Below are 57,414 nucleotides of genomic sequence, written 5' to 3'. Positions count from 1 at the left end.
CAAACAAAGAAAATGGAACAGACACAGAGAACAGACTGATAGCTGTCAGAGGTTAGGGGGTTGGGTGCTGGGTGAGAAGGGTGAAGGGATTAAGCAAAGAAAAAAAGAAAGACTCATGGACATAGACAACAGTATTTTGATTGCCAGGGGGCTAGGGGGTAAGGGGAGGTAGAAGGTAAAGGGGGCATAAATGGTGATGGAAGGAGACTTGACCTGGAGCGGTAAACACACAATATGATATACAGATGATAAATTGTAAAATTGTATACCTGAAACCTGTATAATTTTATTAACCAATGTCATCCTAATAAATACAATAAAAAATAAATAAACAAAAAGAAAGTCAATTCTCCTTTGGGTGAGGAAATGCTCTTATTCATGAACAGCAGGAGGACATAAGTTTTTAAGTAATAAAAAAATTCAGTTACTTTATAGAATAGTCATTTATTCTGAGAATGTGTTCTTCCTTATTGGGGATGTTCAAATAATAATCTATTTTTTAGAGGATATCCTTATTTAACAAAATATGCCAGACTCTGAACCTATCCCTTCTCTAAAACCTCAATACATTTGAAATCTTACAGGTCCATGAACTCTAAAGGTTTGGGAACCAGCCCTGGATCTCGTGCATAAGAAATTTCATCTCTATAGCTCTTTGCTGGAGGGCTCTAGAGATATTTTTACTCTTTTCCAGGCACTTTGTGTTGCTGATGTTCTTAAATGTGTTCTGTGTCCAGGGAACGAGGACACCAAGCTTGGTGAGAAGTTAGGATTTAGCCATTGTTGCTGTTATGTTTTATTGGCACACTGATTGACATCAGAAACCCCACTCATAGTCGTTGGCAGGGTGGTTGATTTTACAGTATTAAAAGTGTAAGAACATGGGAGTGGTAGCTTTCAGCGCAGCCATGATGGTGTGCTTTTAAGTTCTGTGATAAAAGAAAAATTGATCAGCCATTTTCAACCTTAAATCTTCATCTAGGCTGATGATCCATATGAAGAACAAAAGGGGCCCATGGGAAAGCAAGGCCCATTGCCTTCCCAGCAGCCGCATGGATTTCTTCTCTTGTAATCCAGAGAAAATAGCTTTAAATGACGAGGCAGGCTATCTATTAGTAGTAACCACAAAGCTCGAGTAGCTGGCTGAAGAGGTGTGATGCTTGGGTGAGATGAGAGGAATCCAGGAGGCAGAACTCCGGGCTGTGTAATTAAATCCACAGATGTCAGCTATCACTTTTCTCCTACTTTGTAAAGAGAGTGCTATCTTCTCATTTATGATTATATTCTCACCCTTTCCATGAAAACATAAGATGGAGTGTGTCCTGGAAAAAAATACTAAAGTACTATCGTGCTCAAGAATGTGATCATTATTTTATAATTCCTATTTATTTTCTTAAGAGTTGAGATGAAGTCATTTCATGAGACATAAATTATTATTAAAAAAAATTAGGAGAGAGAGAAAGAGGGTATGTGTGTGTTAGCGAGTTATTTGGGGATGGAATTGAATACATTAAATAATCATTTTAGTAGAAAGCTCAAGATATGCATACTTTACCATTATATAAATAAAATTAACCCAAATTTTGTTGTACTTGTTGATTTCACAACTCTATGAATTTACTAAAAATTATTGAGCTGACAAATTTTATGGTATGTAAATTATACCTCAAAAAAGCTGTTAACAGTTAACTCAATTTTGTTTGGTGTGTATAACAATAAAATAGTGACAAAACAAGAAAACAGGAGCAAAACATTTTAAAAGATATACTCAGTTCACACTCACATGTGTTACCGCAGGGTTGTGGAAGGAGGGTCAAAGATGGGAATCTGATATTGAACCATGTGAAAAATCTGAAAAAGTTTGGAATTTTCAGTTTGCATATTGTTCTGAATGCTTTGACCCAGGTAACCACCCTCTGTCTGTGCTCAGTGTCCACTGAGAACTCCATTTAGGTTCTGAGGTACTGAGGAGTTTGCAGGGAAGGGTAACTCAGGGGGTCTTTGTTGACCATATAATTAGTCATCTAGTAGAGGCACAGCTGGGAGCTTGAACTGTGTTGCTAATACTAATTAACTGGGACAATAATTATAAGCAAATCATATGCAAGGCCCCATGTGTCTGATAATACAACAAAAAATTGTGTGTGTAACTCTTGGTTGATTTTATAAGCAGGGTTTGGATCTATGTTTACCTTTGTGAGCTTTGATTTCCTCAACTCTAAAATGAGGAAACTTCCTCCTTCCTCCCCCACCTCCCGCCTTCTTCCCTCCCTCACTTTCTTCCTTTAACACAGATTTATTGAGATCCTACCATTTTTTGAAGTTCTGTCCTAAGAATTCAGGAGATAAAGATAGCGGTTAGAGCGTGGGCCTGCGGTACCGAGAGACCCGGGTTCGGTTCCGCTAGGGGTACGTACCTTGGTTGCAGTTGGTCCCCGGCCTGGTCGGTCGTGTGGGTGGCAGCCACTCGATGTGTCCCTTTCACATCGATGTTTCTCTCTCTCTGTTCCTCTCTCTCCCTCCTACTCTACCTGAACAACAAAAAAATGTCATCAGGTGACGATTAAAAAAAAAAAAGATAAAGACAACCCATCCCGAGTCCTAAATGAACGCCTAGTTTAACTTTAGAAACAGATAGAGGCATCTAGTGACAACCGCGTACTTTGTGATGGCACCACCCTCAGCTTTCTGCAGGGCGCAACCTCTAAGTTAAGTCCGAACAGACTCTCTGCAGGGGTGGAAGCGGCTATTTCCAGCAAACTGCTCCAAGGCGAGAGACCCTCTGCAGGCCGCCTTCCCCAAGGCCTCGGTTCCCCCCTCCATTGCCCTGGGCAAGTCTCCTTACTCACTGGGCCCCGAGGGCGGCTCGAGGCCAACGCGACGTGCCCACCGACCGTGTGGGCCTGGATGCCAGTCCTGCCTCGTGCCCCTGGACAACTGAGCCTGCCCTCTCTGGGAGGATCCTTCCCAGTTTCTTTCCCACAGACTTCTGTTCACCCTCAGACTGCTCCTTTTTTTTTTAAAGAAAAAGCAGTGACAAGGAGCCTAGAAAAACCCTATCTCCCCCACCCTTTCCGCCACAAGGGGCTGCCTGCGCGGTGCCCACCTGCAGGGACTCGCGCTCTCTTTGCAGAGGGCGACTGCCCAGCCTGCTCCTGGCTCGCCCCTCCCTTGGCAGGACCAAGCCTCACCCACCACGCTGGCTGCACTTGAGGTCCTCCCTTCTTCCCAGCATCCCTCGTTTCTTGTCAGCATCCTACAACAGTGCTGAAATATCTCCCCACTGAAAACAAATTCTTCTCTGGATGGCCACCTCCCCCGCATCTCCCAATTTCCTTGCCGCTCATCACAGCGAAGCTCCGTTTCCTCCTCTCCCCTTTTATTCTGGTAACATTCCCTCTGGCCAGACCAATGCCCAGTTTGCTGTCCCAGTCTTATGATGTGACCCCTTAGGGACATGTGACAGAGCCACTCTGTCTGAACCACTTCTTTCACTTGGCCTCTGGGATCCTTTGGTTTTCTTACTGTCTTTCTGGCTGCCCTGTCTCGGTTCCCTTTCCTGTCTCCACCTCCTCCTGTGTCCAGCTTCTCAGCATTGGCTCCCCAGGCCTCTGCCCCGGACCCCTTCTCTCTGCTATGTTTCCCCTCAGATGACCTCATCCAGTCCATGGTTTTAAACAACATCTATAAGGAAATGAGAGAGCACTCACTTTTTAATTTCTTTTTTCATTATCAAGTAATTCATGTTCAGTTATAGAGAATATGCAAAAATAAAAAAAAATGCAAATAATCAAAAATAGGAAGATGAAATCAGCATAAACCTAATACCCAGAAATAATTTAACATCTTGGCATATATACTTTTTCTTCACATACACACATACATACATACATACATACATACATGTAATTAAAGATTTATATTTATATTATTAAAAAAACAGAATCAGCCTTGGCCTGTTTGGCCCCCGGACCAAAGAGTAGCAGGTTCGATTCCAATCAAGGGCACGTACCTTGGTTGCGGTTTGTCCCTGTCCCGGTCAGGGTCACGCGGAGGCAGCCATTCGATGTGTCCCTCTCACATCAATGTTTCTCTCTCTCTCCCTCTCTCTCCCTCCCACTCTATCTGAAGATAAACAGAAAAATATCCTCAGGTGAGGATTTAAAAAAAAACAAAACACCAGAATCAAATGGCTCATATTGCTTTGTAACTAACTTGTTTTTTAAATTTAAGAATGTTTTTGTGGATATCCTTTAATGTCAACATACAGAGGTCTCCAACATCATCTTTAATCACTACACAGTATTTGATAGTGTGGATATTTCCACAATTTATGTAACCCGATTTATGTTGGAACTATTTCCATAATTTTGCTATTACATGGAGAGATGGTGCCGCAAACTCCTGGCAGCCCTGTCACTGGGCATTTTGAACTGCAGCCCAGGACACGTTCTTAGGAGCTGGGAGTCCCAGGCCCATGCATTTTAATACATATTGCCAACATTGGTGGGTCCTAGGGCTCCAACATCCGCTTTCTCTGGCTGAGGGCCAGTCCACCGACATCACCTGTCAGCCCTGGGCTGGGACCCCCATCTTGTGCCCTGGGTTCATCCTTTGTCCTCCTCCCCTGAGTGAGCTTTCATGGCCTGAGTCTGGTGCCTGCCAGCATGTGCCCTGTCCAACCTGGTGGGGGTGAGGGGTGGGCGTGTGGTTACAACATGTGCCCCAGAAAGCACAAAAACCAGCCTGGTGAAAGGCTGGGCGGGGCGGGCCTCGGCCTTTGTGTGTACCAGACACCAGATGGGATGCAATTAGAGACGTGCGAGGAGGTCAGACGGCCAGCTTTCCCCGGACCTGCTGCTGCGGCTGGCACAGACATTTTGGCGGGAAGAAAACATTCTGAAAAACCTTTTCTAGGTGACAAGCCCTTTGGACAAATGTCTTTCTGACTTTGTGTGTGCTGGGGGGCGGGGTTGCTGTTCAGAACTGGGCTCTTCCCTTCTGAGATAAAAGCCTTTTGCTCTGTCAGATGTGGGCCAACAACGATGGGGAATCTCCATATGGCCTCGCAGAGAGCAGAGAGCCGAGAGCCGGGTGCTGTTTGCACTCCACTGAGCACGGCTGGCCATTGTTAGACTCTGAATGCAAAGGATGTGAGTGAGGGATGGGTCTGTGCTGGGTTCAGGGTGTGTGCACCTGCAGAGAGAAAGGATGCTGGGGACGAGGGAGGCACATGGGACCCCCCAGAGAGAATCCCCTGATTTGCATCTTAGCTCAGAGTTCCTCCAGGCAGAGCAAGACCTGGCAGGTAGGAGATGTGAGTGATTTCCCGACCAGGTGTTGATTTATAGTGTGTGTGTGTGTGGGGGGGGGGGGGGGGACATAGGCTGGCAGAGCCATAGTCTCTCTGCCACATGTCCCCATGGCCTCTGCCAACTGGGATGGCCCCTTTCTCCAGGTCTGAAGCACAAGTGATTATAGTAAACATGACTTATCCAGGCCTGAGGCTTGGCGCCATTTAGATGGAATGCATCTAGTGGTAAATGCCCTGTTGAAATTTGAGTGGAGCACTCAGTTCTACAACACTGCTGTCCTGGACCAGTAGACATGAAGGGGAACCATATAAAAGCCCCTTTGTCTCCCCACTATTGCCCTGCTGACTTGCCCTCTTCAGGTCTAAGTGTTCTCTCCAGAAGGCCCCCCTTAGATCTACAGCAGTGACCCTGGCTCTGACACATGAGCACAGCTCATCACCTCACAGAGAGCAGCGAATGCAGGTAATGACACTTAGCCCGATGTACTGCGGGGACAGGAGTTGCTGGGAGAGGTCTGTGGTGAGTATGAGAGAGAGGACAGGCAGGCCAGGGTGAGAGTCCAGCAGAAGGTCCCCATGGCGGCAGGAGGGGCTGAGAGAAGGCACTCCAAGGGCAACTCCAAAACCCTCTTCTGACCTGTTTGCCCATGGCTGCCTGCTTGGAATGCCCCCTTCCTACTAACCCCATATTATCCTGGATAATATACACAGATGTACGTCCATGTTGGGTGGTGCATCACTGGTCTTCTCCAAAGAGAGTGAAATCTGTATGAGACCAGACAGAACGGAGTCACAGAGGGTCCGCTGGAACCAGGGCTCTTCCAGAGCACTGTGTGGCCAGCACGAGGGGTCAGGATCCCACATCCACTCTCCTTCATGGTGGGACCGTGGGCCAGCTTTTCATTACTGACTGTTTTCCTTATCGCTAATCAGGAGAGAGTAATATCCCAGGGTCAGGATAAAGAGCAAGCTCTGTAAACACTATGATGATGATGACAATGATATTCTTTTCAATACTACGGTGACATCTTCCCTGAGAACCAGCCCCCTTCTCCCCACACTGCAATAGACAGGCTGCCTCTTCCCAGAATACTGGTGTCCTTAGATTACCTTTTCCACTTATTTTTAATTGTCTGACGCTGAGGGGTTTAGTTCTGTGGCCATTAACACACGTGGCTATTCAGCACTTGAAATGTGGCTAGTTTGAACTGAGGTATGTTTGAGTGTAAAATGCATATCAGATTTCAAAGATTTAAGACAAAAGAGAATGTAAAATACCTCACTAATAATTTATATTGACTACATGTTGAAATGACATTATTTTGGATACACTGGGCTAAAAAATATTAAAATGAATTTCTCTGTTTCTATTTGCTTTTTAAAATTACACTTGCAGAATGCATTATATTCAAGTACTAGGAAGAAGATTGACTGTCTTACTGTCCAGCCCTCATTCTCCCTCATGCTGGCTGGTTGGGTGACAGAATACTCGGATGGGTCTGCACCTTACTCTTGGGGAGCCCAGTCTTTCTGGCTTCTGTGTTTTCTGACATGAGGTTGCTTTGAGGTTGTGAATCTTGCCTTGTCTATAAATCGGGGGCCAAAACAAGCCTCTGTCCTCAGGTTGACCAATGCTGTTCTGGAAATAGGAGCCCTGGCTTATGTTTCAGCAAAGGTGATTAGAGCAAGTCCAGGTCAAAGGGAAATCTGCCAGGGACTTTCAGAGTTCGATGCCTTATTTAATTGGCCATCTCTTTGCTCCTTTATAAGTTTAAATCAAAGCACAAGACAGTGAAGGCATGAGGGGATATTTTGATGTGGTGAGACCTGTGGCCACTGACTTAGAGAGGGGTCTGTCTTTCCCTCTGTGAGCAGCAGCAAGCCCTGAGCACTTGGTCAGCAGGGACTCGACTCCCGCGCACAGTCGTTCTCCACAAGGGCTGCAGACAGAGAAGGACGACTGCACTCGTTCTCACCTCCGATGGGAAGCAACTGAGCGGGTTGCAATTCCCGCCGAGAAAGTGATTTCACACCGACGCCTTTGTATTTTGGTCTAGGGCAAGCAGAATAAATTACTTTGTTCTTAATTTCAACCTCTTCTGAACAGTTTAAATTCCACTACATTTTTGTTTTTAAGAGGGAAAAGAGGCTCTCAGCACACCGGATACAGGTATGTCCGCTGCTTCTGCCATCAGAGGTGCTGCGACCCTGACCCCTGCTCCGAAGGCCTTCTCCCGCTGGCCTGCGGCCCGCACCGGCGGGGACTGGCTGGGCACACACAGCCTCTGCACGTGGGCGGCAGAGAGGCCCCTGCTTCCAAGGGTGAGGATGCTAGGGATCCTTCTCCAGCTTTTATGTTTATATATTTTTCAAAGGCCCTACTCTAGCTTGGCCAGCAGCAGTTGGACAAGATGTTCAGCCTCTCCATTAAATGAGGGAATTGGCAAAATGGTCCCACAGTTCCGCCCAGTTCTCAAGTCTGTGATGTTACTATAACAAAGAAGAAACAGCTGGCTCAGGGAATCAGGTTCATAGAAAAAGAACTGGATGTTTCTTCTTAGAACAACACATAGTGCTGTTCATCAGAAAGTACAGGTGAAAGGAGATTATTGTGAAATGGGCTTTCCTATCTGATCGTCCTCTCCTTTCTGACGATGCTAGTCATCACCACCCAGGCATTTAAAAAAGTGTTTTTATTGATTTTTAGATAGAGAGGAAGGGAGAGGGAGAGAGATAGAAACATTGATTGGCCGCCAACTGGGGATCAAGCCTGAAACCCTGGGCATGTGCTCTGACTGGGAATTGAACCAGTGATCTCTTGGTGCATGGGATGACACTCAATCCACAGAGCTACACCGGCTGGGCCACCCCAGACGTTTAAAAACAATTTTTTTTCTTTATTGATTTTTAGAGAGAGAGGAAGGGAGAGGGAGAGAGAGATAGAAACATCGATGAGAGAGAACAATTGGCCTCCTCCTGCATGCCCCCCACTCGGGATTAAGCCCACAACCTGGGCATGTGTCCTGACTGGGAATCAAGCCAGCGACCTCTTGGTGCATGGGTTGATGTTCAACTGCTGAGCCACACCGATGGGGCCAGACTTTTTGATAAGTCCATGTCTTACCTACTTTCCATCATGACACCCCGATGCTCTGTGGCCATCTTCCTGGGGACAGGGCTTGTGCTACTTTCCAGGTCTTGTTTACTTTGAAATGCTGAGCATCTATTGACCGAATGGTGGTAGAAGGGTGGAGAAGTGGGGAGATGGAAGAAACATGAAAGAAAAGAATAATACCTATATTACCTATATCTTCAATAGAAAATTCTTGGAAGCAGTAGGAGAGTCTCAAATTCTTACCTTTTCCCATTCACTTCCCCACCTGCAAAGAATGCCTTGTGCATAAAAACTCCAAGGAACAGATGTGATCATGTCATTTCTATACCCAAAAATCTTTGGTGACTTCCTGCTGCCCACATTTGGGCATTTGGGACCATCTGTGACCTAACTCCAAACCTTCCATTCCAGCTTGCTGTCACACTCCTCAATCAGATTATGTTATTTTATTTATTTATTTTTTTTTATGCACCCTAGGCATCAAAGAGCTCTGGCCACCAACACAGGCATCGAGCTACAATGAACTAAGGTCTGCACTCTGCTTTGCCCATTCTCAGGGAAAGCCTTTATCTCTGTGCCTCCATACTCTTTTTCACCTAGACGCTCTTTCTAAAAATGTTCTGATCCCATATCTACCTCTGAAATCCTAATCATCACTTAAGGCTCAGCTGGTTCTGCTGCCTCCTTCGTGAAGCCTTCCTGGATTTCCTGAGCCAGGAATGTTCTCTCCCTTATCTGAACATTCATAGTCTTTGGTTTGTATCTCTCTTTTGGTACTACTTGCTGTCTACCTATGCTTATAATTATTTCTACACACCTTTGTGTACCTGAGGGCATTTAGCTCATGTTATACAGCTGGTAGGGAGTCAACAAATGTTTCCCAGTTCACATATAAAATGAAACCAGCACAAAAATGCATGCATTGGTGCCAACGGGACAGCACACAGGACGCCTACAACACAAGGTGAACCGGAGCTCTAAGAGCCAGTGGCCTCAGACACCTCGAAGCACAAAGGCTTCATTTTCTAGAACTGAATCTGCTGGTAGCTTGCCAGACCTGTCTGCCTCCCAGAGAGGACCCATTTCTTTTTTCTTTTTGAGCCCCACACACCTGCATCCCTCTCTGATCAAATAAAAGAAGAATTGGAAATATAAGATGTATTAAGGAAAAGTACTAATTTTGACAGATTATGTTGTGGTTAGGCTAATCTCACAGTGCAGGGAGTTAATTTTTTATCACTTTCTGCTTATTGTTCTCTTAAAAAACCCCATGCACCATATTTAAAATAAGCTTTAAGGCCGTATGGGCTCTAAGCCAGTGCTTCTCAAACTACCAGAGGACCTTATTAAAATGCAGATCCTGATTACGTGGGTCTATGTGAATTTTATAATGTTGCATTTCTAATAAACTCCCAGGTGATGCCTATGTTCTAGTTCTGTGGGCAACACCTTGAGAAGCAAAGATCAATACATAATTTTCAAATTGTGTGCAGTGAACACGTTTTTCAAATCACCTTTCTCGCCTTGAATCCCCATAATATCTCTTTTCTGTGCTGTTCTCAAGGCCCGTTTAGCCGATTCCATTTTATTAGAACTACTTGATACATTAGAGGTCATCTCCCTGAAGACAGAGCCATCTCTTCCTTTCCTGTACGTTTTTCCATATAAACCTCATACCACTAGCACATAGTAGGTTCACGAATGTTTGTTAAATGAATATATGAGTAAATTCATGGGCAAAGTAAAACTATAAGACTAAATTCCAGGGCATGGTTATGCTACCTCAGAGAAAGCAGAGACCAGGGAAAGATATCAAGGTGTTGATGGAAGTTTGGATCCCACAGGAGCTGGCCTTGTTGCCTAAGGAGAAGGGCCATTTTGAATTGACTGGGCCGAATGCCCTTTTGACTGCCACAGGCTCCCAGTCACACTTTAAAATGTGCCACTAAAAAGGACACATCACGTAGCACATGACATTTACCATGCATGGAGGTTTAGTAGAAGCCATGTAATTATTCAAGTGCTAATTATAGAACCCATGAAATACCCAGGCTCTTAGTCTTTCCTTGCTTCCCCCTCATCATTTCGTTTTGTCACTTTTCACCATTTTGGCACTCTCCACCATATCACAGACAGGGCTGCTGCTGGGGAGAGCGCTCTTCTTCCTGTGAGCTTCACGCACCTACCCACTGTCAACCAGACGCTAAACATCTGCTTGGCATGGCATTCTGGGCCCTTAGCCACCTGCCATGTGCCTCATTCCACTTTTATCTTTCTTCCTTTCCCGCCAGACATCCCATTCCCCTAAATGGGTTGTCTCCCACTCCCCCAGACCTTCCTGCTTTTGCTGTTGGTTTTGCCTAAAATGCCTTCTTTCCACCTAGCAACCCCATACTCCTGGCCCTGCCCAATATCATCTTCCCCCGGGGCCTTCCTAACACCCCAGAAAAACTAAGCAGTCTTCCTCGGGGGGCCTTACCTCTTTGCTCCTCCTCTGTTTCTGCACGTATCTCATTGCATTATTGACGGACTTGACCTCTGTCCCACCTGCCTTATCCTTTGTGTCTTCAGTACCCAGTGGGCACTGAATTCAAGGCTGATGAAGAAATGAAGTCAACAGGAAGATACTTGAGCTAACCACTAATCATTACAATCCCTCTTCCTGTCTCCTGGCAATCCAGAAGGAATTCACATTGATCCAACAGCTGCTATGTGCCATTTCATTACTCCCCTATAGAATTTATTCTTTGCAACTTCTCTATATGGTAGGTGTTGTTATGCTCATTTTATACACGAAGACACTGAGGGGCAGGGAAGTTAAATCACGTGTCCCAGAGCTTTCTGAAGATTTTGTCTGAAGACTTGGGGCTCAGAATTTAGCCATATGCTAAACATCGGGGCTCTGGAAGCCTAAGTCCCCTAAGTATGCACTGCAACGTGTGCCTCCTTAATAAGGCTATTGGCTGCGTAGGGAGTCTGTCAGTGGCATCTGAGTCACTCATTCCTGAGACAAGACTTCAGATGTTGAGTGGATTTCCCCTTTTTCCTGTCTCTGGTACATTCATATGACTCAAGTGGAGAGCACAGTAAGTAGGGAGCTGGCTGACTTGGTAGGTATGGCATTGAGGGTGGGTCAATATTTCTTAACCACAAGTAGCCAAATGATTTCCCCTTTCAAAAGGGGTTATTGCTGGTCATGCTCGAGTAGCCATCATTTGAAAACATTTTCAAGAGTTTTCTTTTTTTAAATTCAATTCAAAGGCAGTTGATTTCATGCTTGCTTGTCTGATTCTTCAGATGTATTGCACCTGTAATTGACCAATCTAGGACTGATGCAGACATAAACGCACTTAGGATCTGTGTGACCTTGGACAAATTATTGAACATCTCTGAGCCTCTACTTCCTCATTTAGCAAATGAGGTTGCCTGAGAGCATGTATTTTGTGAAAACAGGTGCTGAGCCTGTAAGAGCTGCTCACAATGTTTGCTGAACCTGAGGTCTCAGCTTGTCTTCCCCAACACTTCTCTTTTACCTCAATCCTGCGCAGGCGTTGATTGAAGTTCTTAAGAAATTCTAGAAACAGGTTGGATATAAACTATAAGCAAATATTTAATAATGTATCTGAATATTAAAAAATATCTTTTTATAGATTTTTTAGAGAGAGAAGAAGGGGGGGAGAGAGAGAGAGAGAGAAACATCGACATGAGAGAGAAACATCAATTGGCTGCCTCCAGCACGCACCCCGACTGGGGACTAAACCCACAACCTGGGCACATGCCATGACCAGGAATCAAATCGGTGTCCCTTTGGTGCATGGGACAGTGCTCAACCAACTGAGCCACACCAGCCAGGGCTGTATTTGAACATTTAAAGAAGGGTGCCCTTTGGCATTCTCTTTCCTTTTCAGAATAATGTGGGCTACAACAATGAAATGAAGTGAAGGTGAAATAAAAATGGATGCAATTCACACATTCACTAAGGATTTAGAGCCTTTGGACCACTGGCATCTGAATTTCTGTGTGTGTGTGTGTGTGTGTGTGTGTGTGTGTGTGTTAATGCCCCACCCTAACCTATGGTACTGTCTGAGAGGTCCAGATCTGCCTGGAGCCCTCTTGGGTGGGCATCAAGAAAGGAGATGCAGATTTAATGAAATACAAACTTATCAGGTGATTCTTGTAAGGATTAAGACTTCAGGGTGACTCAGCTGCTTCTCTTAATCTAGTAAAATTTACTAACAAAAGGTGCTGTGCTGGAGAGCTGGTTTCTCTGCTTTGGTCACAGTTCTTTCTTCTGGAGACCCCAGACCCATGTTTGGCATTTATCACATCTCTTGTTGGTTTCTGCACACAAACCTTTAAAACAGAAAGTGTTTAACTGATGTGTTTTGAAAGGAAGATTATGAAGTGCTAGCATTAAACTCTAATCACTGCTGCTTACAGCATGGGCTTTAAATCATAACATATAATTATAAGCAAGCAAGAAGGTTGAGTTTGATCATTCTGGTATTGATATCTGGCATTGATTTAGATAATTCAGTTATTCAAACAGTCTCTGCAGGGAATGCAAAATGAATGAATCTGTTCTGTTATGGTGGAGAGCATTTAATCAAGGGAAATTGGTTTGTATAAAATCTGATGTATACTGTGGGGGCCACAGTAGACCTTGGTGGCTTCTGGCTTTGAGATCATGTTGGATAAAGTAACAGATCATTTTGGCTGGAGGATCTCAGGACCATTTATGTTACACAGTGGATGCTAAATTTCCCCAAGAGTGAGCTGTGGTCCATGCAAATCTTTGACATGGTTTGTAGGAGACAGGGTGACCATGGTCTTGTGAAACTCCATGAATGGACATAGGCCTGTTTCACTGGATCATCCAACACACATGTCCAGAAGGCTTTTCTGGGGCGTCTGGTGCAGGCACCACCCCAGGCCTTGCTGTCAAATTCCCTGCTCCCTCCTAGCCTGCTGGGCACCCTTTTCTGGATACTGGGCCCTCCCTCCATACTGCAGAACTTAGGGAAGGCAGATGACTTGGGTACTTTATTCTATGTGAGAACTTGTGTCCTGGACTCAGGGGGACAGAGGAACAAGTCTTCACCTAGATGTGATCAGCAAAGGAATGAGTTTATTATTATTTTTTTTAATCCTCACCTGAGGATATTTTTCCATTTATTTTCAGTCAGAGTGGGAGGGAGGAAGAGAGGGAGAGAGAGAGAGAAACATTTATGTGAGAGAGACACATTGACTGGTCGCCTCCCGCATGACCCTGACAAGAGCCAGGGACCAAACTGCAACCGAGGTATGTGCCCTTGACTGGAATTGACCCGAGACTCTTTGGTCCGAGGGCAGACGCTCTAACTGCTGAGCCAAACCAGCCAGGGTAAGGAATGAGTTTGAAGTCCATTCTTAGTGTCTCAGTGAGCAATAGCTCTGGATACTCAGATACAATAAAACAAATAAAATACTCCCTCTTTTATCATATCATCATAATAATATACATTTATTGTGGGAGATAAAGAGAACACTCATATGAAAGTAATAAAAATTAAATCATTCATAATCCCACATCAAAGATAATCTCTGTGAATATTTTGGTGTGTATTCTTTATATATTCTAAATATAAAATTAGATCACATCCTGTTTCTACTTTTTATTTACATATCCAGGAAATACTTATAGGGAGACCCTGAAGTGCTATTGTTGATAGTGAAAAACGACACAGTTGGCCTTTAAAGAGTTACAGTTGGTAAGGGAGAGACATTTTCACAAACATCCAACCCTGATTTCAATAACTCCTGGCACACCCAGATCATGAACACACAGTGCACCAAGGGACACAGGTCTAGAGAGATCGTCTATTCAGGCGGTATTCGTTGGCTAGGGCTGCCATAACAAAATACCACCATCTGAGTGGCTTAGACGACAGAAGTTTACTTTGCCACAGTTCTGGTGCTAGAAGTCTGAAATCAAGGTGTCAGCAGGGTGGGTCCCTTCTGAGGACTGTGAGGGCGGGATCTTTCTTGGCTTGCAGACAACTGTTCTCTCCCTCTGTCTCTTCACATGTTCTTCCCTCTAAGCGTGTGTCTGTGCCCAAATATCCCTTCTTACAAGGCTCCAGTCATATTGGATTAGGACCTACCTTAACAGCCTCGTTTTAACTTAATTACCCCTGTAAAGACCCTATCCCATATGAGGTCCCGTTCTGAGGCACTAGGGGTTGGAACTTCAATATGGTACCTTTGTGGGGAGGGGGACGGTGCACAATTCAGCCCCAAACAGCATCTTTCCTTTGAATTGGCTCCATGTGCCTTGCCCAGAGTTTCTTCCACCAAGAGGCACAACCAGCCATGGGGCCACATTTCCTGGGCCATAGATGCCCCAGAGTCAGTGACTCCATCACTGCTGTGAGCTCCACACTGCCCAGCCACCCGACCGTCAACTCAGGAATGACCTCAGCAATTCCAGGGCAATGGGTGATCTTACAGGGATGGACCCAAGGGCGATGGCTGCCCCGGGGGCCACGCCAGTGCCTCTCCTGCAGCTCCCTTCACACAGCTGGCGGCAGGAATGTTGAAAGGGTTTTCTTCCTCTCCTTTGGAGGATGCAGTACCAACCCCACTTTCGTAAACATTCTAGCTTTCAGGAAATAAATGGATTGGGTTGATTTCCTCTGGGTAAACTGATTTAGAGTGGTTACCTTTTAATTCAACAAATATTTATTTAAAGAATTACCATTTGGCCAGCGCCCCCAACAAATCATACTAGATGCTTTGCTATTCTTACCATACGTTTCCTGAGTATCGATTATATGCCCCATATAATGAGTAAGTCATCTAAGGTGAAAGCCGATATGCAAAGTATAAAACAGACCATTCTCTCTCTTCCCCTGCTCACCATGCCCTTGAGTTCAGGCTGACCAACACTGCCATTCCCCAAATCCAAAGAGTCCAGACATCTTGCCCAGGAATGCTCCCTGCTCTCACAGTAAGAGAAATCTCCCTGAACTGGTTGGTTTCTTGGCCTCTTTCCTTCAAGTCCTTTCTAGCTGACTTATCTTTGAAATGTCCTCAGCCCCCCCCCCCCTTTTTTTAAGCAAAACTTGTACTCCTCCTTCAATATCCAGCTCAAATGTCCCTGGACATGTGTCCCCACGGCCCCCTCCAGTAAGAAGCTCTCTCCTTTATTTCCCCTTAGCACCCTGTAAATGCCTCAAAGCGACACAGATCACGTGGCTGACGTCGGTGTCTTAATCCAGGCTGTTGCTCCTTCCAGAACAGGGCCTGTCCTTTCCTTTCATATTCTCCGTGTCCAGCACAGTTTCCTACCAGAAATCATTCTGCTTTCTGATCCTAAGCTTCTTTAAGCTCCTCTTTTTTTTTTCTGACTGCTTTCCCAAATTTTCACATCTAATTCCCAGCTCATTTCTGTGATCTCCTGGTGATAGAAGTAAACTGCCATTTTAGAAAAAGCAAGTACCCAGGAGATAACCAGACCCTTTTGCTTCCCAGTAGATAACTAGACCCTTTTGCCTCCTAGAGATAACCAGACCTTTTTGCTTCCTGCTTCTGTAAGCTGCCTACGGCTCGGCTCTCACATCTAAAGAATGTCCACCCAGCCCGCTATAAAACTAGGCGTGCCCTGCAACTCAGGGCCCAGAGTTTGGAGACTGCCTCTTCTGGGTCCGCATGCGTGAATAAAGGAACCTCTTCGCTTCCTCTGGTGGTGGGTCTGAGTCTTTTCCGTAACAATGGCCCCTAATTTCCTCTTTCTCTTGCTTGCCACATCATTCCACATCAAAAAGTTTTGCTTTTTGTTGTCTTACAGAAATTGCATTTCAAAACACAGTATTAAATTGTGAAGGAGGAGGGTGTGTTTCTTAATCCCTGTCACAAATCCAGGTTTTGTGGTGGGGCAGGGACTCTCATTCTGGAGGTCCCCAGCACTACTTAGGTGGGAACTCGGCCGCAGCACTACTTAGGTGGGAACTCGGCCGTGGTTTTTTATTAACTGCATCTCCAGGCAGAGTGAAGAGCCTGGAATGTTCCGAGGTTGGAAAAATATTCTCACATCAAGAAGCCTACTCCAGAACAACGACGCTATTAACTTTGGCTGCCATTGCTCCTTTCTCCACCTGCCTTCTGCGTTCATCATTAATGCCTCTGCTGCTTAGAGCACCTGGAGCAGAAAACACTGTATAACTGAGACAGGTATTAAATTCTAAGTGGAGATGGCATGGAGATAATCTATGAACAACCAAACTGAATTAATATTTCAGGAAACAATTAAATTGTTTTTTTTTTTCAAGAAGAAGAAGAAGAAGAAGAAGAAGAAGAAGAAGGAGAAGAAGAAGAAGGAGAAGAAGAAGAAGAAGAAGAAGAAGAAGAAGAAGAAGAAGAAGCAGAAGAGAAGGAGAAGAAGCCTAGCTGTTTTTTTCTCTGCCCTGCCCCCTCCCAGCACACATGATTTAGGAATTTTATGTCAGGGAGCCCAGGGCACTGACCTGCATGCCTCCCACTGTTTGTACTGTTGCCCTGGACACTGGGACACAACTGCTGTCTTTCCAAATCAGCTCACCTGCTGAGTAATGGACTGGCGGAGGGCCTGGCTGGCTCCTCCTGGCTCCCTGGAGCATCGGGGTGCATTTCTTCCCTCTAAAGATTAGCTGTGGTTTTGATAAGGAACACTGAAGGAGTTTCTACCCTTCTCTTGGTCTTTAGAATAAGAGACCATTTTACAAAACAGTTAGGTCATTAGAAATGGGAAAAGCACCCATGTCCTTTGCCCTGAGCCTCGAGAAGTAGGTAGTGCAGTCTTCATGGTGCAGAAGTTGTGTAGGGTGACACGCTAGGAGCCTGGACATTCCCAGGTTGGGGATGCCACCATCAGGCTTGGCACTACCTCACACCACCCTCCTTTCCACAGATTTCTCCATCAGTATCAGCTAGTGTCGGAAAAGCTCCAGCCTCGTGGAGAGGGAACCCAGAGTACAAGGACCATTTCTTCTTTGGAGTGATTTTCTATTGCAATCAATAAAGTGTGATAAAACCTTGGTGCAGTTTTGCTCTGGGAGTGGTGGGTGGGGGCAGGGGTGTGAGCCTCTAGGTGGTGGACAACCTGCAGTCCATGGCACTGCTCCCTGTGTTACTTTTTCTGCTGGGACTCCCTAGTGGAGGCAGGAGGTATGAGCAGCCCCTGGGGAGCTCAGAGCACTTGCTATTTTCAGGTATGTCCTGAGGGTCTCCAACCTAAGAAGTTTCTTTCAAGGTTCATATTGTGTGTGTGCTTTTTCGAATTAAACTACCTTTTAAAAACAATCCCAACCTTACAGAGAAATCGAAAGCATAGTACAGAGAACATTTATTGTCTCCTGAACCATTTAAAAGTCAGTTGCCTATATATTGGTCCGCCCCCCCCCCACCCCCGCCAGTAACCTATATTTTACTAACCTTTTTTTTTTTTTTTTTTTTTTACTTTGCCAACCAATGTAATGAAAGTTTAATAATGCTGTTTCATTTTTTTATGGTGAGAATTAAAATGTTTTAGTTATTTTTTCTTAGCCATTTTATTTTATTTTTTTCTCATTTTATTGAGATGTACATCATGATTTGTACAAGATCATGATTTTATGTGTGTATCTATTGTGAAGTGATCACCACAGTATGTTTAGGTAACATCCATCATCTCATAGAGTTACAATTTTTTTTCTTGTGCTAAGAACTCTGAAGATCTACTCTGTTGCCTATATATTTGGAAGGCAGCTATGCTCACCGCTGCACCACCAACACCTTTCCCTTTGAGGTTTGTCAGTCTAGAAACCAATTTGTACTTCTTAATCCCTTCACCTTTTTCACCCATTCCCCCAACCCCCCTCCATCTGGCAACCAACAAAATGTTCTCTGTATCTATGAGAATGTTTCTGTTCTGCCTGTTCATTTTGTTTGTAGATTCAGTTGTCGATAGATATGTATTCATTGCCATTTTGTTTGTTCATATATTTTATCCTTTTCTTCAAAAAGACCCTTCAACATTTCGTATAATGATGGTTTGGTGGTGATGAACTCCTTTAACTTTTTCTTGTCTGGGAAAGTCTTTATATGGCCATTGATTCTAAATGACAGCTTTGCAGGATAGAGTAATCTTAGTTGTAGGTTCTTGCTTTTCATCACTCTGAATATTTCTTGCCACTCCCTTCTGGCCTGCAAAGTTTCTTTTGAGAAATCAGCTGACAGTCTTATGGGAACTCCCTTGTAGGTAATAATCTGCTTTTTTCTTGCTGCTTTTAAGATTCTCTGTCTTGAACCTTTTGCATTTTGATGATGATGTGTCTTGGTGTTGGCCTCTTGGGGTTCATCTTGTTTGGGATTCTCTGTGCTTCCTGGACTTGTGTGTCTGTTTCCTTCACCAAGTTAGGGAAATTTTCTACCATTATTGTTTCAAATAGGTTTTCGATTTCTTGTTCTCTCTCTTCTCCTTCTGGCACCCCCAAGATGCAAATGTTGGCACACTTGAAGTTGTCCCAGAGGCTCCTTACACTGTCCTTAGTTTTTTGGATTCTTTTTTCTTTTTGCTGTTCTGATTGGGTGTTTTTTCCTTCCTTATATTCCAAATCGATTGTTTGCTTCTTGGCTTTACCTACTCTACTATTGAATCTGTGTAAATTATTCTTTATTTCAGTTAGTGCCTCCTTCATTTCTCACTGTGCATCCTTCATTTCTGACTGGTCCTTTTTTATGCTCTTGAGGCCCTCACTAAGTTTACTGAGGTTCTCACTAAGTTCATTGAGCATCCTTATAAACAGTATTTTAAACTCAGCATCTGTTAGGTTGCTTATCTCCATTTCACTTAGTTCTTTTCTTGGGGTTTTGTTCTGTTCTTTCATTTGGGACCTGTTTCTTTGTCTCCTCATTTTGGCTGCCTCCCTGTGTTTGTTTCTATGTATTACTATGTATGGGGCTAGCTGAGATCAGATGCTGCCTGTTTGAAAGAATTTAGGAAAACCTGAAGCAGGATCCAAGACAGGCCAATCCTGTGGCTAAGCAACTGGCAACAGCTTGGGTGGGCCTAAAAGTTGGGTGGGGCGGGGCCTCAGGGAATCACCAGGGCGGGGCTACCAGTGTGAGCCAGGTTGCTGGAGTCCCAGATATGGCTTCTTTCTGCCGCCCCCGGGAAGGGCTCACCAAAGGAACAAAGGCCTCTGACAGCATGTTTGTCCAGGAGAAAGCCCCCTCTCCAGCCCTCGTTCCAGTGCCAAACAGCTCAGTTCTTCCCTGTATGTCTCTGGTGCCCCTCGAGCTGCCTCCCCTCTGAGCTTAGAGGGAGAGAGTCCGATAAGTCCATGCGCGGGCCCTTTAAGGAGCTGCCTGGGGCTCCAGCCGCCTCAGCCTCCCTGAGCCTCAGTTCCCGCTGGTTTATCCAGCCAGAAGTTATGGGGATTCTCTTCCTGGCACTGGAACCCTGAGCGGGGCACCTGGTGTGGGACGGGGACCCCTCAGTCCTCAGGGAGGACCTTCCCAGCCGAGGTGTCCTCCTGATTTTTATCCACCACGCTTGGGTGTGGGACCAGCCCGTCCACCTCCGCCCCTCCTACCAGTGGATGTGGCTGCTTCTTTAATTCCGTAGTTGTAGGACTTCCATTCATCTTGATTTCAGGCAGTTTTGAATGATGGTTGTTCTGTAGTTTAGTTGTAATTTTGATGTGGTTGTAGGAGGACGCAATACGGCGTTTACCTACCCACCATCTTGACCGGAAGTCTGTATTGCTTGATTTTTTAAACAATGAGAATATATGCATGCATTGCTAGTTTGTTTCAAAAGTAAATGAGAAGGTAAAAGTAATAATGAAGAAAAGTTAAGATGCTGGCATGCTGCCCTTCACATAAAGACATTCCCCTACATAATCCCACAGACCCATCCAGTCAGGAAACTAACATGGCTGCATAACTGCCGTCTATCTCTGCACACACCCTCAAGTTCTCCAACTGTCCCAATAGTGTCTCCCCTCGCCCTTTTTTGTTTTATTCTCACCCGAGGACATTTTTGCATTTATCTTCAGATAGAGCGGGAGGGAGAGAGGGAGGAAGAGAGAGAGAGAAACATCCACATGAGAGACACATCGAGTGGTCGCCACCCACATGACCCGAACCAGGGCCGGGAACAAATTGCAAACAAGGTACGTGTGCCCTTAGCGGGAACAGAACCCGGGACTCTCTGGTCCGCAGCCTGACTCTCTAATCACTGAGCGAAACCGGCCGGGGCCCAATAGTGTCCTTTAAATCAGAAGGATCCAGCCATCATTCCCTCTGGGTCACTGTGGCTCTGCTCCCTCACCCTGCATGGATGCCTGTTGTGCTTTGCTGGGCCAGACGACTTTAGGACTGAGTTGGTTAGGAAGGAAAAGAAAGGGAAAGAAAATATATATATAATTTATTGTTGTCTTGGTGTAACACCTCCAAAGAGAGCCCCGGACTTAAACTAAAATATTTGAGTAAGGTGTGCCTCTCTGGGAAGCTGTCCCTTCAAGGCAAGCTGACACTGCCTTTGTGTGGAGAAAACCTCTGTGCTAGAACACATGGCCCTTGCCCCCAGTGAGGCCCCCTTAGGACAGATGTACAAATTGGACTTCTCCATGCAGTGGGCTCCAGCTGGTCTGCCTGGGCTCCTCTCCAGGCCTGCCACCAATAGCTTTGTGACCTCAGACAATCTACTCCATTTTCTGAGCCTCTGGAAACAGAGAGGGTAAAGAAAAGGACTCTATCAGCATTTCTGGAGGATTGCTTGAGCTAAGGCACTTTGGGCACAGTGTCTGGCACACGGTAAACACCCAGTAAATGTTAGCTCTGGTTAATACAGCTGCATTTATCTTAATGTAAAGAATTCTACCACACCCTGGCTGTAGGGCCCAGGAAGACATGTGGGCTTAGCCTGTGGCTTCAAATAATCCCTGGCATACTGTACAGCCCTGGGCACCTAGGGGGGTGTTTATCCAGTTTCAAAGGCTGGGGATGGCTTTCCGCCTCTTTTCAGGCTGGGGAAGCAGGGAATAAACAGCCAGAACATCAGGCCTCCCTTCTCCTCCCTACTTCCGACTCCCCTCCCCAGTCTGCACCTCTCACACATCCTGGGGGAGAACCAAGCAGCAGATGGGGAAATGAAGGAGGATCGGGCCGAGCTGTAACCAACAGCACCAGCTCCCTGCGCTGCTGAGGCAGGTGCTGACGTCCAGAACCTGGCCAGTTTCCGAGACAGCCAAGGCGACAAATAGCTTTGGCTTTGTTCTGGTTTTATGTCGTGGCAAGAAGGCAGGAGCCTGAGGCTGAAAATCCCCCCTCCCCAGCCCCTGTCCCCTGGGACGGTGGTTTCTCTAGAGAGTGAGATAAAAGCTTGATCCCAGCTCCCAGCCCGCTCCTAAACTGGCCACCTGCTCCTTCTACAGGGCAGGGCCTCTGGGATTTTTCACCACAAACTGGGTCTCCTGGGTTGTTTGGGGACATGGAGTTTGTGTGAGAGACCGGGGAGCCTGCTTTCCTGATGAGGTCACTCTTCCTTGAATTATTACCTCGCTTTCCTTGGCCCGAGCAAGCAGCAGGAATGCCTCAGAGCGGTGTTTGTTTGTGAAACATCAAATCCCTGCCTAGTTACGCTTGAGCAGAACTGCTTGCCTCCAAACACCAATCCCTCAGTTCTTCCGTCTTCAGTCCTGTGGGTACAGATGTCTGTTACCTGCTGCAGAACTAAAGGGCCAGCTTCCTTTCCTGGGCTGGAGCATGTGGCAGGGCCAGGGGTCTCCTGGGCCAGCCTGCTTCGTACGTTTCATTGGAGGGCTAATTTTGCTGGTAGGGAGTATAGGCAAGAAGCCAGGCAGCATTTGGCAGTGAGAAGGCAGCTCCTGGAGAGAGCAAGCTGTTTGAATTCACAGTGAAGTCCAAGGATGGTCACTGCTCTCCACTTCCTGCCTGTGAGCCAGGGCCGTTGGCTGTGTTGACCTGGCCAGCAGTGCAGCTGCCTCAGACTGCAGGCATTGGCCCCATGGACCACACCAGGGGGAGCAGGTTGCCTGGGGGCCTGTCAGCCTGGAGCCCCTGCCTGCCAGCCACTGGTGGGCCTGACCCCGGGAGTCTGGCCCAGGGCTTTGAAAAGGATTCTCTTTCCGGTCCCTGCCTCCCTCTTCAGCCCTCACTCCTGTCTGAGATTCCTGGGCTGCTTCTCTCCACCCAGCCCAGCTTCTTTCTGAGTGGAGTGGATTTATCATAGCACCATGTGTTAGAAAAGCAATTCACAGTTTATAAAGCCCTTTTATGCACCATCTCTCTCTCTCTTTTTTTTTTCCTTTATTGATTTTACAGAGAGAGGAAATGAGAGAGAGAGAGAGAGAGAAACATCAATGAGAGAGAACATCGATTGGCCTCCTCCTGTATGCCCCCCACTGGCTTTCAGGCCCACAACCTGGGCATGTGCCCTGACCGGGAATAGAACTGGCGACCTCTTGGTGCCTGGGTTGACACTTAACCACTGAGCCACACCGGCTCTACGCACCAGCTCTATTTTGATTTTTCATCAGCCTGTGAGGTCCACGGGCAGGTCATTTAATCCACGTTCCATAGATGAGGGACAATGGGGGCTCAAAGAAACTCAAGCAGCTTGACTAACACGACACACACCACACACTGCACATGGCGCGCGCGCGCGCACACACACACACACACACACACACAGGGCGATGCAGGAGGCAACCAGTCAATGTGTCCCTCTTATTTGTTTATTTTTTTAATCCTCACCCGAGGATATTTTTACATTAATCTTCAGATAGAGCTGGAGGGAGAGAAGGAGGGAGAGAGAGATAGAAACATTGATGTGAGAGAGACACATCAGTTGATTGCCATCCACACAACCCCAAAGAGGGCCGGGGACGAACCCCAACTGAGGTGCATGCCCTTGGCTGGAATCGAACCCAGGACTCTTTGGTCTGCGGGCAATACTCTTACCGCTGAGCCAGACTGGCCAGGGTTAATGTGTATCTCTTACATCGATGTTTCTTGCTCTCTCTCACTTTCTCTCCCTCTCTTCCACTCTCTCTAAAAAATCAATGGAAAAAATATCCTCGGGTGAGGAGTGAAAAAAAAGAAAATGGCCATGTCTTGTTCATCAGGCGTTTTTAACTCCTGCTGTCCCCCCATACTCCTGTCCCCACAACTGCCAGGCTGGGTAGAATCCTGAGCTCCATGGAGTCTGACGTGAACAAAAGCTGGTTGATGTTAAGTGAGGCCTCTCCCTGCAGAATGCCCGTGGCCCAGACGAAGGAGAAAACTCTTTGCTCTTCTGTGGATGGAGTCAAAAACGCTGGTCAGCGCTAGGCCAGAGTTCCAGGGACCCCTCTCTATTTAGGGCTGGGCTGGATCCAGCTTCCTGTCCTTCCTGGAAAAGCACAGGCCCCTCTTGGGCCAACAGGGAAAGGCCTGGCTGCTTGCCTGCTGGGGAGGGGATTCAGCCTCATGGCAGCCTGTGCTCTGAGGGTCTCCTGGAGTGAGGGGTGTGGGAAGGTGAGAGCTTTTCCACTTGGCTCCTCCACAGTAGCCCAGGCCAGCTGTCCCGCGCTGGAGGTGTCGCATGTCAGGTTCTTTCTGCTCCCACTCCCTGGGCAGCACACACCTTTCCCCAAACTGCATGCTCTCTCCCAACAAAGGGTATTAACGGAAGTGAATCTCGTCCCAGGTCCACTTTCCCCACACCCAGTTTTTTTTCTAGGCACACGGCCTTGTCTAAAGAATGAGATCTCTCTCCCATGGCCCTGTGGCAATGTATTTACCAAAAAACCTCTTAACAGAGGCTGACATTCTTATAAGAAATTAAAAGCCAAATATAGTTAGTTCTAAGCCTTAGGAGATTCATCTTTCTGCCTGTGTTTTTCCTTGCTCGTCCCTTGGTCTCTGCCAATATAGCGTCAACGTGTCACATGATTCCTTTTAAAATTGGGCTCTGGCTGCTGCTGCTTTTCCTACCCACTGCCCATCTGCCTGCTGTAAAGGCAACCCAAGTACTGGGAGGGATAGGAAGACCGCCGCAGAGAGCGCTCAAGTAAGAAGTGAAATATTTGGCTGGGCTTGGTCCTAACAGAGGCAATTTTATTACCCTAAATGTCCTGGAAACCCTGGTGCCTCTGGTGTCAGACGACTCCAGCCTCTGGCCTGCCCAGATGGCCCTCTGTAGCTAGCCCTGGCATTTTCTGCAAGTGGCTGTGACATGAGTCATAGTGGGCAGTCTCCAGGGAGGATGACCATGAGGTGAGCACAGAGGAAAAGAGGCGGCATCTTCCCCCTCCTTGGGGTGAGAGGCCAGCAGGCTGGGGATGGCCACTGGGCCCCTGGGGTTTGGGCGGGTGGGGGGACTAAGAGGTCAGCATCAGCGGGGAGGAGGGTGAGCATAGAGGCGATGGCCCGGCCATGCCAGGCCCCATCAGAACTGGCCCTGGTGTTGACTGCTGGGCGGGCCTATAATCTCAAAACCAGATTGTCTTGCCTTAGTTTGAAAAGAACATGCTGAGTTCTTTCTCACAGCCCTTTTCATTTCGGTACAGAAGCAATGAGATCCAGATGCATGATTCTGTCCGTTTGCGAAAGTCTTCTTTCTCATTCAATGAGGGAACCTCAGGCATACTCTTATGGTGGTTTATTAATGTCACAAACAAAGCATATTTTATTTTTATTTGAATTAGCCAATGAAAATGTTCTATATGAGGTACACATTTCATCGTGAAATATTTAAAGTAAAAATAAATAAGTTAATTTCATCCTACAGAAATCTCCAGCTGCCACATACAAATAGAGAACATCAGTTATGAGTTCAATAAGTTAAAATAAACAGTCTGAGGATACTCGGATTGATAGGTCCGACACAAATCATCTAATTGCTCCCTAACTTTTCCCCAGCCCCATCTCTACTGGGTGAGACTATTAGACAGTCCTTTGAGACTAAGCCCTCATTGAAAGAGCACTTGACACCCTAATCTCCGAATCATGTCCTGACGCAAGGACTGAGTGTGCAGAATCTAAACAACGGTTGAAGAGCAGAGATCAACGAGGTAAAGCCCCAAAGCTGAGGCTTCTTCACCACGCACCCCCCATGCCTTCTTCCGGCTCACCTGGAAACATGGAAGCAGATCACTGAGCAAAAAGTGACATCTGGCCATAGAGCAGCAGCATATCAACAGTAGTTGAGTCCAAGACCGGTAATGTGACCAAATTCTTCTTTGTACCAAGACACAGCAATTTCCAACCTAGTCTTAGATTAAATTTTACCATGGAGTGTCAGGTTTTGTTAAGTGAGTTGGATTAATTTAAGCTTCTGGGGGAAGAGTTGAAGTCACAGGTGGCAATGCTCAAGGCATATGCCACTGAGCCCCCTCCACAGGCAGGTATTACTAATTGATCACTGCACACCTTCATCTCAGATTCCATCTCCACACAAAACTCCAGGCAGCCTCAGCCAGTCAACTGTGGTTAGCATTTGATATCAAAATGATTTACTATGGTCCTTCTCTATGTTCTGAATTAATCTCTGTGAAGGAGTAGATACAACACAGGCATTGAAGCCTGACACCCATATGATTAGGTGTCTTCAGACTAATCATTTAACTACTTTAAACTGGTATCTATTAAATGGGTAAGGCTACCTAACTCAGAGTTGTTAGAAAGATTGGGATAATGTACATAAAATGCTCAGTATCATGCCTGGCACATAGTAGGCATTTAGTAAATGATATATATCATTATATTATCTGTAAGTCTACCGATGTTGACAGTGAAATTGATAATGACATTCCCATTGAAAGAAGGAAAGAATAATATTATACATTAGGTGGAATGATATAAAATTGATAACCAATTGACTTTGGCCTATAAACATGGCAATTTCTTCTGGTTTGACCTAATGCATAATAATGTATTTCATTCAAAGCATATATTAGGAGGGGGTGGGGAAGGTAAAAAAGAGTATGAGGGGAATAAATGATGATGGAAGGAGACTTGACTTGGGGTGGTGAACACACAATACAATATATAAATGATGAATTATAGAATTGTACACCTGAACCCTATGTAATTTTATTAACCAATGTCACCCCAATAAATTCAATAAAAATTAAAAAAATGGATGCATAATAAAAAAAAACGAACTCTTTGGACCCAAATGAATTTTTCAACAATATCAGTGTTCTCTGAAGCTTTCTTGCTTAAAAGTTTCAACTAGCCCTGGCTGATTTTGCTCAGTGGTTAGAGCACTGGCCGGCGGACCAGAGAGTCCTGGGTTCAGTTCCCACTAAGGACACATACCTTGGTTGCAGTTTGTCCCTGGCCCCAGTTGGGGTCGTGTGGATGGCAACCACTCAATGTGTCTCTCTTACATCAATGTTTCTCTCTCTTCCCCCCTCTCTCTCCTCCTCTATCTGAAGATGAATGCAAAAATGTCCTTGGGTGAGGATAAAAAAAAAAGTTTCAACTAATTTTCATTACTGTTCTTAAGTTTTCCAAAATACATATAAGGTGTTCTAAAATTTGCTGTATTTGGAATTTTGGAAAAAAAATACAATAAAATATTTTGATTGTGAGAAACAAAACAACAACAAAAAGCAAATCACGTATTGTTCCAACTTTATCAAATTCTTCCCTTCAAAGATTGTTTCCAGAGACATAGTCCTACTCCTCAAAACCTTCCTCAAATCAAATGCTAGGGTAAGCAAAGCAAGGAGTCTGATGGAGAAGTTGAGGACCTGGTATCTAGTTCCACCGTCTGGTATCTAGTCACACAATCTCTTAGTGGCCTTGGCTTCCCCACCAGGACTCTGGGACAATTGTGCTTTCTCTAACAGGGATTTTGTGAAGACAAGAGATAACAGATAGGAAAACACTTTCAAAAGTTGAAATCATTATCCCAAAGCAAGGTGTTATTAATTCCACCAGACTATGCCATTTCAGAAAACATTAACATTCAACATCTAATTTTTAATTGTTTTTCTATAGAAAAACTGCACGTACAAGAATAGAGAATTCATGCAATCATGCCAAATAATCATCAAACCCACCTTGGTGACACTCTGAAGAAGAAATATGCACTACTAAGTAATGTATAGTGCTTCGTCATTAAAAATCCTACCTTGTCAAGATTAAATAAATGTGACAACAGAAAGAGTAGGAACCATTGTGTTTTACAAGGGCATCAAATACCAAGCTCTTACAATTATACCAGAAATCACACACATTAGAATGATTCACAAGGAAGATGGAAAAAATCACCCTCTTCCTTCCTTGGAGGTCTTTAAAATGAGTTGGGACAATTTTATTTTGGTGTGGTTTTGCTTAAAAATAAGGATGTAAACTTATGGCTTCCCAAAGTCACTTTCAGACCAGGGCCTTTAGCGATTCTAAGAAGGAACAGTCTTCTTTTGCCTTCGAGGGAAGATCCTTGCATGCGTTCTAAGTCGGGTGATCGGGAAGTAAGGGAGGGCGATGTGTTTGTACCAGCTACTTGCAGAAGTAAGTGTGGCCCCATTTCAACCAGCTTTCTCCCTCTGAGCAGTGAACTATCACCAACTCAGGGCACTTGGGGAAGGCCCTCTTTAGTCGGCCTCAAAGGCGCTGTTGGTAGCTCCCACGTAGTCGGACTTCTTCTTATGCCTCATCCACATTTTCCGGAGGATGCTGGGGATGCTGCAGGACGCACTTCCTGTCAGTGGTAGGGAGGCTTCTGCTCCCTGGGGAAGGGTTGGATACTCTTCCGTCATCTTCTTGAGGTGTCTGGATCTAAAGAAAACCCAGGGCTGAGTGGGGAGGGCAGTCACTTCACTGAACCAGAGTTTGTTTTTGCTCTGAAGAAGAATGGCCTGTGCTCTTATTCTTCCCCTACTCGCACACCCTGTGCCTAGGAGGGAGGGTCACTGTTGGGACCTGTGAAGGAATGACTCCCCCAGGGGGATCATCAGATAGGGTGAGGGAAGGAGGTGGCCTTGGGCACACTGGTTTATGGACCTCAAATTCTACTCTTGTTCCACCTTCACGTTCCCGCCCCTCCCACCTCCGCACAGACAATCTTGCTGGAAAGGGTGGATGTCCCGGAGCACTGGCTACTGAAAGAGCTTGAGCCCTGGGCTGAATCCTATCCCCCGTGCACTGTGTGACCTCAGGCAAGTGATTTAACCTCAGGCAGCCTCTTTCCTCATGTGCAAAGTGAGGGTAATTTCATCTAACTCATGGGGCTATTGTGAGGAGGAAAATGAGAAAATAAAGCATCTGGTGCATAGTAGGCCTCCATAAACATTCATTTCTCTCCCCACCTTCTCTCCGTAGGTGAAAGAAATGGCCTTACTTGTGAACAGCCAGGGCCCAGGAACAAATTGAAATGAGAATGTCTGAGCTTAGAGAGAAAGGATCCATGTGGATCCCTTTGCGATGCAGCTATGTGGACTGGTAGGGTCGGACTCTGTTGCGGCATAGTAAGGTTTTGCTGGCTTACTCCAGCAGTCACCACAAGTCATCACTGCTGAGAACAATTTGCTCCTAGAATTTAATACAATCCAAACAATTGTCTTAGTTTTCTCCAACTAGATCCCAATATATTGAGTGATTGGTTTTTATAAGTCTTCCAGGATGGCTTCCTTCTATCTAAAAGGGGCTTTGCACTGGTCTGTTTACTCTTGGACTTCCACAGTGTTCAAGATGTGCACCACTCAGGTTGATACTTTAGCCTATGGTCCCTCACATGTCCACAACTAACATGTTCCTGAGTACATGTCTTTCTCACTACTAGATTGTACGTTTCTTGAAAAATGTTAGCAACGGTTTATGCTAAGCTCTTTACACATTACCTCATTCAACCTCAAAATATCCCTCCAGAAGAGTGCCATTATAATCCTCACTTTTTTTGGTTGGGTTTTTTTTTTTTTTTTTAATAAATGAGGACATTGAGGTCTAAATAATTTCCCCAAAGTCATAACAGGCAGTGGGTGCCAGGCAAGCAGCTCCACTTGACTGCCCCTGCAGCACGGGGGACAGTGGTGGGACATAAGTGGACAAGATGAACTGACTTTAAGACTGCTGCCCACCCAGGGGGCTGTGGGGGGCTGCTGGGGGTTACCCACTCCTGTGACTCTAGCTGCTGGCTCTGGATCAGAGGTAATGTAACTTGGGGGTAAAATTTGGTTTCAAACCTTTGTATCTTACATACTTCGTTAGCTTTGGGCAGGGGCCCTGAACCTAATTCAGGAGGCATTTCTGACCTCAGTATGCTTACCAGAGGCTCTCACTATGTCCTGTGATTACATTTATCTAATTAACCAAAAATCCTCCAAATGACGGTTCTCCAAGTCTAAAGAGTGGCGTTAATGAAGTGGAAATCATCAAGCACACTTCAGCTTCATCCTAGGGAAACAGTTACCCAGGATTATTGCCCTCATTAAGAGGGAATTTGCAGCTGGTGTGGATTCTCTGTTAGTATCTTGAGAGTCTGTCAACCAGGCCACCTGTTACTCTTCTGCTGCAGGCCCGGAGCAGGTGGGGCATCTCGAAGGCAGTGGGCTGAGGGGCACAGCGCTTACCCTCTTGTTGGAACAGCTCTGTTCTCTGAGCCGGGGGCTGCCACCTCCAGGACAGCCGCGGGGGCTTTCACTGAGATCCGGGCCACTGGGGGAATCTGCGTGGTAAGGCAGGGGAAGAGAGTGTGAGGTTGTAACCATGGTCCCAGCCCGGCACAACTCGAGCCATTTGAAAGGGGGTGGCTAAACTGAACCACCACCAACCCAGGGCAATAGTCTTTACTCTTGGGTGGGTATCAGACTGCCCCGTTGGGCTTGTGAGCACTGTGCCGGGCCCACCCGGGTGCCGATTCAGTAGGTCTGATGTGGGCCAGAGAATTCCCATTTCTAACAAGTTCCTAAGTGCTGCTAGTCCTGGAGCCCCACCTGGAGAAGAAACTTGAGAGACAGCAACTCAATCTTAACTGAAAACTCTGTCCCCCTCACACTCCCCTTGCTGGGTCCCCTTTATTGTCAAATCATGCAGGTCCTTGCTTTGAATTACTGCCTGGATTTCTGCCACCCTCTCCATTTCCTCTGCTGCAGCCTTCAGGGCCAGTCAGCCGGGGCCTGGTTTCCAGCCAGACCTGACACACACCCCAGGTCCTTCCTGGATGTGTGGGGCCACCTCTGCAGCCTGCTCTTCAAGGCTCCACAGACCCCCCCCTCCACCTTATCTACTCAGCTCCGCTTTCTGTCACCCCCACTGGTGTCAGCAGTTCCTGTCCCAGCGGGGCCACTCCTGCCTTTCCCAGTGCTCACGCCCGCTCTGCATCTTCATTCGGGTTTCCTTCCCTCTCTGGACTGAACTGCTTTGTTTCCTCCACCCAAGGCCCGCTGGTGGCTTAAGCTCACCGTATTCCTGGAATTGCTGAGAAATTCCAGGTCGAGGACACCACGATTCACCTCCCCCTCCTCTCCTGAGCTGGCCAGAGGTTGTGGGCAGAGTTACTGTGCCACCTTGTGGCCTCCAGGGAGCTCTCCCTCCCCATCCTGCCAACAGCCCGGGGGACCATATACCCACCCTGCCTTCTTCCCCTCTGCTTAGTCTGATGTCCTCCGGTGATTTCAGCGTTGAATCAGATGTAGCTGTGCGAGCTCTGGGTTGCTCTCCAGCCTCTGATGAGTTGCAGGACCCCAGCCCCACTGCCTCAGGCCCAGAGAAAAGGGTGACTCATGCTGCCACTTTGTCCTCTGCATTGTTATTGCCCTGCCCTTTGTAACTGTGTCCCCATCACCACCCTATCCCACCCAACCTGCTCTGGCCTCCCAGCTGCAGCTACCTCTCTGCCAAAGGCACCGTCTGAGCCCAGCCCCAGGCTTGGGGCCAGTGATCCAGGCTGTGAGCTCCCTCTTCCCTTTAGTGTCTGTCTTCCCCTGGGTTTGACTGAACCTAGCTGTTTGAGCTGTCACAGCCTGACAACCTTCCGTCTGTGGCAATGGCCCAGCTGTTCTGTTTCCCCTGAGTGCTTGGATGGGACAAGGGGCTCCTGACAGAACAGCTTGCCTCATCCTGGCCCATTGTGTGATGTTCCTAGGATCGGGAGAACTTAACAAGATACTTAGGTTAGATCTGCTCAGAGGAGCAAAGTGCTCACCTCTCTGTACAATTTGTGCTGTAAGGACGAGGGGCTGGGCCAGACAAGGTGTCGGATCTCTTCGAGTTCTCACGTGGCAATGAGCACAGGGTGCCCGAGCCAACCAACCTCCAACCATGACCCTTCCCCCTACCGTGCTAACCCGAGGTGCCCATGTTCATGCCCAGAAAGAGAATCAGGAGATGTATTTTTTTCAGGGTGACTCTGAGTTTGACCTGGACATGCGCCACCTGATGGTCCCTCTTCAGAGAAGGACATGCCGCTCGACTTCTGGAGGCAACAGAGGGCTCTCAGCTCCCTCAGGTATGTCTCAGCTGCAGAAAGGCCACCTTGTCCGAGGTCATGCCCTCCTGGGGCACCCCACATGCTGTGATAGGGCGAGGAGGAAACGTAAAGACCTGGCCCTTGGGGCCCAATTGAGGACAACCCTGATGGGCAACACTTGCCCCAGAGCTCCCATCGAGAGGGATCGGGCCTGTGTGGCAAGGCCAAAGCCTGCCACCCTTCTCCTGTCACAGGTATTGATCCCTGCTGTGTATCTCTACTCTACACCCCAAACCTCAGTCGGCTTGCAGAGAACCTGAGCTGCAGCAGATGCCCTCCAGCGGCATCTCATCCTGAGAGGACCGGAGCTGTGTGTTTTCACAGCGCTCGAGACCCCTCCCATCTCTCTCCCCCGCAGCTGCCCTTGGGAATTAGTCAGGCATTTCCCTCTGGCAGGAGGAGCCAGCTACAGAAATGCTGCTTCGCCCCATGTTTGAGATGTCCACTAGGTAGCACCTTCTTCTGTTTGCCTAAGAGCTGAATTTCTGGACAGAAAGACAACAGCAGCCAGGAGTTTGCCGCAAGCCGACAGATGGTGGGGGCCTGCTTTTCTACAACCCTCAGAACGAGCCCGAAGGACCCTCAGTCTCTTGTCATGGCACAGACAGGGCACCACAGGCACAACCACCCAGGCTTATATACTCACCAAAGACTTCCCATAGGCTCGAGTCCCACACAGACTTGATGGTTTGGGTTCAGCAATCCCCACTGCAAAGGTGAATGAAGGACACATGACGTAGTGCACTCTGTACCGCCTCCCTGGGGTCTGTGTCAATTAGTAAAGCCGGGAATTTCTTCCTTTTTTTAAAAAAATTATCTATCTATCTATCTATCTATCTCATTTTTAAATCACAGTTTACATTCAATATTATTCTGTGTGAGTTTCAGATGTATAGCATAGTTGTTGGAAACTTATGTACTTTACAGAGTGATCCTCCAATGTTTCAGGTACCCACATGGCTCCACACATAGTTATCGGTATTGTTAAATATATTCCCTATGCTGTCATTTATATCCCTGTGACTATTCTGTAACTACCAGTTTGAACTTTATAATCTCTTTACCTTTTTTTTTTTTTCACCAGCCCCTCAACCCACTCCCCTCTGACAGCTGTCAGTCTGTTCTCTTTGTCTATTTTGTTTATTTGTTTATTTTGCTCTTTAGATTCCACATATAAGTGATATCATATGGTATTTGTCTTTCTCTATCTGACTTATTTCACTGAGCGTAAAACCATCTAGGTCCATCCAATGAAAAGGTAAGATTTCATTCTTTTTTATGACAAGCCAGGAATTTCTAAAGGCCTTGTACTAGGCAGTCGGATCAGGCAGCAGGGCAACTGATGCTCTTTCAGGGGCAAGAACTACAGCCTAGAAAGAAGGTGCTCAGAGAATGTGCCTTCAGCATCTGCTTCCTTCCTAAGGAACCAGATCACAGACGTTATTAGAGTTAAGTCTTTATAGCTCTGATCAATTATTTACCTTTCTGCCCCTAGACACCCAATACATTCCAGAATGAGCCCCACCCTATCACACTACAGCATATAGAAATAAAGCATCCCCACCCCAGGAAAACATCTCCATGCCAGCTAAACAAAGTTACAAGACTACCAAGATCAAACCATGATGTGCAGTGCTCTGGCATAAGTAATGATGCAGCTCATATTTTGAGTATGTACTGTATCAGATACTGGGCTGAGTGTAAAACACACTCACATTGTTTGATTTAATCCTCACCACGACCCTGACAGGTAGGTGTCATCATAGTCCCCACTTTCTGGATGAGAATTTATTTTTGTTACAGATGTTTCTCCTTTTCCCCCCATTGACACCCTTCTCCCTATCCCCTCTCCCCCACTCTGTCCCCAGCTTTGGTGTCTATGTCCATCGGTTATGCATACATGCATATAAGTTCTGTGGTTTACCCCCCCCCCCCTTCTGAGGTATGTCAGTCTGTACCCTACTTCTACGTCTCTGGATCTATTTTGTTCATCAATTTGTTTTGTTCATTATATTCCACAAATAAGTGAGATCATGTGATATTTGTCTTTCTCTGCTTGGCTTATTTCACTTAGGATAATACTCTCCAGGTCCCTCCATGTTGTCTCAAAGGATAAGAGATCTTTCTTTCTTACAGCTGCATAGTATTCCATTGTGTACATGAACCTCTGCTTTTTTATCCACTCATCTATTGATGGACACTTGGGCTGTTTCCAGATCTTAGCTATTGTAAATCTGGATGAGAATATTGAGGCTTTAGTAATACATAACAATTTTAACAAAGCTGGTAAAGATCTCAGGGATGGCAAACTGCCCTTGTTGGTCTTGTAGGGCTGGAGAAATAGACCCGGAACCCCCCTAGCCTAGACTGGGAGGAGTTTGCCAGGTGGACAGATACAAGGAGGGTGATCTGCAGAGAGAAGACTGCCAGCAAAGGTCCAGGGAAATAGTACATAAGGGAGTGGTCACGGTATCACACAGCAGCTCAGGGCTGCCCTGTGTATGGACTGACAGGGACAGGAGTGTCACAGGAAGTGGCCCAGGAGATGTTAGCAGGTCCTGGAGGGCCTTGGGCACAGTATGGGTGGTTGCAGGTGGTGAGGACACAGTGTTTACAGTAGAGGAATGGCAGAGGCAGGTTTCAGCTTTAGAAGGACCCTTCTGGTAGCCTCATAGAGGGAGGGGGACTGGTGGCTGAGGGCGAGGGTTGGCTACTACACACAAAAGATGATGAAGGGACATTGAGTCCAGGTAGCCCGAGGTAGGTTCCAGAGGGAGAGATGAGACATATCTAGGAACTGACATGGTGTGTGGAGTGGGGGTGAGAAGGAAAGGGGTGTTAGGGAGAACATCCCAGCAGCTTGCCGGAAAGATGGACAGTGGCCCCAGCTGAGAAAGGAAGAGAGGGTTGCATGAGGAAGATGAGTTCTGTTTGAAAAAGTTGATTTGGAGGTGCCTGAGATTCCACTGGTAACCGATTCTCCCAGGCCCAGGCGGTGGGGTGGTCCCCTTCCCAGGCACCTGAGGCTCACCTGCTCAAGGGCTCATGGTGAGAGCATTTCCAGCTAGGCCCCTGCCTTCCGAATACGGCAATATCCAAGATTCCTCAGGGAATCTTCTTCTCGCACGAGAAGGCCACAGCACCCAGGAATTTCTCCCGTAGCTCAGAGAAGAAACAAGTCCCCAGATCTGAGATCCCTGGAGACACCCGTCCTCTGATGGGAGGAGAGAAGTCCCAATGCCCAAGGCCGGGCCAATTCTTCCCGGGGAGAGCCCTGGGCTCTGGCTTTGGTTCAGAAACCCGCCCTCTCTCCCACCCCCTCTAGAATCTATCAGATTCGGGGAGCTGAAGTTTCAATCGACACCCAGCTCAATCTTTTTTTTCCTTCTAAACCAACTACACATTCCCTGCATGAGCTGACTGTCACATGTTGGGCTGGCTCCTCTTTCAGAACAGAACACTGACTTGGGTTGTCCAAGCTTCTGTAAACTACTTAGGAAGGAAGGAAATGCCTACAACCACACAGGTAGGAAGACATTAGTCTCCAGGGGGAAGAGGCTTTAGCTAGGAAATCAGATCTGAGATTTAATCTCAGTTCTGTTCCTGATGAGCAGTATGACATTGGGTAGGTCACACCGTTTCCATGGTTTCGGCTTCCTTTTCTGTAAGGTGGCAAGGTGGGTGCAATAGAGCAGTAGTTCTCTGCCTTCAGTGGGCATTAGAATCACCTGGGGTGGGACTGTTAAAATACAGATTTCTGGACCCCATCCCAGAATTAATGATTCAATAATTTGGTTGGGACCCAACATTTGCATTTCTAGCAAGTTCCCAGATGATTCTGCTGCTCTGAGGACCCCAATTTGAGAACCACCCACGAAATCATCTCCAAATCCTTGCTAATCAACATGTTGTCCTCAGAACAGGACCCTCAGCATCATCTGGAAGCTTATTAGAAACATGAAATCTGGGGCCTTACTCAGTCTTACTGAATTGGAATCTGCACAAAGATTCTCAGGCGACTCTTTTGCACACTAAATTTGAGAAACATGGCTCTAAATTCACTTTAGGATTTTGTAGTGAAGATATTCTCTTTTCCCTTTCTACACACACATGCCCCCACCCACTCACCTATATATAGACACAGAAAAAATGTATGTCCTCTTAATTTGCAAGGCAGATTGTGGTTTTCCTAATGCTTTCATTCTACAGGCATATGTGCATATGTAATCACCTCAACTGGAGAATATAGATTGGTTTGTGCACTCTTGTAGTAGGATCATAAAAACAGGATTGGGGTGTTAGCAATCAAAGAAACCTTGGAGAAGATGGATGGATGAAGGGACATACTCAATGGAGTCTTATTTCAAAATAAAATTGTTGGCACACAAAGGCTTTGAGAAGAACATCCCAGACATTCTAATGTGTATTTTTGGAGTTAAAATATGAATAACTTCAGGCTGTGGGCATAACAGAAATAACCTAAACCAGTAATTAAAGGCAAATACCATCACAAACTTCAGCAAGCTAGAGGAAGTTACTTGCTTGACTGCTTGAGGTGGAAGTCCTTTATAAACATGGTGTGAAAGGTAAGACTATATTGTTTCCAGCCTTCAAAACAAATTTGTCCCCAAATTCTTGTTATGGATTGTTGAAGTAGCCTAAGTCATTCAAATTTAAGATGGTGAGATTTTAAGATGGTTGTTTATAAAGAGTCTGTATAATTACATACACACTGCCTGTAAAATAAATATGGTAGGCTTCTTCTGCTGTATGAGTCATGAATTTTCTCTCCCCCAGAGCATAATCACTTTCATCTCCTGAATCCAGCAGGGCTTCTTGTGGAGCAAGAAGGTTCATGAAAGCATCTTTGCTCACCATACACACCAGAAGCAAGGTTCATAGGTAGAAGGTGCTGTGTGGGGCTGCTGTAGCTGGGGTCTGAGAACAGGTGCACCCAGAGTGGAAACAGTATGTATTGGGGGGAAGGGTAGTCCCCACGACACAGGTGCTTCACTCACCTGGTGTGACGAGGACACCAGGGAGGACCACAGTGCAGTCAGACAAACCACAAGCCAGGACAAAGATACTTCGGCTGCTGCTCTAAGTGAGTCATTGTCCCTGAGGGAGGTACCGGGAACAGGGGTCAGGACACACATACCCGTTCTGGAAGGCGTCTTGGCAGGGGTCCTGGCTGGGGTCTTGGTGGGGTGGGGTCCCTGCTGCCGAGAACTCTGGAGCCAGCCCAACCTGTGGCCCTCAGTTTCGCAGCGGTCACTGCGACGTGGTAGCAGCTCCAGGGGCCGGGAAGGGTACAGGTCTGACTCAATCACCACCTGCCGGAAGGAGGAAGGACAGTCAGCTTGTTCTCCAAATTAGATCTGGGGATCCATGGCCCAGCCAGGACTGCAGCTTAGCAGATGGATCTTGTGCCAGCAAGCATGTTTTGGAGCCATCCTTACTCCATCTAATGCTAGGAACGCTGAAGAACATGGGCACACTGGCCAGAAACAGCTGTTTGAGCTTCAGAATGTCCAGTGGTGCCATGGTGCAGAAAAATGAGGGCTCTGGAGGTCCCTCACCAGCAGTTCTGTCACAGAGTCAGGATCCTGGGCCACCAGGCCAAAAATCAGGGCTGGCACCTGTACCCTGGCCTGACATGGTTTGACAATAGGACATGTTATTTGAAATGAGGCTGGTCCTGGAAATTGTGGTCTTACAGTCTTTGCAGCTAAGTGGATGCCCTTGTTCCTGGTGAGGACAGCTTTTTTGGGGGGGAGGGGCAAGCAGAAGGAAGATTTAGGGAGAGGACTTGGGGCCCAACTGACTCTCAGATTGTTATAAAGAAAGAAGCTACTGGCAAGACAGAGTGGGCACCGCTCTGGGGTGCTCCTCCACCTTGCAGAATCCCCGTGTCAAGTAGTGCTGGGAGATGAAGGTCCCTATGTGTGGCCTGGTAAGTGGAAATCCGGGTAAGCTAGAACAGAATGCTAAATGCTAGGCTGTTTTCTGTAATGATCACTTACTGAACGTGTATTTTTGTAAGTACATTAAGGGCAAATACCCCTTTTGTCAGGCTCACCAACACGGACCTCAAATATTATAATAAAATATTTAAATCATTGAAGAAATTTAAAAATACATTGGTATTGATTTTAGAGAGAGAGGAAGGGAGAGAGAGGAGAGAAAAACATCAGTGTGAGAGAGAAACACCTATCGGTATACTCACCCCGACCAGGGATCAAACCTGAAACCTGGGTGTGTGCCCTGACTGGGAATTGAACCAATACCCTTTTGGTGCATGGGACATGGTTCAACCAAATTAGCTATACCAGCTAGAGCTAAGTCATTAAAAATTTAAGTGTAAAATCTTGAGACAAATAATATCTTATTACCTAGAGTGACAAAGGGAAACTTAGCAGTTTTGGGCTCCTATAGTGCTTATTTTTATACCTATTCTGGACACGGGATCATTCATTCTGAATTTCTTCACTCCTTTGAAGCTGGTTGGAACCTTCACTATTCTACGGCAGCTGCTCTGAGGTTTGCATTTACTGATTCACTTGTTCCTCCCCTCCGCAGACACCCTGGGAGGACACGTCCTGTGCCATTTCCTGGGTACACAGTTACCTGTGAGTGAGGTGGACCTATCTCAGCCCTACAAACCAGACTTTGACAGATCCTCCTGAGTTGTCCACATGTAACAGTGGTGTTACTTTTGGAGGATGTGAAGCAAAAAAGACTGAATCTAAAATATCATAATAAGGTGAGATTTCAACTGAGTGGAGAGTAATTGGATTTTTACTTTATTGATTTTAGAGAGGAAGGGAGAGGGAGAGAGAGACACACACATCAATGAGAGAGAACATCAATTGGCCACCTCCTGCATGCCCCCTACTGGGGATTTGGCCTACAACTTGGGCATGTGCCCTGACCAGGAATTGATCCGGCGACCTCTTGGTGCATGGGTCAATGCTCAGTGAGCCACACTGGCCAGGCAACAATTGGATCTTTAATAAATATTGTTGGAATCGCCCTGGATGCTTTGGCTCAGTGGTTGGAGCAACGGCCGGCGGACCAAAGAGTTGGGTTTGATTCTGGTCAAGGGCACATACCTCAGTTGTGGTTCGTCCCCAGTCTTGGTCAGGGTCATGCAGGAGGCAACCAGTCGATGTGTCCCTCTCACATTTATGTTTCTCTCTCTCTCTCCTTCCCTCCCACTCTATCTGAAGATAAATAGAAAAATATCCTCGGGTGAAGATTAAAAATAATAATAATAAATAAATAAATATTGTTGGAATAAATGTCAGGCCACTGGGGCAAATGGATCCCTGCCCATACTTCTTTTTTTTTTTATCCTCACCTGAGGACATTTTTCCATTTTTTGTTTAGATAGAGTGGGAGGGAGAGAGAGGAAGAGAGAGAGAGAGAGAAACATCGATGTGAAAGGGACACATTGAGTGGCTGCCACCCGCACGACCAACCAGGGCTGGGGACAAACTGCAACCGAGGTACCTGCCCTTAGTGGGAACCAAACCCGGGTCTCTCCGGACCGCAGGCCAACACTCTAACCGCTGAGCCAAACCGGCCAGGGCCCTGCCCGTACTTCTTATACCAAAATGAATACCAGAAGGATCAAAGATGTGTGTTAAAACCTACCCCCACAAAATCTCAAACACTACAATATGGTTCAATATAACATTTGTTACTTACAACGGGGAATTATTCCTATGTACCTAGAACTTTTACAAATCAATAAAGAGGAAGAATATAGAAAAATGGGGAAAAAACATGATTTGACAATCGACAATAAAAATACAAATGGCCAATAAACATGAAAAGCGGCCGTATGCCCCGGCCAGGTAGCTCAGCTGGGTAGAGCATCATCTCGATACCAGTTCGGGTTTATCCTCAGTCAGGGCACATGCAAGAATCAACCAATGAATGCATAAGGAGGTGGAACAACAAATCAGTGTTTTTCTCTCTCTCCCTTCTTCTCTCTCTTAAAAAGAAATCAAATTAAAAAAATATGCCGAACAATATTCCTAAGTAAAACAATAATTGTTTTTTCTCCTGTCAGATTGTCAGTGATGAAGAACATACTGGTTTGGTTTGGGCAGACCTGAGTTCAGCCCTCAGTTTTGACACTGTGGTTGTGTGGGAAGAGATATCCCTCTCTGCCCTGGTTGTATTGGGGCATAGCAAATGCTTGTCATTAGCAGAAATTTTAATAGCACAGCTTGCTCTTTTAGTTCACGCCACATACAGGAATGGGCAAAAGCAGGTTTACAGTTGTTTGTATGGAAAAATACAAATTAATAAATAATAATACAAGAATAAACTCCGTGTTTCACATACTCACAACCGTAAACCTACCTTGCCTACCCCTGTATTTACCTACAGCATCTGAGAACAGTTCATGTCTCCCACAGAGGAAAATAAGGGCGGCTGTCACTCTTTGCCTCAGTTTACCACAAACAGTCCTTTGCTTAGAAAATTAATATATCCCAAATTTGGTTTTATCTGAGGTAGAAGATGAACTCTGCTCAGGCCCATTTTAGGATCCAAATTTATTCACTCTGTGCCTTTGGAGAGAGCTGATAATCCAGGAGCATTTAGGATTAGTCCTTTCTCCTCTGGGCACTGCAGCAGGGGGTGTTTCTGTTCTCACGAGCCTTCAGTGCTGGCCGGGGCAGCACCTCCATTGACACCAGCGCACTGGGGCCCGAGACACAGCAGTGTGTAGTCTGCACTCAGCACCCCGCACTTACATCTCTGCTCTCCCCCTTCCCTTCCCTTTAGCACTGCCCTCCGCCATGACGTCACCTGGAACACTGGAATTTCCTGGAGTGATGCTAGTTCAGAGTCCCATTCCCCTGACACATGGACTGGTTGACAGAAGGGCCCTCCCCCGGAATATGAGTCTCCGGGTCCAATAGGAAAGACCTGGCTCCCATTGTGTGACACTTGTAGGGCTCTCTGCTGTTGACTTCCCGTTGCAAGTATTTCTGATTGTATTTTCATTCCTTCAGCATGCCTCTCAGGAAGGAGGATTGAGGACTGGTGAGCTTTCAGACCCACTTTGTAGATGGGGAAAGTAAGGCAGGATGTGACAGCCTGAGGAGCCCAGGGGGCAGACCCAGCACTCCCTCCTCTGAAAGGGAAGCAAATGTTCCATGTCAGGAACAAGAACCACCACCTCCATCATCCCTTCTCTGTCCTGTGGCTGGGGGAAGAGATTGGGGAGGGAGAGAGCAGAGAGGTAGTAGCTGCTCAGCCCATCACTAGATGTAGGAGGTTTCCTGGGGTGGTGGGGGAGATGAGGCTGGTTCCTTCCCAGATTATGACTTAGGGCCAAGTGCCCCTTTAGGGTATCTTCTCCAACCCCTCCAAAAGGATGTCAACAGCAGGAAAGGACAGAGGAGAGGGGCCCAGCTCAGAAGATTTCCCTTTTGTAGCTGGCCTTGTACTTGGTTCTAATTTCCCACAATAACAGAGGCTCTGAGAGGGCTCCAGGGCAGTGTGCTAGGCCACACCAGGACATGTGCCTTCATGTGCTCTAAGGGGCAGAGCCAGGACAAGAGCTGTGGTTTGATGACTCTTGAGTGCTCTCTGTCAGAGCCATAGAAGTACCTACATCCAGATAAAAACTTTCCAGTGCAGTTGATTGCTCAGTGCGTTTTGAAAAACCAGCAGATCACCAGACAAATCCCTCCTCCGCAAGGTTGAAATCTGGGGAGAATGTGACATTTGCAATCGCATTTCTCCATCTTTCGTGATGGAGTCCTGCTGCTTATTATGAAGGGGCTGTGAATCACAGTGGCAGGGCCTCCACTGTACTGAGCGAGAGTCCTAATTGACTCGCACCTTCGTGTAAATTCATTCCTTTGAGCTACTTTTATGATGTTGGTGGCATCAGTCTGATCAGGATATCAATAAAATCGCCTAAGAATTCAAGGGGGGAGGGAGACCAGAGAGACTTTCCAGAGAAGGAACAATCTGTGGCTGTACCCTGGGTTCAGAAAAAAATGGAACTTAAGAGGAGTCCAGAGAGAGGGGAAACTGTAACACTAGGGATGGTTCAGAAAGGAAAGAAGCATTTGTAAAGGAAGGAACCTGACATCCACATGGTAGCCAAAGAAATGAGAATAGACACAAATTAGAATTTCAGGACAAAGGCAGTTGTAAACATTGGTACATTAGAGCAGTTGCAAAATATGAATCATTTTCTCAGGAACTCAAAGGGGAGCCAAGAGCCAGTTGGATGAGGAAACAAGAGAACAGAGCCAACTCTTTCTTCTGTGGGCTTCCCTTTCCCCCTCTTAGGTAGGCTAAGAGGCCTTTTCTGTCTTTTCTAATTTGAATGTTCTGTACGGCTGAGCTGAGTTTTATAAGCAAAGAATGAGTCAGGCTGTGAGGGGAAATCAGAAATTCAAAGGAGAACTCAAAGGTCAGAGGGCACTGAGAAGTTCTCACCTGGAGGAAGACTGCATATTTGCAGACAAGACCTTGGCTTCTGATTTTTTTTAATCAAAAGCAATTTTGATATGTAAGTTATTCATATTCTTGAGATTCTTGAGTCATTTTTTTCTCTGGGTAAAAATATTTTAGAGAGGGAAAGTCATAAGCCATAAAACATAACAATCTTTCTCAAAATTTTCCACTCCCAGGAAACCTGAGAGCATGGTTACAGTGCCTGGCTGAAGTCAGCTGGATATTCCAGGAGGCTCTGCCCGGGTTTTGGTGGCTTTGTGTATCTCTCGTCCATGTTGCTTCACCTCCACCACTCAGAATTGACTCCTTTGTTTAGGTTTTAAGTCCCCTGAGAACTTTGTTTTAGAAAGTAGAGTGATTTAGTTTCCATTTTAAAAGTTTTTTAAAAAAAATATATTTTTATTAATGTTTAGATAGAGAGGAAGGGAGAGGGAAAGATAGAAACATCAGCTGCCTCCTGCACGCTCCTTACCGGGCATTGGGACACACATGGTGACCTCTTGGTGCAAGGGATGATGCTCAACCCCCTAAGCCACACTGACTAAACCATTATAAAAGTTTTTGTAACCATTGCTCTAGCCAGGAGTTATTGGTATAAGGAGTGATTCAGACAGGAATATTGTTTAAGTGTAGAAATTCAAGGCAAGAACTTGGTTGAGAATTACATATTCCTAATTTCCATGGGATCATCCCTGAGTTATAAATGAGTTGTGGTTCCTTCAAATCCAAGGTAATGCCAAACTCAAGGCCTTGACTGAAACATCTGTTGTGAAACTTTTCTTAAACTCCAAATTACCTACAAACAACTGTTTCCCTTTCCATTTTGTTAACACTCGCTGCTCCTTAAAAGGCAGGAGCATTTTTCTATTAGAGGGTGGGCTTACGTTTTCAGGAATCACCACGACTAAACAATTTCCATTCATTGAAATCTCTTTTCTTTCTTAATATATAAAATATTTGCAAAAGTTATTTTAAAAAGATATACAACTGACAGAAAAAATTGGGCAAAAGACATGATTAAGGAACTCAGAGTAAAACGTAAAATAAAATCTATAAAAAGATGAATGGTATTAAAGAAATGCAAACAGTACGATATGTTCACCTATTAGATTGTCAAAGATTAACAACATATGCCATACAGTATTGGCTCAGGTGTTCTGGTAAAGGTACTTTTAAAATATAGTTGCTTAGAATTTGGCAATGGCTATATAATTTTTTCAATGTTCTTATTCTTTGAGCATTTTCTTTCTTTCTTTTTTTTTTTTTGAGACATAATTGACATATAAGTTGTGTAAGTTTAAGGAGCACATGTTTAGTTTGATAACCCAGAATTTCATATCTATGAATATATCCTTAAAACATTTACATAAGAGTATAAAAATATGTTCAAGAATATTTCTTATGACATTGTTTTAGTAGAAAAAATGGGGAACCCTATTTATTGACAATTTGGTCAAATAATTAATCTAAGAAAACTTCATATTTGGTTTGGGTAAAAAATTATGGTACATTCATACAATGGCATACTGTGTATGCAGCCTCTATAAAGAATGAGGTAGGTCTATATGTGTTGATTGGCATGTAAACAATTTCAAGATTTATTGCTTAGTGAAAAAAATTGCAAAACAGTATGTTATCGAGCAATAAAGCATAATAATTGTGTTAATATGTGGGAAATATTTACTAAAAAAACACCAATGCTTATTGCATGCTCAGCACGTCAGGCTCTGGATTAAGCACTTTACAGGTATTAGATCATTGGCTCCTTCCAGAGGTTCTTGAGATGTGTAATCTTTTTAGCCCCATTTTGATGTTAAGGAGTCCCAGGATGGTTGGGCAACTTGCTCAAGGCCAGATCGCTAGAAATGGATAGAACTGGAATTTAAGCTCAGGCAATTCGACTTCTAAGTCTACACACCTAACTACTGTGTTGTACAGCTCCTGAGGATTTACTAATACTGTATTTTATGTCTTCATAATGTTTCAAAATATTTTTATTGATGAGAGAGAGAGAGAGAGAGAGAGAGAGAGAGAGAGAGGCAGGGAGAGAGAGAGACCTGACCCAGAATCGAACCTGCCACCTTTTGGTGCACGGGATGATGCTCCAGCTAACTGAGCCACATCAGCCAAAGCATGATGTCTCAAATTTTATAATGGGCACATACTGCTTTGGATATTAAAAAAGTAATAACAAATGACATAAAAACAACAATGACTAAAACCCAACCTCATTCCAAGGACACTTAAAAATTGTTTTTTAATGAAGGATAAATTTTTAAAAATTGAGATATATAGAAAATCAAAATGTTGTTTTATGAAAACTTGTGATAGAAATAGAAATTCCAGTATAACCGAGAGGAAACAATTACCAGTTAAAATAAATCTTTTAAAGTACAAAGATGTATTGACAGCTTTTATATAAGAAAATATATAAGTAAAATGAGAAATTCACAGCATCATTAGGCTCTGAAGACATGTAAACTAATCTTAAGGTAATGCATATGCTTATTAAAGTAGCAAAAGATAAGACAGAAAGTGAAAGCCAGTGTTGGTGAGGTTGGAGGTAAATAGCAAAGCATGGTGCAAGCCTAGCAACTGTTCCGAATTCTGGGTCACAAGTGACAACACTGCAAGCAGAAACCATTTTTAAAAATCACTATTATTTCTCTCCATGTTGCTCAGTGTCTCTTACAGATAATAGGAATGTAAATATTTGATGGATAAATGAATGGATGGGTGGATGGATGGATGAAACTATTCTTATCCTTTTACTTATTAATTGTCCTTTGAGGCCTATGCACCAAGGAATTAATCACCCAAATAATATTTTGTACAAATAAACTCATAAACAATTAGCAGTTAAAATAAATCTTGCACTGCTATTTATAATAGTGAAAAAAATGGAACATTACAAATACCAAAAATAGAATACCTACCTAGGTCAGGGATGCTATACCCACGTTGTGGACTTTGTTTAAATAAGAAAAAAGTATATACAAAATGAAATTTACTATCTGTGTCTGGGAAAAGTGGCAGAATAGAGGGTTCTAACTCAGAGCTATGTGCTTTCTGGTTGGTATTTGTCAATTATTCTGGTTAAGTGGAGGAGGGAGAATGCAGCAACAACATGGGCTATAGAAAACCTTCCTGGTTAATTGAGAGCTGGAGAGAGGGGGGAGAGAGAGAGAGAGAGAGAGAGAGAGAGAGAGAGAGAGAGAGAGAGGAAAGAAGAAAGAAGAAAGAAGAAGAAGAAGAAGAAGAAGAAGAAGAAGAAGAAGAAGAAGCAGCAGCAGCAGCTAGACAATGTTTTTTTAATGAAAGTCAAAAAAGAGATCAAAACTGAAGTTTCCTTACATTCTTGGTCAAGAGGTGTTGAGAGCTTTTGACTCTTCTTCTGGGAGGACTGGACACTGCAAAGAGAGATAAAGGAATGATTTTAGAGAACACCTGTGAGGCTGATTAGCTACAGTAACAAAACTGAGCAGATTTGCACCTGGGGTGAGGCAGGGGCACAGAGGAGGGGGATGGGAAGAAGAGGCAGGGCGCAATTGCAATTTTCGATGTTACTTGTTTGAGTGCACTGAAGCACACAGCAGCATTTTTCACAATAGCCAAAAGGTAGAAACAACTCAAGTGTCCATCACAGATAAATAGATAAAATGTAGTCTATACATTCAATAGAATATTATTCACCCTCAAAAAGGAATGGAATTCTGATATACACTGCAACATAGATGAAACGTGAAGACATTAAGCTAAGTGAAATAAGCTAGACACAAAAGGACAAATATTGTATAAGTCCATTTATATGATACCTAGAGTAGTCAAATTCATAAAGACAGAAAGTGGAATAGAGGTTCCCAGGGGCTGGGAAAGAAGAAACGGGGAATTATTGTTTAATGCAGCGATTTTCAACTGGTGTGCCACAAGGATTTTTAAAACATGCAATACCCGATTATTTAGTTAGGGACACTGACCTCTTTTTCTCTTAGATTGTTAAATAAAAAATGACCACAGCCAATGCAACAATAGCTGCCCCATGTGAATGTCCTCTCTCCCCCCATTTTTATTGAATGTTTTGGGGGTGACACTATTTAACAAAATTATAAAGGTTTCAGGTGGACAGTTCCACAAAACATCATCTGTACACTGTATTGTGTGTTCACTACCCCGAGTCAAGTCTCCTTCCATCACCATTTATCCCCCCTAGGTCCTCCTCCACCTCCCCTCAAACCCCTCCCGCCAGCAATGATCACATTCTTATTCTTGTCCGTTTTTCCCTCTCTTTTTCTTTTTTGGTCAACCCTCCACCCACCCTGTGAATGCCCTGTCTTGAACCATTAATATGTAGGTTATATAACAGAGTTGCATCTTATCGCTCATGTTGTATAATAAGGTTGTGTCTGATTGGTGAATTCTTGGTACCAGAAATCCTTATGTACAAGTATAGGCACCCGATTTTTTAAAAAGGTACTTTGGAGGAAAAAGGGTAGGTAATTACTACTATTATTATTTTTTGCAAATAAATAAAATTATACCTCTTTTTGTCAGATTGTCAAAAATATAATATACTTTTTGGTGTGCAGCAGAATTTTAGTAATTAGTTTATGTGTGCCATGAGAAGAAAAAGGTTGAAAATTGCCAGTTAATAGGTACAGAGTTTCTGTTAGGAATGATGACAAAGTCCTGGAAATGGATAGTGGTGATAGCTGCACCACAATTTGAATTTTCTTTTTCTTTTCTGTTTTTTCAATCTTCACCCGAGGATATTTTTCCATTTATCTTCAGAAGAGTAAGTTCCCAGGAACTAATGGTGGGTATTACAATTTTCCTCTTTCTCTGCAAGATGAAGGCTGGTGGGAGGAATAGGCGGTGACTTCCAGAGACTGTGGCTTTCCATTGGTTCCTCTTTCGGGGGCTTTTTCCATTTTCTCTTTCCCCGATTCTCCTCACTAACCCTCTCCATCACTGTTTATCCTCAAGTAGGTTATTTTGAACACTGTGGTACTGTTTACCCCAGAATTAAGCCTGTTTTTGTGTGCCTCAGGAAATAGCTGCTGGTATAACTTCTGGGTAAAACCACAGCTTTTATCTTTTGTATTTACTGTGAATTGTGTCTATGAAATCTTTCCCTGAAAGGTCTCTCTCTCTCTCTCTCTAGAAAGTAGAAATATACACTTGTCCTCAGTTACAGACTTGATCTGTGTCCTGTGCCTTTAAAATACTGAAGAAACTCCATAACATTTGCTGTGGCTACGTTTTTGTGAGACATTAAGATGGCTCAGCTGAAAATATATATCGCTTGTAGGTTGGACCCAATACAAGGAATATATTACAACAATAATAAATGTAATAATAGCTCCCCATGAAGCTTTACTAGGTGGATGACTTATTTGCTTTACCTCATTCATGCCTCCCAGTAACTCTGTGAAGTAGGTGCTCTTCATTGCCCAGCCATTGTGGCTCAATGAACTGAACGTCATCCCATGGACTAAGAGGTCCTGGTTTGATTCCTGGTCAGGGCACATGCCCAGGTCTCAGGCTCGATCCCCAGTAGGGGGCATGTAGGAGGCATCTATCTGATCGATGTTTCTCTCACATCAATGTTTCTATCTCTTTCTTCCTTCTTCTCTCTCTAAAATATCAACTAAAAAATACATAGATGGATTTTAGAGAGGGGGAGAGAGAGAGAGAAACATCAATTTTGGTGTTCCATTTATTTATGCATTCATTGGTTGATTCTTCTTTTTAATTAAAAAATATTTTTTCTTTATTGATTTTAGAGAGAGGGTAAGGGAGAGGGAGAGAGAGATAAAAACATCGATGAGAGAGAACATTGATTTGCCACCTTCTGCATTCCCCCCACTGGGGGTTTGGCCCACAACCTGGGCATGTGCCCTGACTGGGAATCAAACTGGCAAACTCTTGGTGCATGGGTCGAAGCTCAACCACAGCCACACCGGCTGGGTGATTAGGTGATTCTTGTGTGTCCCAACAGAGGATTGAACCCACAGCCTTGGCATATTAGGATAATGCTCTAACTAACTGAGCTACTCAGCCAGGGTGCAGGCACTTTCCATTTTACAGATGGGGACACTGAACCTTTACTGAAGGTTGGAGTCGCACAGTCGATGGTGGTACAAGGTCTATGCTCTCAACCACTAGGCAACACTGCTCATGTGGCTGACGTTGTGCTCTGAATAGGTTTTGGTCATTGCCCATTGAATAAGCATGGCTACACAGTAGCATTTGGGAAAGGGCATATCAGGGTGGACTATAACTCTTGTTAGATAAAATCAAACCAACCTATATTTCTGCAGTTAGGAAATGTGAAGATGTAATAAAGAGTTACCAATCTCATAAGTGGTGACATAAGACAAGCTAGCACTGTCTTCTCTCCCTGAGGATGGTTTTGGAGAAGCAAGATGGAAAACAGGAAGGAAGAGGCAGACTTCTCCCGTTTCTGGTCTAAAATAAACTGCAAATACTCTTTTTCTGGACAACTTCTTGAGCAGTGAAATGTGCATGAATACCAATAAATACTTGGCTGTGAATAAAAATGGCAAGAGAGGAATATGGGATTAAATATTTATCTTTGACCAAACATAGTCAATGGAAATCACTTTGTATGTATGTAATGGTGCTTACTGCATGCTAGGTGCTGTTCTAGATGCTTTATATATTTTCTCTATATCTCATTTTTCTCCCATTATAACCCTAGGAGGTGAGTTCTAGTTCTCCCTTTTACAAAAGTGAAAACTTAGGCCCAGAGAGGTTAAGTAGCCTGCTCAAGGTCACACAGTGCAAAATGGTGGGAGTCTCTTGATCACTTTGCTAAGCACATGGAGTCAAAGGCCCTGTTTTGAATAATTTTATTCATGAAAGTATGATATTGCTCCTGAATTGCATAATACTTTTCAAATTAAAAACAGCCATTCGGCTTTGATTCTTTTCTTTTAAAATTTTTTAAATGGAAAAAAAATGACAGAAAATAGACATTTTAACATTTTCCCATTTGCTTCCAATTTGTTTCCTTCTCATATAAAAGTAATAAAAAATTAGAGGGCAAGTTTAGATCCCCTATGTCTTCCCTAATTCTACGTCTCTCCCCCCCCAGGGCTACTAAGATCACTAATTTTAACTGTATCTTTCCAGCTTATGTTTTCATACTTTTCTCCAAATATGTCCCCATAAACAACATGTAGTATTGTCTTATATTTCCAAACTTAATCATTCTTATCATACACATATACTTTTGGCCTGCTTTTCTTTCACTCAACATGATGTTTGGAGATCTGTGTCCATACACCCAGATCTAGTCCTTCGCTGTGGACTATTCCATAGTATCAGGACACCCATTTTACCCCTTTCCCTCTTCAAGGAAACTTAGGTTCTTCTCAGTTTTGCTGCCACGACATCAGTGCCACTGAGAGCATCCGCCTTTAAGAGAGAAGTGAAACAGCTGGGTCAGAGGGTCATGACCACCTTGACTGTCCAGGTGCGTTTCAGAGTCTCCAGAGACAGAGTTCCAACTCCTGCATGTGGGCCGACTCCTAGCTCTTTTTTTCTCTCTGGCTATCCGGCATTAGATGTCTCAAGCTTAATTTATGTTCTGCTTGCTGTCTCTTTGTGATCAGGCTGAGTCTCTCCCCCATCCCCCTACCCCCTCCAGCAATGGCCCTTTTTGGTGGCTGACGAGGGAAAAAAAATTGTTCGAACAGGGGTCACAGCACCAGCAAACACCCAGCCTGCTTCATTCACGTCTGACAACAAGACCAGGGTTGGAGTCCCGGACTTTCCCAGCAGGACAGGGGCTGCAGGGACAGAATGGGGGCCGCCGGAGTGGGCAGAGCTTTGCAGGGGAACTGTCCAGTCACCAGGCACCTGCAGTCATCTGGGCTCTCATCCTCCCTGGACACCATTCCCCGGGGAACACAAGGACTGACAAAGTCACACTTTTTGGTGGCTCTGGTTCCAGGTTAAGTTTGGGAGCGTGGCGCTGGGGTCTGGGGAGAGGCCCGCCCGGGTTAGGGCACTATTTGACCAATTCATTGGACTTTGGGTCACTGTGGGGAGTATTTCTCCTCATACTTCACTACACAGTTAGAAATCAGGCTTCTGAGGCAGATGGTTCGCATTTCAGAACCCATTTGCTCACTGGAGAAGATGAAAGAATCTATCTAGCTGCCCGGACACTTGTTTTCATCTGTTTCCTCCAACAATGGCTTGCTGTCATTCTCATTCGGCACAGCGGGCTGCCCTACTGAACGAAGTGAAACAGGAATATTTAACTGCCCCCACCCATGAACTGTTTCTCAACGACTGATGTTTATCCATGTGCCTCCCTTTCGGAAACAACAACAAATATCATCAAAACCCAGAAGCGGCCGGAGCTCAGAGACCTGAGGGAAAACTGCAGTGAAACAGCACGTGATTGCCCTCACCCTCTGCGCAAGGTGCCCCCTTAAGGGAAGTCAAGGACGATTTTACTCACCCTTGGAAGGAATCACAGTGGTGAAAACTTCTATATTTTCGTCACTGCAGCTGTAAATCTGATGCATCGTTTCAGCGCTCTCTCCCCTAAGGTGCCTGGGAACCGGAGGCCTCTCTGAACCCCTACTAGTCGAGAGGTTTCCTAATCCAGTCTGGCTCGGGGATCATTGTGCAGGTCCACAAAAGACAGTCTGGTGCTGTGAGCTCATCTTGTCTTCACTGCAACATTTTCTAATCCCATCTGTCTTTTTTTTTTTTTTATGAATCCTATTATTGCAAACCTTTGATTGAGCGTGGAGGCTTCAGTCCCCTCCCAGCCAGGATGTATTTAACATTTTTATTTTGCTGTGTCTGCTGCAGTGAATTTGGAAATCTTTTGTGAAGTGATGAAGTGAAATCGCCTACTCGGTTAGCACTAAACTTGGCTGGAGAATTTCACCAGAAAGGAAATGTGATTTTGGTAACAGCAATTCCCCTTTTCATTTCTTTTTTCTTTCTCCAGAAGAACTGGATACTCAATAACTTGTCATGTATTAATTTGGCTTCCTTCAGAATTTCTATTTTAAGCGAAAGGACTCTTTCTCCACAGCATTTTTTGCCTCACGCCAGGCTGACATTTCTAGAGTGCTTAGCATCTTCTTGTACAACCCTTCAGGTGTTTGCAGGCTGTGGGAACAAGCAGTGTCCCGACATTCGAAGTGCCCAGTACAGGATGATTATATTTTACCCTGTATATCGTGTATATTATACACAAAAAGAAGGTAGGTTGAAACACATGTGTGTTATGTCCAATGCACTGCCTCTCATGACACCATTACAGATTTACTTCTTCATATTGATAACAATGATATAATAATATTAATAATGAGAGTTGGCATTTGTGAAATGCTTGCTAAGAGCTAGGAAGCCTGATATGTAATCTCATTTAATGTCTACAACTACCCAATAAGACTATTATTTTTGCCACCTTATAGGTGAGAAAACTAGGAGATGCAGAAATCGAGTAACTTCATGGCAGAAATAGTATTTAATCCTTAACTTGATTTCAAAGCCAATGTACTTAACCATTAAATTATACTGCATTCTTCACCTGCACAGTCATCCCTTTACTTTGGACTTGGGAGACCTTGAGCCATACACTCTTAGACTTGGACTTGGCATCCACTGACATTTCTATAGTGGACAGATTTGGGGCATTTGCTCATTAGGTAGTTGTCAGTATTATACCCATGTCTCTGAGAATTGCACCCAGCCACAGAGGATGGTTCTGGGAAGTGAGGTTTGTTCTACCTGAATATGTCCCTTTGGCCACATTTGACTGAACCATGGTGGACATCCAACACAAACTGCTGCTCCCTGGAAACAGGAATTGGGCCTTGGTCTGGGGCCATAGGGAAGGTATTAACTCTGAATATCTGGGGTGGTTCTCAGGGCCAATGGAGGTGAAGTTGAGGGCAAGCTAGTGGAAAGAAATGAATTGTTGGTCTGAAAGGGGCCTAAGACCTGCATGCAGATCCAGGGTAAAAAGTTCTAGCTGGGGAGGGGAGCAGATGATCTTACCTTAGTCCACACTTGGTGTGTCTGTGGTTGTGTGTGCAGACAGGTGGGGGCCAGCGGGAGAGATGGGGGACTTGGGGATGAGGGTAATGTTGGGACAGTGAGGGTCGGGTATGAGGGATTGAGAAAGAGCATTAAGAGGTAGAGATAAGGAAGTGAAAGAATATTGCCCTGACTTAATAGTTTCCCATTTTCTGCCTGTTTCACTCAGGCCTAGAGTCACTCCTGTCTTGTGGTCAATTGGATACCTCAGTCTCCATCTGATAAATTTCCTTTTTGCTTAAGTTTAAGTAAATTTTGGCCATTTTCAGCTAAAAAGAGTACTGTCTAAAAGATGTGTCTATACATTTTATAACCTTTACAATGATTAAATATGCATGTTTAAAATGCAAAGTTTAGAGGACTATCTATGCATTAGAAAGCAAGATAGAAAATTATGGCAATAGTCTGAAATTATGTTAACAGATTGTAGGTAATAAAATGTATGAGATGAAATTTAACAGAACTAAAAAAAATACCATCTACCTTTACATTAAAAAAATTTAAGTACAGAACTGGGTGACCTGATTTAGCAGCAATTTTTTTAAAACAAGTCTGGGGTTTGGTTAACTACATGCATCATAAGAGACTATATTAAAGGGCAGGGGCTAAAAGACAAATACAATTTCAAGGACCTGGTACTAAATTGAAATTAAGACCTTCTTTGGGGTGCCCAGAAGTCAATCAGGTTACCTGAATTAATCTCAAAGGGTGCAGGCTGGATTAGGTTTTTCCTAAGAAAGCCCAAATTTAATCAATTAGAGCATATTGTACTGTGTCTAAAGAGTAAGCTTGAAACACATAACTGAATGGGCTAAGGGGAGGAAACACACCCAGAGAAGAACAGTTCTCAGGAAATCATTTTTACTACTTTGAAATACATTTTAAATAATAAAAATAATACATTCTTATTATAACAAATTCAAAAATTGTAAATGGGTATACAGAAAAAGTGACATACACTTCCCCAATTCTAGTCTCACTTCCTAAAAGCAATCATTGTTTACAGATTAGTGGCTGTATTTCCAGATTTTTTTCATATATATGTATATATACAAATTAAAAAATAGAAACGGAATCATACTACACATACACACATTCATGTGCACACTCACCATGTGTGAACATACAGAGTTCCCATCCTTTAAACAGATGAGCAGAAAACCATTGCACTATAAGAATTTATTCATTGCCTGGCTAGTGTGGCTTAGTGGTTGAGCATTGACCCATGCACCAAGAGATCGCTGGTTCAATTTCCGGTCAGGGCACATGCCTGGGTTATGGGCTCGATCCCCAGTGTGGGGCATGCAGCAGGCAGCCAATTGATGTTCTCTCTCATTGATGTTTCTATCCCTCTCTCCCTTTTCCTTCCTCACTCTCTAAAATCAATAATAAAGAAGAAAAAATTTTAAAAATGAATTTATTCATTTCTTTCTTTTTAAATAGTTTTTTCTTTATTGATTTAGAGATAGAGGCTCATGTCTTTCTTGACAGACTTATAGCTTACTTCCATTTTTTAAAAGTAAAAATAATGCTGAAAAGTACACACACACACACACACACACCTTTGTGTATGTCTTCTAATATTTTTATTGGTTACATTTTTAGTTGTGGGAGTGTGGGTCATAGGCTATGTATGTTTAAAAATTTGAGGCATTTTTACAAATTACCTTCCAAAAATCCTGCATCAGTTGACACTTTCACAAGTATTTCACACCCCTGGCAATATTCATCTTTAAAATTTTTGCCAACATGATCCTGTTGGGCTTTGTGCTCTGAGTCCAGAATCTTGATCACATTACACAATTAGGGTCCTTTTTAGTTCGGGTACTTTACAGGGGTGAATGGCTGAGTCCCATTTTGGAATACAAACTCTATAATCCGTACACAATAGTAAGTATGCACTATACCTATGAGTACTGGTGACAATCTCTGTCCAGGACCAGACTAAGTAAGTAAGGGAGGTCTTTCCTGGCCTGAGTCCTCTTCTCCAAGGTTCTGGAGTCACTGCTGAGAGTTCTACACTGTTGGCACATAGATGCCCACTTATGACCATTTAAACATTTTGCTTCTATGGTCATAAAACCTGATTGCCTTCCATTTACCTGCCCTTCCTATTTGAGGAAAATTCTGCCTCAGCCCAGATCCCATGGTTTCTTTTATTTTTATCCTCAACCGAGGACATTTTTTTTTTTTTCATTTATCTTCAGATAGAGCGGGAGGGAGAAAGGAAGAGAGAGAGAGAGAGAGAGAGAGAAACATTGATGTGAGAGAGACACATTGAGTGGTTGCCACCAGCACGACCCCAACCAGGGCCGGGGACAAACTGCAACCGAGGTACGTGCCCTTAGCGGGAACCGAAGCCGGGCCTCTCTGGTCCATAGGCCGAAGCTCTAACCGCTGAGCCAAACCAGCCAGGGCCCAGATCCCATGGTTTCAATATCGCTCCATCCCCAATGATCAACAAGACAACATTGATAGTGAGACTTCCTAGGAATGAGCCTTCCTAGCACCGTGAGACTACATAATCCAACCAAAAGGTTGGTCATCGATGCATCATTCAGATTGATTTATTACCAAAGGGAGAATGGTGGACAAAAAAAACCTTATGTTGTAAGGTAACAGTAAATTCCTAACTGGGCAGGTCATGGTGGGTAATCATGCCCCAGGCATCTAACTTTTTAGTAAAAGGTTTATCTTTGCCTGCAGCAAGCCCTGTCCATTGTTTCTGTGCATATAAGTTAATATACCTTTGAAATAAACACCCTCACGAAAGCACATAATCTTGTTAACTATCTTGTACTCCAATCCCATCTTGCTTTTTTCCACTTCCGTGTAATGTTTGCGGGAATCGAACTTGAGACTCTTTGGTCCACAGGCTGACGATCTAACCACTGAGCAAAACTGGCCAGGGCTCAAGTAAACCCTTTTAAAAATTCAAAAAAATAAAAATAAACTTTGTTTCTATCCTTACTCCAAGGGCAGTCAATTAATGCCAACGGAAGCCTTTATTTCTTCACTGTGTGCTCTACAAAATGCTTGGTTACCTGTTTGGCTAATGGGAGTAGCTGAGTGGTGCTAACTTGTTTCTCTCTCCCTGGGAGCTCTGAAGAGCCACCCTCTCAAAAGCACTTGAAGAAGTCCTCTCTGAGGAAATTCCCTTTAGGCTGAAACCTAAGCAATGCTTTTCAGACTTTAATGTGCATAGGAGTCACTGGGGGTCCTATTAAAGTGCAGATTCTGATTCCATAGGTCTGGGGTTGGGCTGGAGAGACTGAGCTTCTAAGGAGCCTCTGTGAATCCCTTCTTGCTGGTCCCAGGACACACAGGGACGAAAGCAGGGAGTTCACATGAGAGCAGATGTTCCTGACCTGGATGCATTAGAATTAAGAGGCACTCAGGTCCCCCACCGGACTATTTAAATATGATTCCCTAGGGCCCAAGCCTAGGTACTAAAAAACACCACTGATTATAATATGCAGGTAGGATTTGGATAGAACAAAGTGGTTGATCCCCAGACCACAGGTCAGCAGCACCTGGGAGCTTGTTAGACATGCAAATTCTCAGCTCCCTACCTCCAACCCCCAAGCTCCGAGATAGAGAGCCCTTCAATCTGTGTTTGAACAAGCTCTCCAGGGCTTCTGGTATTTGATAGACATTGAGAACCACTGATGAACAGAAGAGGCTTCTTGACAAAGCACGTTTCCAGGAATTGGATCTGTGGTTCTCAATCCTGGATGCACATCTGATCTGCTAAGCAGCTTGATAAACACCAGCATTCCTGGGCCCTACACCTGTTCTTTCTGATTCTGAAGATCTGGAGTGATTCCCAGGAGTATATACTATACATGGCTTTAAAACTACCTGGAGATCCTGGCCAGTGTGGGTCAGTTGGTTGAGCGTCATCCCATGCACCGAAGGGTTGTGGGTTCAATTTCTGTCAGGGCACCAAAACAAACAAACAAAAAACCACCTGGCTGGGCAGAGGAGTGGTAGCCCTTCAATATGAATGGTGGTCTGTGGGTTCCCAGCTTGCACTGTGCAGTGTTCATTTATTCACTGCACATTTATAGGACCCATCATGTGCCAGACACTATGTGGATGATTTGCTGTTAAATACCTATTTATGTAGTAGGTACTTTATGCATTAGCTCTACAACAACCCTGCACGGTGGGCCTCCTACCGTTTTACAGAAGAGGGTCTCTAACCCAGGTCAGTCATGACTCCAAAACCTGGACTCCCCACCATGTCACAATGCCAGTCTTTGCAGACTTGGGGGCACCAGGCTGTGGGCCTCTGAGATGCCTCTGTGTTTAATATTTAGGGGCTTATTTTATGAAATTGGAGATACACTTGTAATGTTAGCAGGTATAACATTCAACTTTCAGTTCCTCTGAGAGAGAGAGAGAGAGAGAGGGAGAGAGAGAAATGGTTTCGATCTTTAAGTTATGCAAAGCAATGTTCTTTGTGGGTAAAGAAGACTCCTTTTCTGAGAGCAGGTGCTCGGAGTATAGGTAGGCAGATGAAATATAGGCTACCCATTTAAGTTTTAATTTAAGAAGAATAGCAAATCATTTTCCTAGTATATGTGTGTCTCAAATGTTGCATGGGGCATACTTATACTAAAAATTATTTGTTGTTTGCTGAAATTAAAATCTAATTATATACCCTGTATTTATGCTAAGTAAGGCCTCCTAATTGACCTCCTTCTTGACTCACTGGATGGTGACCACCTTGGGAAGAATTCTGATCTTGGGCAAGGTGGTTCTTCTCAGTAGAGCAATGTGGGTTTCTGAAAAACTACAGTAGGTATTGCCTAATCTTCTCCCTCTGAAATGTGTTGCTTTCTTGTTTAGTGATTATGGCTTATTTGCTTTGTTAAATGCTTGAACCATTGTGTGAGCATAATTTTTTCTTTTTTT

General features: G+C 44.8%; 1 protein-coding gene across 1 annotated transcript; it reads right to left on the bottom strand.

Moving 5' to 3' along the window:
• Positions 1 to 27,562: 27,562 nt before the first annotated feature.
• On the bottom strand, positions 27,563 to 51,119 carry VXN (vexin). The gene is made up of 6 exons (XM_036264159.1): positions 50,897 to 51,119; positions 45,757 to 45,812; positions 37,070 to 37,244; positions 32,558 to 32,619; positions 30,014 to 30,108; positions 27,563 to 28,223 (listed from the first exon to the last, which is right to left on the bottom strand). Exons 1-6 carry the CDS (start codon positions 50,961 to 50,963, stop codon positions 28,040 to 28,042), a joined length of 639 nt encoding a protein of 212 aa, XP_036120052.1. The 5' UTR covers positions 50,964 to 51,119; the 3' UTR covers positions 27,563 to 28,039.
• Between the last annotated feature and the right edge of the window lie 6,295 nt (positions 51,120 to 57,414).

Source organism: Molossus molossus, unplaced genomic scaffold (genome assembly GCF_014108415.1).
Source record: "Molossus molossus isolate mMolMol1 unplaced genomic scaffold, mMolMol1.p scaffold_m16_p_16, whole genome shotgun sequence".
Classification (NCBI taxonomy): domain Eukaryota; kingdom Metazoa; phylum Chordata; class Mammalia; order Chiroptera; family Molossidae; genus Molossus; species Molossus molossus.
The sequence above is the reverse complement of the archived record's forward strand: the minus strand, read 5'-3'. Positions and strand labels throughout refer to the sequence as shown.

Coding starts and splice junctions, on each gene's coding strand:
- VXN (XM_036264159.1), bottom strand. CDS start 50,963: ATGCATCAGATTTACAGCTGCAGTGACGAAAATATAGAAGTTTTCACC. Junction 37,245..45,756: donor AACACCTCTTGACCAAGAAT/GTAAGGAAACTT, acceptor TCCTTCCGGCAG/GTGGTGATTGAGTCAGACCT. Junction 28,224..30,013: donor AGAGCTGTTCCAACAAGAGG/GTAAGCGCTGTG, acceptor GGTTTTCTTTAG/ATCCAGACACCTCAAGAAGA.